Here is a 72,089-nt window from a genome sequence, read left to right on the forward strand (position 1 = left end):
AGATAATCATGATGGTATGATCACTCACCTAGAGCCAGACATCCTGGAATGTGAAGTCAAGTGGGCCTTAGAAAGCATCACTATGAACAAAGCTAGTGGAGGTGATGGAATTCCAGTTGAGCTATTTCAAATCCTGAAAAATAATGCTGTGAAAGTGCTGCACTCAATATGCCAGCAAATTTGGAAAACTCAGCAGTGGCCACAGGACTGGAAAAGGTCAGTTTTCATTCCAATCCCAAATAAAGGCAATGCCAAAGAATGCTCAAACTACCACACAATTGCACTCATCTCACACGCTATTAAAGTAATGCTTCAAATTCTCCAAGCCAGGCTTCAGCAATTCGTGAACCGTGAACTCCCAGATCTTCAAGCTGGTTTTAGAAAAGGCAGAGGAACCAGAGATCAAATTGCCAACATCTGCTGGATCATCAAAAAAGCAAGAGCGTTCCAGAAAAACATCTATTTCTGCTTTATTGACTATGCCAAAGCCTTTGACTGTGTGGATCAGAATAAACTGTGGAAAATTCTGAAAGAGATGGGAATACCAGACCACCTGACTTGCTTCTTGAGAAACCTGTATGCAGGTCAGGAAGCAACAGTTAGAACTGGACATGGAACAACAGACTGGTTCCAAATAAGAAAAGGAGTACATCAAGGCTGTATATTGTCACCCTGCTTATTTAAATTCTATGCAAAGTACATCATGAAAAACTCTGGGCTGGAAGAAGCACAAGCTGGAATCAAGATTGCCAGGAGAAATATCAATAACCTCAGATATGCAGATGACACCACCCTTATGGCAGAAAGTGAAGAGGAACTCAAAAGCCTCTTGATGAAAGTGAAAGAGAAGAGTGAAAAAGTTGGCTTAAAGCTCAACATTCAGAAAATGAAGATCATGGCATCTGGTCCCATCACTTCATGGGAAATAGATGGGGAAACAGTGGAAACAGTGTCAGATTTTATTTTTGGGGGCTCCAAAATCACTGCAGATGGTGACTGCAGCCATGAACTTAAAAGATGCTTGCTCCTTGGAAGGAAAGTTATGACCAACCTCGATAGCATATTGAAAAGCAGAGACATTACTTTGCCAACAAAGGTCCATCTAGTCAAGGCTATGGTTTTTCCAATGGTCATGTATGGATGTTAGAGTTGGACTGTGAAGAAAGCTGAGTGCCGAAGAATTGATACTTTTGACCTGTGGTGTTGGAGAAGACTCTTGAGAGTCCCTTGGACTGCAAGGAGATCCAACCAGTCCATTCTAAAGGAGATCAGCCCTGGGTTGTTCTTTGGAAGGAATGATGCTAAAGCTGAAACTCCAGTACTTTGGCCACCTCATGCGAAGAGTTGACTCATTGGAAAAGACTCTGTTGCTGGGAGGCATTGGGGGAAGGAGGAGAAGGGGACGACAGAGGATGAGATGGCTGGATGGCATCACCGACTTGATGGATGTGAGTTTGATTCAACTCCGGGAGTTGGTGATGGACAGGGAGGCCTGGCGTGCTGCAATTCATAGGGTCGCCAAGAGTCGCACACGACTGAGCGACTGAACTGAACTGAACTGAACTGAACCACTCAAGTCACTGTTTCCATTATTTCCCCACCTATTTGCCATTAAGTGATGGGACCATATGCCATGATCTTAGTTTTCTGAATGTTGAGTTTTAAGCCAACTTTTCCACTCTCCTCTTTCACTTTCATCAAGAGGCTCTTTAGTTCTTTTTTGCTTTCTGGCATAAGGGTGCGTCATCTGCATATCTGAGGTTATTGATATTTCTCCCGGCAATCTTGATTCCAGCTTGTGCTTCATCCAGCCCATCATTACTCATAATGTACTCTGCATATAAGCTAAATAACTGGGTGACAATGTACAGCCTTGACGTACTCCTTTTCCTATTTGGAACCAGCCTGTTGTTCCATGCCCAGTTCTAACTGATGCTTCCAAATCACTGCAGATGGTGACTGCTGCCATGAAATTAAAAGATGGTTGCTCCTTGGAAGAAAAATTATGACCAACCTAGATAGCATATTAAAAAGCAGAGGCATTACTTGGCCAACAAAAGTCCGTCTAGTCAATGCTATGGTTTCTCCAGTAGTCATGTATGGATGTGAGAGTTGGACTATAAGGAAAGCTGAGTGCTGAAGAATTGATGCTTTTGAACTGTGCTGTTGGAGAAGACTCTTGAGAGTCCCTTGGACAGCAAGGAGATCCAACCAGTCCATCCTAAAGGAAATCAGTCCTGAATATTCATTGGAATGACCAATGCTGAAGCTGAATCTCCAATGCATTGACCACCTGATGCAAAGAACTGAAAAGACCCTGATTCTGGGAAAGATTGAAGGTGGGAGGAGAAGGGGACGACAGAGAATGAGATGGTTGAATGGCATCACCGACTCAGTGGACATGAGTTTTAGTAAACTTCAGGAGTTGGTGATGGACAAGAAAGCCTGGCGTGCTGCAGGCTATGGGGTTACAGAGTCAAACACGTTGATTGACTGAACTGAACTGAACCAGTCAAGCCAATCAATCAGATTATGTAAAAATGTCATTCAGAACTTTTGGTTTTTAATTTCCCCAGGTACCAGCGGTAGTTTCCCAGGTGGCTCAGTGGTAAAGAATTCTACTGCCAGTGCAGGAGACTCAGGAGATGCAAGTTTGGTCTCTGGGTTGGGAAGATTCCCTGGAGAATGAATGGCAACCCACTCCAGTATTCTTGCCTGGAAAATTCCATGGACATAGGAGCCTGGCAGGCTACAGTCCATGGGGCTGCAAAGAGCTGGATATGACTGAGTGACTGAACACACACACAGCACCCAGGAGGTATGAGTAAACTTGGAGTTTGATTTTGTTATGGCCATTTCATGCCTTGTATTAAAGATACATAAATAGTAATTTCTGTAAACAATATGCCTGTATATATAGCTGTATATGTATATTCTTTCTGTAAATTTAGATTTTAAGATACAGTTACATATTGAGAGGTGGGAGAAGGGGGAGAGAAAGAGAAAACTAGAGAAATATTATGGACATGAGAGAGAATAAAGATCTAATAAACTCAAATATTCCTTGAGTGAAAGTCGCTCAGTCGTGTCTGACTGTGACCCCATGGACTGTACAGTCCATGGAATTCTCCAGCCAGAATACTGGGGTGGGTAGTGTTTCCCTTCTCCAGGGGATCTTCCCAACTCAGGGATCGAACACAGGTCTCTCACATTGCAGGCAGCTTCTTTACCAGCTGAACCACAAGGGAAGCCCATTCCTTGGGAGAATGTGTAAAAACAAGCTTCTTTGATTGTGGTGACACAATTTCATGTATTGTTATATGCCCTTGATACTCATAAAAAGCAATAAAAAATGTATGTTTTTTCAAAATATAAAAAAGCTATATATGTACTATTAGAAACACTTGCAGATTGTACAGCCCAAGAGAAAAATGAGCAAAGGTACTAAGCCAGCACTTCACAAAAGGATGTCTATAAAGTACAATGAGTATGAATTGAATGTTGCCAATTGTTAATATCGGGCAGCAAAATTTGCTTTTCCTGCACCTATTTCATATTTGACTGATTTTATATGGTCAGATAGCAGGCAAGAAAAGCCTCTTTATCCCTTTTCATATATATAATCATATCTTTGTTATTTGGGGGTTTTGATCACATTTCTCAAGTCCTGTGAGCTCGTTCTAGTCCTAATTCTGATCTTTGTCCAATCTTTTATGATGTCCATGGTGCATAAGCATAACAGCTACACACATTGTGACAATTCCACACTTATGAAGAGTAACTTTCTTCATGTTAGTCATCTAAGGATATTGTATTGTACCCGTATTTTTTCATTGTACTCTGTCTTCCTAATCATAATGCTAGATCCTAACAGGAAGGGACTTTACCTGTTTTTCTCAACTTTATATTTTAACAAAGTATGTGAGTATAAATGTGCACGTGCATGCATGCTCAGTTACTCAGCTATGTTCAACTCTTTGCAGTCCCTTGGACTGTGTCCTGCCAGGCTCCTCTGTTTCTGGAATTTTCCACACAAGAACACTGGAGTGGGTTGTCTTTTCCTTTTTCAGGAATATATGTGCACTTGTACAAAAATCAATTTAGAAAAATTAAGAAGTAAAAATATGACAAGGAGAATGAAGTGAGGTTAAGACAATGATTCTGAAACAAGTATAATAAACAGAATTTTAAATGAAGTGTTGAAAACTAATTAAACAAGAGATATAGAAGCAATATGGATTAATTACATTGACAATGACATAGAGGTAAAATATACTATATTCAGAGACTGTTTGGTCATGTAGCACATGCTCATCTATTTTTGTTGAATAAATCAGGAATAGGTTTCATTATTGGAGAAGGCAATGGCACCCCATTCCAGTACTCTTGCCTGGAAAATCCCATGGATGGAGGAGCCTGGTAGGCTGCAGTCCATGGGGTCGCCAAGAGTCGGACACGACTGAGCGACTTCACGTTCACTTTTCACTTTCCTGCATTGGAGAAGGAAATGGCAACCCGCTCCACTGTTCTTGCATGGAGAATCCCAGGGATGGTGGAGCCTGGTGGGCTGCCGTCTATGGGGTCGCACAGAGTTGGACACGACTAAAGTGACTTAGCAGCAGCAGCAGGTCTCATTATATATGAATGTTTAACATATGGCAAGGTTGCATTTCACTTTATTTGGAAAAATGAAATTTTTTGTAAGAACTGACCGAAATGTCTATCTGAATTATATGAAGCTCTTCCTCCTTCAAACATTTCACAGAAAATTAGGGAGAATATGACCTCAGTGTAAGAGTTATGAACACATTATGGATGAACAGCTTGAAATCTATGTATAAAATCTTTGAGTGGGCTGTGTGCTCAGTCAGTCACTTGTGTGACTCTTTGAGACCCTAGGGACTGTAGGCTGCCAGTCTCCTCTGTCCATAGTATTCTTCAGGAAAGAATACTGGAGTGGGTTGCCATGCCCTCCTCTAGGGGATCTTCCAGACACAGGGATCAAACTCACGTTCTCTTACATTTCTTGCATTGACAGGCAGATTCTTCATCACTAGCACTGCCTGGAAAGCCCCTGACATTTATCGAGCCCTAAATGTGTCACAGCCATTAAGGCTCTGGACATTGCTAGATGTACCCTGGGGGACAAAACCATCCACAGTTAGAATCAGAGTTTGAATTTCACTATCTTATATTTTTGTAGCATTGATATACTAGCAGTGGAGGAAACACAATATTACTGATTGTTATATTTGACCACACAAAATTTATATAGACTCACAATTCCCCTCAAATACACCTATATATAATAGGAGAACTGAAGGGCAAATAGCCAGTTGGTGAGAAAAAAATCTAGTCTTAAAAGTTGAAAAGAAATGCTTTCACTTCATTTTATACTGCTCCATAGCTAATACCTGATTTCTTTACCCCAGTTTATTAATAAGATACTTGGACACATGTTCTACTTTTACTGGAAACACTTTATGCCTCTCATCCCTCTTCTAACTGTACCTTCATTCCTGTAATTTCCTTGGCATCACTGAACATAGCTTACTGAATTCAATGTCATTTCTCTTTTTAGCCTCAAAAACACATTGATATTTTAAGCAAGGAAACAGCCACAGTGATCACTGGGCTGAGTCTGGTTGTGTTGGTTCTCAGGTCATGTCATGTAAACACTTTTGAATTTCACTTTGCCTGAATTTTATGCAGTGTCTTTTGAATTCTTGGACTCACCTGCATGAGAACTCTGAGAGGAAGTTCTTCCTATGGAAGTCTGAATCCCTTCCTGGATGGTTGATGATGGAGATTGAAGCTCTCTCCCCAAATGAGACAGTGTGTGTCATCACTCAGTCGTGTCCGACTCTTTGTGTGACCCCATGGACTGTGGCCTATGAGGCTCCTCCATCCATGGGATTTTCCAGGCAAAAGTACTGGAGTGGGTTGCCATTGCCTTCTCCAGGGGAAATGAGACAGTAGATAGAGTTAAACCCTGATCTTGTAGCCAGACTTAGGAGTTCAAAAGCCACAATTTGTCTCATCCATGCCTAGATTAGACAAGCTCAGGGATGCAGCAGGGGGTGTGGGGATATTTACAGCTCTCTATGCCTGCTGCCAGAGAAGGCAATGGCACCCCACTCCAGTACTCTTGCCTGGAAAATCCCATGGATGGAGGAGCCTGGTAGGCTGCAGTCCATGGGGTTGCCAAGAGTCGTACAAGACTGAGCAACTTCACTTTGACTTTTCACTTTCATGCATTGGAGAAGGAGATGGCAACCCACTCCAGTATTCTTGCCTAGAGAATTCCAGGGATGGGAGAGCTTGGTAGTCTGCCGTCTATGGGGTTGCACAGAGTCGGACACAACTGAAGCGACTTAGCAGCAGCAGCAGCAGCAGCAGCATGCCTGCTCATTAGGAACATTTCCCTAAGTATTAATACACTTATTAATTATTAATGTGCTTATTATTAATAAGCACATTATTTCCCTGTGGCACTTGGTCTGGACATTTGTTTTTCTTCTTCTGATTTTCTGCTCCCAGGAAACCAGGTTATCAGCCAGCTGAATTCAGTTCGTATTAATTCTTTTCCATTAACTTTCCTGCTTGTCAAGGGTTTAAACTCCCAGCACCCATTTCCACCCCAACTTTAAATTTTCTCCAATGTGGGAGACTAATGCAACTGTCTTGAATGGTTCTCCTGAATAGTCAATGCATTGCCTTGCTGTAGGGACACAGCCCATGATATTCTTAGAAAATTTTTATTTCCCTCTTTATAAGGGGTATTATTTCATTTCTTTAATGTGAAACATTGGACAGTGTGCTCCTTGCTTTCCTGATTCTTCTGATAAAACCATTAGGAGTTTCATATTTATATCTGAAGTTATAGCTGTCATGTATCCCCTCATTATAAAATATATGTAAGTTATAAGAGATGTATTTAATATTTTAATCACCATATTTCACTTTAGCACATTATAGGGATTATCTGTTGAAATTTAGAGAAGTTTATTCTGTGAAGTAATATAGTATGTTCTCCATTCCCTGTTTTAGGAATGGGGCTCAGAGGTATTTAATGTTCTGCTGAAATTTTCAAAATCTCGAATATGTTAGCTTACATTTTTTAAAAAGCTAGCTGATAATACAAATTAGTTTGTCTTTATCCTTAAAATGAGAAGATTAACTTGGATTATCCACACTGGAATGAGTAATGGCAATTGTTCTCTAAATGTGGAGGAAAACAGAAGAATAATTGGAGTCAGAGAGACACTTGAAGATGCTATGCTGCTGAATTTGAAGATGAGGATGGACCATGAGACAAGGAATGCAGATGCCCCTAGAAAGTGATATAGGAAGGCAATGAGTTCTTCCCTGGAGTGTCCAGTGCATCTCAGCTTTAGAAGATTCTTGCATTCAGCCTAATGAGAGGAATATAAATTTCTGATCTCTAGAACTTTAATTTTTAAAAAACCTTTAGTGTAGTAATGTGTATCTGAGTTTAAGCTTCTCAATTCAATCATTTAGTTTCCCCTGGATTAAAGTTTTTTTGTGTGTATGTTAATTAAATAACAAAATTACAGGCAATTTGGAATATTTGCCTTATTTGCTGAATCACTGTCTTATTTCTTGGTTCATTGTATATAAATGTTGTACTATCTTGAGGACATAAGTTAGGAAAAGGAGTTCATATCAAAAGTAATGTCTCACATTCTAAGTCTTATTGTCTAAATTCCTACATTCCTTAAATTTCATGTTAATTCAAACTTTAATTATTTTCATTCCTCTACTCTCCAACTTTCTGTAAAGGTTTCTTTCATACATAATAGATGGGACATAGTCCCATAATAGATGGGACTATGTATGAGTCTGTGGGCATGTATGGCTATGTGTGTGAGTATGTTTTTTAAGATAAAATATATGCAAATAATGCATGCATGTACACACAAACACACCTTACTCTTAAATATATTATTTGGGCTACACAAGTATTTTACAGTTTTCATTTCTTCTCACAACAGCTCTCAGAATTATGTTTTTCTGTGTTGCCTTCAGAAAAAACAGAATCTATGGGGATTGCATTTATAACAGTTACATAACAAAGCATTTAATAACCTTCTTGAGTTACATATAAATGAAATCATGCAGTGTGTACTCTAAATTTTTATGACTTTTAAAATTCTTCAACGTGCACTTTAGCAAGCACAGTTTGTTATTCACAATTACACTTTAATAAATTTATTAGAATTTTAAAATTATAATGTACATGCAAGGGTATAAAATGGAGCACAAACATCTGAGTCACACCTAACAAGGGCAGGAAATATCTCTTCTAACTGGGAAAAAGCAGAGTTTCATATGTGGATATTACAGTAGTCAAATAAAATTAAAACAATTCATATTTAGCCAATTCATTTCCCCCTGAAAATTGGAAGATTAGTCTATATATATATAAAAGGAGTGAAATGACATTAGTTGGTTCAAGACAGAAGAGCCATAAGGATGCACACAACATCCTGGATAAAACTTAGAAGCACAATAGAGATCCATGCCTGTGTGGACTCATGAGAAACTCTGGAGACATCAGGGCAACTCTCCACTGAACCATCCCATTTGATAATAAAGCTATTGTATTAAATAATTTTATCTCAGGAAAGTTTGTATGCAGCAACACCTGATACAACAATCTGATCAGACAGAACTGAGATCTTTGAAAGATAATATGCATAAGGTGGATCATAGAAAAAGCAAGGGAATTTCAGAAAAACATCTACTTCTGCTTTGTTGACTATGGAAAAGCCTTTGACTATGCGGATTACAAAAAACTGTGGAAAATTCTTAGAGATAGGAAATCCAGACCATCTTACCTGCCTCCTGAGAAATCTGTATGCAGGTCAAGAAGCAACAGTTAGAGCTGGACATGGAATAACACACTGGTTCCAAATTGGGAAAGGAGTTACGTCAAGGTTGTATATTGTCACCTTGTTTATTTAATTTACACACAGAGTACATCATGTGAAATGCCAGGCTGGATGAAGCACAAGATGGAATCAAGATTGCCAGGAGAAATATCAATAACCTCAAATATGCAGATGACACCACCTTTATGGCAGAATGCAAAGAGGAACTAAAGAGCCTCTTAATAAGAGTGAAAGAGGAGAGTGAAAAAGCTGGCTTAAAACATAAAATTCAAAAAACAAAGATCTGGGGAGGCAGTCCTAAGATGGCAGAGGAATAGGACGGGGAGACCACTTTCTCCCCCACAAATTCATCAAAAGAACATTTGAACGCTGAGTAAATTCCACAAAACAGCTTCTGAATGCTGGCAGAGGACATCAGGCACCCAGAAAAGCAGCCCATTGTCTTTGAAAGGAGGTAGGAAAAAATATAAAAGACAAAAAGAGAGACAAAAGAGGTAGGGACGGAGCTCCATCCCAGGAAGGGAGTCTTAAGAAAGAGAGAAGTTTGCAAACACCAGGAAACACTCTCACTGCCGAGTCTGTGGCAAGCCTTGGAACCACAGAGGGCAACATAACAGGGAGGAAAAATAAATAAATAATTAAAACCCACAGATTACGTGCCCAACGGTAACTCTTCCAGCGGAGAAGCAGCCCAGATGCCTGCATCCACCACTAGCAAGCAGGGGCTGGGCAGGGAGGTGCGGGCTGCATTGCTTAGAGTAAGGACCGGCCTGAATGCCCCAAGGGCAATCTGAGGGAACTAACTTGGGCTAGCAAACCAGACTGTGGGAGAGCTACCACGCGAAAAGCCCTAACCTAAGACACCGCCAGGTCCACTCACAGAACAAAGAACTGAGCAGAGCTAGCCGGCTGCAGACCATCCCCCTCCGGTGACAGGCAGTCAGAGCCGGAAGGGGGCAATCACGGCCCCAGAGAGGCATTATCGTCCAAACTGCAAGCAGGCTTCGTTGCTAACTAAGACTTCTTGGGATTCTGGACGGTCAACATCTGCCTGAGAAGGTGTGCTGGTTGTACACCCAGAAAACCAAGCAGCAGGGACGGGAGAGGTGATAAGTCGCAGCAACCGCAATCGCCAAACACCTGGTCACCTGAGCTGCTCGGACTTGGGAAGGGCACAAAACACAGGCCCAACCGAGTCTGTGCCTCTGAGGAGTACCCGAGTACCTGAACCTGAGCAGCTTAGACCTCTGAAGTGCATACAACCCAGGGCTGGCCTCAGACAGTTTCCAGCAGAGCAACCTAGAGCCTAAGCAGTGTAGACAGGGAAAGCACACATGCCGTGAGCGGGGGCAAACCCAGTGTGGTAGAGACATTGCAAGCACATGCCAGTGTTATTTGTTTGCAGTGTCCCTCCCTCCCCACAGCATGACTGATCAAGTGAGCCTAAAAAGGTGTACACCACTGCCCCCTTGTGTCAGGGCAGAAATTAGACACTGAAGAGACCAGCAAACAGAAGAAGCTAAACCAGAGGGAACCTCCTTGGAAGTGACACGTGCAACAGATTAAAACCCTGTAGTTAGTACCGACTAGATAGGAAGGGTGGAGAAGGCAATGGCACTCCACTCCAGTACTCTTGCCTGGAAAATCCCATGGACAGAGGAGCCGGTAGGCGGCAGTCCATGGGGTCGCTAAGAATAGGATACGACTGAGTGACTTCACTTTCACTTTTCACTTTCACACATTGGAGAAGGAAATGGCAACCCACTCCAGTGTTCTTGTCTGGAGAATCCCAGGGATGGGGGAGCCTGGTGGGCTGCCATCTATGGGGTCGCACAGAGTTGGACATGACTGAAGTGACTTAGCAGCAGCAGCAGCAGCAGATAGGAAGGGGCCTATAGATCTTGAGAAATATAAGCCGGATCAAGGAACTATCCGAAAATGAACTGACCCCACACTGCCCACAACAACACCAGAGAAAGTCCTAGATATATTTTTACTATTTTTACTATCATTCTTTTTTTAAAAAATTCTTTTTTAATTTTTAAGTCCTCTATTACTCCTTTAATTTTCATTTTTATAACCTACTTTTACTTTGCAAAAAAAAGAGAGACCCTATTTTTTTAAAGCAAACTTGATATATATTTTTTTAAAAAAATTTTTGTGAAAAATACTTTGTTTTTTTTCCTTTAATATTGTATTTTTGAAAATCAAACATCTACTCTAGATTTTTAATCTTTGCTTTTTGGTATTTTTTAAATCAGTTTTGTACCTTTAAGAACCCAATCTTCAGTACCTAGTTTTACTTGGGAGCAAGATTACTGGCTTGAGTGCTCTCTCCCCCTTTGCACTCTCCTTTTTCTCCACCATGTTGCCTCTATCTCCTCCCTCCCTCTTCTCTTCTCTACCCAACTCTGTGAATCTCTTTGTGTGTTCCGGATGGTGGAGAACACTTAGGGAACTGATTATTGGCTGGAACTCTCTCTCTCCTTTTGATTCCCCCCTTTATCCTCCTGGCCACCTCTGTCTCCTTCCTCCTTCTTCTCTTCTCTGTGTAACTCTGTGAACATCTCTGAGCGGTCCAGACTGTGGAGTGCACATAAGGAAGTGATTACTGGCTAGCTTGCTCACTCCTCTTTTGATTCCACCTCATCTCATCCTGGTCACCTCTATCTCCCTCCTCCCTCTTCTCTTCTCCATGTAACTCTGTGAACCTCTCTGGGTGTCCCTCACTGCGGAGAAACTTTTCATCTTGAATCTAGGTGTTTTATCAATGGTGCTGTATAGATGGAGAAGTCTTGAGGATACTGTAAAAATAAGACTGAAAACAAGAAGCAGGGGGCTTAAGTCCAAATCCTGAGAACACCAGAGAACCCTGACTCCAGGGAACATTAATCGAAAGGAGCTCATCAAACACCTTCATACCTACACTGAAACAAAGCACCACCCAAGGGCCAACAAGTTCCAGAGCAAGACATACCATGCAAATTCTCCAGAAACACAGGAACACAGCCCTGAGCTTCAATATACAGGCTGCCCAAAGTCACTCTAAACCCGTTGACATCTCATAACTCATTACTGGACACTTCATTGCACTCCAGAGAGAAGAAATCCAGCTCCACCCACCAGAACACCAACACAAGCTTCCCTACCCAGGAAACCTTGACAAGCCACCCCTAAAACCCCACCTGCAGCAGGGAAACTCCACAATAAACAGAACTCCACAAACTGCCAGAATACAGAAAGGCCACCCAAAACACAGCAATATAAACAAGATAAAGAGACAGAGGAATACCTTTATAGAGGACTACTGCACAATTGCACTCATCTCACATGCTGGTAAAGTAATGCTCAAAATTCTCCAAGCCAGGCTTCAGCAATATGTGAACCGTGAACTTCCTGATGTTCAAGCTGGTTTTAGAAAAGGCAGAGGAACCAGAGATCAAATTGCCAACATCCACTGGATCATGGAAAAAGCAAGAGAGTTCCAAAGAAAATATCTACTTTTGCTTTCTTGACTATGCCAAAGCCTTTGACTGTGTGGACGACAACAAACTGTGGGAAATTCTGAAAGAGATGGGAATACCAGACCACCTGACCTTCCTCTTGAGAAATCTGTATGCAGGTCAGGAAGCAACAGTTAGAACTGAACGTGGAATAACAGACTGGTTCCAAATAGGAAAAAGAGTACATCAAGGCTGTATATTGTCACCCTGCTTATTTAACTTATATGCAGAGTACATCATGAGAAACGCTGGACTGGAAGAAACACAAGCTGGAATCAAGATTGCCGGGAGAAATATCAATAATCTCAGATATGCAGATGACACCACCATTATGGCAGAAAGTGAAGAGGAACTCAAAAGCCTCTTGATGAAAGTGAAAGTGGAGAGTGAAAAAGTTGGCTTAAAGCTCAACATTCAGAAAACGAAGCTCATGGCATCCGGTCCCATCACTTCATGGGAACTAGATGGGGAAACAGTAGAAACAGTGTCAGACTTTAATTTTTGGGCTCCCAAATCACTGCAGATGGTGACTGCAGCCATGAAATTAAAAGACGCTTACTCCTTGGAAGGAAAGCTATGTCCAACCTAGATAGCATATTCCAAAGCAGAGATATTACTTTGCCAACAAAGGTTCATCTAGTCAAGGCTATGGTTTTTCCTGTGGTCATGTATGGATGTGAGAGTTGGACTGTGAAGAAGGCTGAGTGCCGAAGAATTGATGCTTTTGAACTGTGGTGTTGGAGAATACTCTTGAGAGTCCCTTGGACTGCGAGGAGATCCAACCAGTCCATTCTGAAGGAGATCAGCCCTGGGATTTCTTTGGAAGGACTGATGCTAAAGCTGAAACTCCAGTACTTTGGCCACCTCATGCAAAGAGTTGACTCATTGGAAAAGACTCTGATGCTTGGAGGCATTGGGGGCAGGAGGAGAAGGGGACGACAGAGGATGAGATGGCTGGATGGCATCACTGACTGGATGGACATGAGTCTGAGTGAATTCCGGGAGTTGGTGATGGACAGGGAGGCCTGGCGTGCTGAGATTCATGGGGTCACCAAGAGTCGGACACGACTGAGTGACTGAATTGAACTGAACTGAAAGGAACAGGATAAATGCCCACCAAACCAAACAAAAGAGGAAGAGATAGGGAATCTACCTGATAAAGAATTCCAAATAATGATAGTGAAACTGATCCAAAATCTTGAAAACAAAATGGAATCACAGATAAGTAGCCTGGAGACAAGGATTGAGAAGATGCAAGAAAGTTTTAACAAGGACCTAGAAGAAATAAAAAAGAGTCAATATATAATGAATAATGCAATCAATGAGATAAAAAACACTCTGGAGGAAACAAATAGTAGAATAATGGAGGCAGAAGATAAGATTAGTGAGATAGAAGATAGAATGGTAGAAATAAATGAGTCAGAGAAGAAAAAAGAGAAATGAATTAAAAGAAATGAGAACAACCTCAGAGACCTCTGGGACAATGTTAAACGCCCCAATATTTGAATCATAGGAGTCCCAGAAGAAGAAGACAAAAAGAAGAAGCTGTGTGTGTGTGTGTGTGTGTCCATGGTAAAATACACATAACAAAAATGCTGCCATTTTAGTAATTTTAAAGTGTGCCATTCGGTGGCATTAAGTACACGCGCGATATTGGGTTGCCAGTACCACTGTCTAGTTCCAGGACTTTTTCATCCCCCAAAGGAAACCCCTTACCTCTATCAGTCGCTCCCCTGGCCCCCCTTCCCGGCTGCTTTGGGTAGATCAACACGATATGAATGGAATCATGGAACAGTTTCTCTTATGTATCTTGCTTCTCTCAAGGCTTTTTTTTTTTTTTTTTCTGTATTTAAACAATAGATGTAACCAGAATTGCTATTTCGAGAGCTTTTGGAAATTTCTCAGACATGGACGCGCCTCTGGCGCTGAGAACACTGCTCCCCCTGAGTGAGAAGCGCGGGTCTCCAGGGCCTGGGAAGCGCTTGGAAGACCGCAAGGCTTCTTGCAGCCTCAGGGGCCGCCCCAAGCATTTCGCGCCGCCCAAAGACCCTCGGAGTTCTGGCCAGGGGCTCTGCCCAAGGAGCCTCTCCTCCACTGGTCTCCTCCACTGTCCTCAGAAGCGTCCTCCCGCCACCCCCACAGGGTCTGGAAGGCCAGACGCACACCCACAGGGGTCCTCACCCCGTAGGGGTCCTCTCCCAGCAGCCCTCCGCATCTAGTCTGTAAAGGGGTAGGGTCTCCCATACCTGGAGACCTGTCCCTTCCACCGCACTGTGATCCGGGACCCCTATCGCACGTGTGCGCGCTCGGAAAACCGGTTGAGCCTTAGCCCCAGAGGCACACGTCACAAATCCCGATTCCCAGGAACTAGCGTCACCAGCCCGACCTCAGGCCGAATAAAACTTGTCAAGAACCCAGCAAGGGTGTCAGGGGTGAGGAGGGGACTCTAAAACGATCTATCCTTCCCGAGTGAGTGCCCGGTTGAGAGCGGCGGGAGGACTAAGACCCTCTCCGCAACCCCAACCAGGTTTCCGGGTCTTTGCTGCCCTCCCACCCCCCACCTCTGCCACGCACATACCTCTTGGGCACGGCTTTTCCCCTCTTCTGCACGGCGTACTGGCCCCCGGTGGACAGCATGGGGCCCGCAGGCGGCCTCGCAAAGCGGCGCGGGGCGGGGATGCCGCCCAGCGCCTGGAAGCTAGTTCGCCCCCCGGAGCCTGTCTGCTCCGGCTGGTTACTCCTGGGGGTCGCCAGCGTGGAGGTCTGGGCGCGCCCCTTCAGACTGAGCGCGCAGGACACGAGCGCTGAACCCGCGTGCGCCTTGGAAGGATCTGCACTCGCCAGTCCCAGGGCGGGAGACCGCGTTGCTGCGGGCGACTGGAAGGCTCTCCAGGGTCCCTCCTTAGTGCGGGAGACCGAGGGGCGTCCGCCTGGCTTGCAAGGGTTGGTCTCTGGCGAGAGATGAGGAAGCAGGCGCAGAAGTGGCGGGCTCCCCCGGGGGCTCTCTGTTCAGGCTTTCTCATACGAAAGCGTGCGCCACAGTCGCAGGTAGCAACTAACTCACTTTGACACCAGGCTAATTTGGAAACCGCGCGTCTATATGGACGAAGACATCCCCGGAAGGAGTAGGGAGAAGTCCTTGTCCCCGCGCGCGGCCCCTCCCCACGCGTGTCCTTGGATGAATAAGAATCCAGACCCCAGACTGACTCCCTTTTTCCGCAGCGTCGCGTCCAGAAACTGCGCTCTACGGGCAGCAGGTCGCCAAGGCGCAAACGCTGTACAGGAGCCCTTGGAACTCGGTGAGGTGTTGGAGATGGAGCGGGGCGGAGGGAAGCGCTGACAAGATCCCCCGGCCCTGCCCACCGACGCGCCCCGCAGCCAGTAGTTCAGCCGCCTGGAGAGCCCAGATCTGACCAAGGAAGCAGACGCGCAACACCGGGAAGCGAAGGCCCCAAGGGTGCGTAAGTCTGTGCCCAGGAGCCTTTGTACTTAATTCTGCTGGATCCGTCTATGTGTGTGAGGCTCTGGGTGTTTTTCGAAGCGAGGTATTGTATAAATACTGGAAATGCCTTGGGATCGTCCACACCCACCGGTGACGAGTGAGATGCGATTACCCCAGCGTGTGGTGTGTGTGTGGGGGGGCGGGGGGGCGCGCGCGCGCGAGAAAGCACACATGCATGCCTTCTGGAACCAGGGGTAGACTGTAGTGAATATGTCTCGTTTTCTGTTTACTCTGTAAACAGAAAAAAAAAAAAATAGATAATTCCCGGTATTTGTACCTTGTTCTCAATCTCAAGGAGAGAGAATTTAAGGTTTCACCAGCAGCTGTGATGGTTGGTGTAAGTGTGATGTAGATGCACTATCAGATTAAGCACATTTCCTTCTATTTATAGTTTCTCAAATCTTTTTCCTTTTTATCATAAATAGATGTGTAATTTTTACAGCGATATTTCTTTTCTTTTTAAAAGATTTTTTTTTGATGTGGGTCAGTTTTAAAGATTTTTTTGCTGTGGACCGTTTTTAAAGTTTTTATTGAATTTTTTACTATACTGTTTCTGTTTTGTTTTGGTTTTTTGCCCGGACGCACGTGGGATCTTAGTTGTGTGACCAGGGATCGAACCCCCACTCTCTGCACTGCAAGGTGAAATCTTAACCACTGGACCTCCAGGGAAGTCCCTACAGTGATATTTTTGCATTGAAATGCTATCATTTGTTTGTTCTATTGATATGGTTAATTGCTTAAGTTGATTTTTGAACACTGAACCAATTTACTTTTCGGGAATAAATCCATTTGATGGCAGTGTAGTATCCTTTATTGCTTTACGTTGTTAAATTTAATTTTTTAATATTTTGTTTAGGAATTACAGACTTGAGCTTCATTTTTGATATTCCCTTTCCATTAACGTCTTTGTAAAATTTTATTTCAAAGTTATGCCAGTCTTATACGCTGAGTTGTGATTGTTCCCATTTTTCATTTTCTCTGGAAGAATTAACGTGTTTTATTTCTACAATCCAGTCTGGATATCTCAGTGAGAAGCTGACCCAGGTGGGAGGGAGGCAGAACCTACCTGTAACAGAATTGAGGAATAGAGAGAGGGTCATCTGAAGGAAGCAAAGTCAGAATGTGTAGGACTTTAACTACCTGGCTCCTTTCCACACAAAAAAGACACAGTGTCCAGTCTGGAGGCCTGGGGAAACTTCCTGACTCTGTGTCCATGCGTGGCTGACTTCCCTCCTACACCAACCAGCACCAACCATCAGAACCGTGTGAACTCTGTCATTTGCCCATTCTGGCTCCTTTGTTATAATTGTGGGACCCAAATAATTGAGAGACCCAAATCTCAATTCTTGCTGCCTCCCCCTCAAAGTGTTCCCTATTTCAGAGCTGGAAGTTGCACTGAGTGTGGCTGATCATTTTTAGAAAATAAAGACAGGAATATTACCCAAGGCATTTTGGAGCCCAGCACAACCCAGATACCCAACTAGACAAGGACATAACAAGAAAAGAAAATTGCAGGCAGTATCTCTCATGAACATGGAACAAAAATCTCAACAAAATATTAGCAAATTCATACATGAAAAGAATGACATATAATCACTTTCCTGTTGTTCGAGCTTTGTAGTTTAGTTAACTGTTCTGAACCCCATGTTGAGTCACTCAGTCCTGGTCAACTCCTTGCAACCCTGTGGACTGTAACCCTCTAAGCTTCTCGATCCATGGGATTTTCCAGGGAAGAACACTGGAATGGGTTGCCATTTCCTTCTCCAGGGGATCTTTCTGACCCAGGGGTCAAACCCACATCCCCTGTGTCTCCTGCATCGGTAGGTGAATTCTTTACCATTGGGCAACCTGGGAAGCCTACTTTCCTCAAAACAACAACAACAACAACAAAAACTTTCCTGAGGACACTGCTCGGAGACCTGTTACAGTCCTTACTTTTCTCAGTAGTAGGGACAGGGTTTGGGCCTGCCCAACTCCACATGCCATCAGGAATGGCCACTGGACTAAAGTAGGCACAACACCTAAGGAGAAATAAGAAAAGCTTCTTAAGTGAAAAAAGAAAAAAAATAGAGGAAAGACTAGAGATATCTTCAAAAAATTAGAGATACTAAGGGAACATTTCATGCAAAGATGGGCACAATTAAGGACAGAAATCATATGGACTTTATAGAAGCAGAAGATAGTAAGAAGAGGTGGCAGGAATACAGAGAGTTCAGTTCAGTTCAGTCACTCAGTCGTGTCCGACTCTTTGCGACCCCATGAACTGCAGCACACCAGGCCTCCCTGTCCATCACCAACTCCCAGATTCACTCAAACTCAAGTCCAACGAGTCAGTGATGCCATCCAGCCATCTCATCCTCTGTCATCCCCTTCTCCTCCTGCCCCCAATCCCTCAGAGCATCAGAGTCTTTTCCAATGAGTCAGCTCTTCACATGAGGTGGCCAAAGTATTGGAGTTTCTGCTTTAGCATCAGTCCTTCCAAAGAACACCCAGGACTGATCTCCTTTAGAATGGACTGGTTGGATCTCCTTGCAGTCCCAGGGACTCTCAAGAGTATTCTCCAACACCACAGTTCAAAAGCATCAATTCTTCGGCACTCAGCTTTCTTCACAGTCCAACTCTCACATCCATACATGACCACTGGAAAAACCATAGCCTTGACTAGACGGACCTTTGTTGGCAAAGTAATGTCTCTGCTTTTGAATAAGCTGTCTAGGCTGGTCATAACTTTCCTTCCAAGGAGTAAGCATCTTTTAATTTCATGGCTGCAATCACTATCTGCAGTGATTTTGGAGCCCAAGAAAATAAAGTCTGACACTGTTTCCACTGTTTCCTCATCTATTTCCCATGAAGTGATGGGACCAGATGCCATGATCTTCATTTTCTGAATGTTGAGTTTTAAGCCAACTTTTTCACTCTCCTCTTTCACTTTCATCAAGAGGCTTTTTAGTTCCTCTTCACTTTCTGCCATAAGGGTTGTGTCATCTGCATATCTGAGGTTATTGATTTTTCTCCCACCAATCTTGATTCCAGCTTGTGCTTCTTCTAGCCCAGCACTTCTCATGATGTACTCTGCATATAAGTTAAATAAGCAGGGTAACAATATACAGCCTTAACGTACTCCTTTTCCTATTTGGAACCAGTCTGTTGTTCCATGTCCAGTTCTAACTGTTGTTTCCTGACCTGCATATAGGTTTCTCAAAAGGCAAGTCAGGTGGTCTGGTATTCCCATCTCTTTCAGAATTTTCCACAGTTTATTATGATCCACACAGTCAAAGGCTTTGGCTTAGTCAGTAAAGCAGAAATAGATGTTTTTCTGGAATGCTCTTCCTTTTTCCATGATCCAGCGGATATTGGCGATTTGGTCTCTGGTTCCTCTGCCTTTTCTAAAACCAGCTTGAACATCTGGAAGTTCACGGTGCACGTATTGCTGAAGCCTGGCTTGGAGAATTTTGAGCATTACTTTACTAGCGTGTGAGATGAGTGCAATTGTGCGGTAGTTTGAGCATTCTTTGGCATTGCCTTTCTTTGGGATTGCAATGACCTTTTCCAGTCCTGTGGCCACTGCTGAGTTTTCCAAATTTGCTGGCATATTGAATGCAGCACTTTCACAGCATCATCTTTCAGGATTTGAAACAGCTCGTATACTGTATATTCTCCATTGTATATTCTTGCCTCCTTTGTCAAAGATAAGGTGTCCATAGGTGTGTGGATTTATCTCTGGGCTTTCTATTTTTTTTCCATTGGTCTATATTTCTGTCTTTATGCCAGTATCATATTGTCTTGATGACTGTGGCTTTGTAGTAGAGCCTGAAGTCAGGCAGGTTGATTCCTCCAGGTCCATACTTCTTCCTCAAGATTGCTTTAAATATTCAAGGCTTTTTGTATTTCCATACAAATTATGAAATTATTTGTTCTAGTTCTGTGAAAAATACCGTTGGTAGCTTGATAGGGATTGCATTGAATCTATAGATTAGTTTGGGTAGTATACTCATTTACACTATATTGATTCTGTCGATCCATAGACACGGTATATTTCTCCATCTATTTGTGTACTCTTTGATTTCTTTCACCAGTGTTTTATAGTTTTATATATACAGGTCTTTTGTTTCTTTAGGTAGTTATATTCCTAAGTATTTTATTCTTTTCATTGCAATGGTGAATGGAATTGTCTCCTTAATATCTCTTTCTATATTCTCATTGTTAATACATAGGAATGCAAGGGATTTCTGTGTGTTGATTTTATATCCTGCAACTTTACTATATTCATTGATTAGCTCTAGCAATTTTCTGGTGGAGTCTTTCAGGTTTTCTATGTAGAGGATCATGTCATCTGCAAACAGTGAGAGTTTTACTTCTTCTTTTCCAATCTGGATTCCTTTTATTTCTTTTTCTGCTCTGATTGTTGTGGCCAAAACTTCCAAAACTATGTTGAATAGTAGTGGTGAGATTGGGCACCCTTGTCTTGTTCCTGACTTTAGGGAAAATGCTTTCAGTGGTTCCCTCTTCTTTGTTTATTTTGGCTTCCTCTGTGTGCTGGTCTCTTCAGTGTCTAATTTCTGCCCTGACACAAGGGTGGTCACTTTTTTAGGCTCACTTCTTCAGTCGTGCTGTGAGTAGGGAGGAACACTGCAAACAAATATCACTGGCATGTGTGGGGAGTGCTCGCAGTGTCTCGGCCACGCTGGGTTTGCCCCTGCTCATGGCGTGTGTGCTTTCCCAGTCTACACTGCTCAGGCTCTAGGTTGCTATACCAGGAACTGTCTGAGGTGGGCCCTGGATTGCATGCACTTCCCAGGTCTAAGCCACTCAGGTTCAGGTTCTCAGGTACTCCACAAAGGTGCAGACTTGGTCGGGCCTGTGTTTTGTGCTCTTTCCAGGTCCGAGCAGCTCAGGTGACCAGGTGCTTGGTGAGTGTAGTTGTCCCCAGTTGGAGGCTGTGGCTTATCGCCTCCCCCATTCAAGCAGCTCAGTTTTCTGGGTGTACAATGGGTGCACCTTCTCAGTTGTGCTGTGTGTCTCTTCTGGGGAGATGATTTCTGGCTGCGACCCTCCCGGTGGGTGTCGACCATCCAGAATCCCAAGAAGTCTTGGTTAGCAATGAAGCCTGCTTGCAGTTTGGTATAGGATGCCTCTCTGGGGCCGTGATTGCCCCTTTCCGGCTCTGGCTGCCCTTGCCTGCCTGTCTCCAATGGGGGATGGGCCGGTCCACAGCCAGCTAGCTCTGCTCAGTCCTTTGTTCTGTGAGCGGGCCTGGTGGTGTCTTAGGTTAGGGCTTTTCGCTGGGATAACTATCCCACAGTCTGGGTTGCTATCTCAAGTTAGTTCCCTCAGATGGTCCTCTGGGCATTTAGGCCTGGTCCTTACCCTAAGCAATGCAGCCCGCACCTCCCTGTCCAGACTCCTCTTGCTAGTGGTGGATGCAAGCATCTGCACTGCTTCTCCGCTGGGAGTTGCCCTTAGGCACGTAATCTGTGGGTTTTAATTATTTATTTATTTTTCCTCCCAGGTATGTTGCCCTCTGAGGTTCCAAGGCTTGCCACAGACCCGTAGTGGGAGTGTTTCCTGGTTTTTGGAAACTTCTCTTTTTTTTGACTCCCTTCCCAGGATGGATCTCTGTCCCTACCTCTTTTGTCTCTCTTTTTTATCTTTTACATTTTTTCCTACCTCCTTTCAAAGACAATGGGCTGTCTTTCTGGGTGCCTGGTGTCCTCTGCCAGCATTCAGAAGTTGTTTTGTGGAATTTGCTCAGCATTCAAATGTTCTTTTGATGAAAATCTGGGGGAGAAATTGGTCTCCCCGTCCTATTCCTCTGCCATCTTCTGAAAGGCCAAGTCTTAACCACTGAGCCCCCAGCTTTGCATCTTGATGGAAATGATGGGTACACTAATCTACACAGGTGACAAAATGATATGACTATACATACATATTACATCAATAAGAAATTTCGTATTATAATTATGAAAAATGCAACTTTGGGAAAGGTTAGTAGGATTTCTCTGGACTATTTTTACAACGTCCTGTGAATACATTTATTTAAAAATAAAAAGCTTATATTTTAAAATGGAAATTTTTCATGGGTTTGAAACTGCATAAATCATATCACTGTTTTATACTGCAAATTCAAATAAAAATTAGTTTGGTCATTGAACAAGATAAAGCAATACATTTGCTTTATATGGAAATTTCAGAAACCTGAAATTCAGCTCTGACAGTCACCGCTCCAGCCTCAAGGATGATACATGGTGATCAGTGTAACACTGAATATTGAGATAATTTTTGTCAGCTGAGAGAATTAACTTACGATTATCTTCCTGGCATAGTTCTAGAACCCTGGGGAATAATTACCAAGCTTAGTCCAACTCAGGAACAATCTATTACCTCAGAAGGTAATTGCACACTTGAAAATGATGAATAATTAACAGGAGACACATGGCATCAGAGAGGGCAATTTAGGCTCCCCTGGACATGCTTGACTGAGTCTCTGTACATGTGGCCATTTCCACTTTGGATAACAAACAAGTTAGTGCCCAGTGGGAGATGAAATCACACAGCCCCTTCCCCATAACTCTGGCTGCCTGTCATTGCTTTTCAGCGCAGCACGTGTGAGTTAACCTGCCTGCACCGGGCCACTGAGACCGGCTTTGGTAAGGATGCTGGTGTGATTGGGGTCTCAGGGCTGCAAGGAGATACTCAGACTTCTCTAGAATCTCTGCTACTCATTCTGTTCTCCTCTTTCCAAATCTAAACTCATGCTCCCATCTCTTCAGTTCAGTTCAGTTGCTCAGTCGTGTCATCCCCCCATTTCAATTTCTTCTTTGTATTGGTTTTGTAAAAAAATATTTTATGGTATGATTACATTGTGGTTTTACTACATCAACTTTTAAAATTTCTTCAGTTTATTTTTGATTTCTATTCTATTAGTTATTCCCTTTTAACTGAATTCTTCTTTTCTCTTAAAATTTCTTCCTCAGCTTCTTTGGTCAATTCCATTTCTCTTCTTTAATTTTTGTTCATTAAAATAAAAACTCTTCTATGTAATTAAGATAACTATGTATACTTGATTATAAATCAAAATATGTCATCTATTGATCGGGTAACCTTTTTTGCCCATTTTCTTTTATTATTTTTTTCTTTGTCCTTTACACTTTGTGTGTCTTAACCCCTATTCTATTTTTATTCCTTGTCTCTTTTCTTGGTGGCATTTTCTCTTAAACTTTCATGCATTCATGTTTTAGAGTTTTTTTTTTTAAGCATATATCCAGTGATTTTTCCTATCAATGAATATTTCAAGTCATTTTCTTCATTCTTCCTTTTATCTACTTCTGCAATGTATATCACTCTTTTTTCTTTCTGCTACTAATTATAGTATTTCTGCTGTTTCCACGATCTTCTCCACCATCATCTATTTTCAGAAGAGTATTTGTTGTTCTTTTGTTTCTCTTTCCATTGTCCTTTGGTTTATACTTAATTCTATTATCTTTTATCCAATAATTTTTGCTTATCCTAATACATCTGCATACCAGGATTTGCAGTTATGTTGTGGCAGATATCTTTCCCCTCCACTGCTGTTGTTGTTCAGTTGCTAAGTCATGCCTGACTCTCTGCGACCCCATGGACTGCTGCATGCCAGTTCCTCCTCCATAGGACTGGTTATTACATTCACTTTATATTAATTGTAACATGGTCAAATTTTAAAAATATTTTTGTTTGTATTTCTTTTTTTAAAACATTTGAGAAAAATGTATCTGGCCTAAACTCTTGAAGATATTCTCTACATTAATTCCAAAATATCTAATACATTTGTTTGTATAAAATAGATGTTAAATGCATTTTCTGATAAAATAATCACTTTATATCAGAAATATCTAAGGTCATTTGTAGAAAAGAACATCGTTTTTGTGAAAGACTCTTTTCCCACTTTACTTCCTCCATCATATATCAGGACTGGAAAATGTGTAGGTTGATTTCTAGGAATTCTACTGTGTTTCACAGGGACCTCCTGGACCAAAATCATTGTATTTAATGATTTAGCTTTGTAATGATTTATTTTGATATCTCCTAGAACAACTATTTACACAGTCTTCTTCATACAAATTTCTTTGACTATTCTTGACATTGTGTATATCATTCTATAGTTGGAAGTATCATTTTTCAGAAATAATTTGGATTCTGTAATATTTGTGTATTATTTCTGAACACTTGTCATCACCAACATATTACAGCTTTGAGTCTTGAATATAAGGGATCTTAACATTTATTTAGGGCTTTAATATTTCTTAACAGAGTCATACTTTTTCTCTTAGTGCTCTCATGTCTTTTGTCTTTGTATTTACAGTTGCTTGATATTTCTATGCTATTTAGAGAATATCTCAACCTTAAACTTTATCTATAGAAATAGAGTTTGTTTCTGACATCAATAAATTTACTGCTTATTATATAGTGATACTTTTATCCACTTGTGAAGCTCTCTTACTTCTGTTTTTTTTTAACCCTAGGTTCTTTGGACTTTATATACATAAAATAATGACATCTAATAGGGAAAATATGTTTCTTCCTTTCCCAAACGTATGCTAGTCGTTTTCTTGCCCTGTTTTGTGGATCATCTCCTCTGGTACAAAGATGATGAAAAACTACCCTGTTTTCTTCCTGCTCAGAAAGAGTAAGTTCACAGGGTTTAACCATTATACAGTATGATTATGGACCAAGGGTTATAATTACTTTTACTAGGTTAAACAGTACAATGCTTATCCTTACGTTTCTACAAGCTGTTTTGCTTTTGAATGCATTTTGGATTTTACCAAGAAATTCTGATGCAAGTACTGGGACGGTCATACTTTAACTTGTAAACATAGTTATTTCATTGAGTAATTTCTGTTTAATATTAAGGTGAATTTGCTTTCTTGAGACAAAGCTAACTAATTTTTGGAAACTATCTTTTATACATTATTGGATTAATTAACTGATTTGTTCAGGATTCCATCTTCATGGATAATATTGATATGTCTTTTCATTTTTATGTATCATCAGACTTGTGTTTTATTTCAATGTTCAGTTCAGTTCAGTTCAGTTCAGTCGCTCAGTCATGTCCGACTCTTTGCGACCCCATGAATCGCAACACCCCAGGCCTGCCTGTCCATCACCAACTCCCGGAGTTCAATGTTATACCACTGCAATAAATGATTTTTAGAATTACTTGTACCGTGATGTTTTGATAGAATTCACTATGACATTCTCTGGTTCTAGCAGTTACTTGTGGCAAGGTTTCTGACAACCTCATTGTAAGGGCTGCTTCTTAAGAATTCAATTTAGGGCATAATCCATCAGAAGTCACTTTTTCGTCTGAAAAAGTGATTGAAAAGCATTTTTTAGAATTTTTTGTAGTAATGACTGGGAGGGTTTTGGGCTGTGTATGCGTGTGCATGTGTGTCTTAAAATATTCTTATTATACATTTATAGTGATATTTTCATCTATATTCAGTTTCTAGGACACCATTTGTTTTCCTTTATCGCATCAATTCTATAATTCTGTTCTCTGTGACTTCTATTATGGTTAAAACATTCTAAAGAATGATAGTCTGTGTCTGCTGCTGCTGCTGCTGCTAAGTCGCTTCAGTCCTGTCCGACTCTGTGTGACCCCATAGACGGCAGCCCACCAGGCTCTGCCGTCCCGGGGATTCTCCAGGCAAGAACACTGGAGTGGGGTGCCATTTCCTTCTCCAATGCATGAAAGTGAAAAGGGAAAGTGAAGTCGCTCAGTCGTGTCCGACTCCTAGTGACGCCATGGACTGTAGTCCACCAGGCTCCTCCGTTCACGGGAGTTTCCAGGCAAGAGTACTGGAGTGGGGTGCCAGGGCCTTCTCCGAGTCTGTGTCTACCTAGAGCTAAATTCTTTCATTTCTTGAATTTCTTTTTAAACTGTGGTAAAGGTGGCTCGGATGGTAGAAAATCCGCCTGCAATGCGGGAGACCTGGGTTCAATCCCTGGGTTGGGAAGATCCCCTGGAGAAGGGAACAGCTACCCACTCTAGTATTCTGGCCTGGAGAATTCCATGGACAGAGGAGCCTGGCAGGCTGCACTCCATGGGGTTGCAAAGAGTAGGACACAACTGAGCTACTTTTCACACCACATACACAAAATACACATAATTTCCCAGGTGGCTTAGTGGTAAAGAATCTTCCTGCCAATGCAGGAGATTCAGGAGAGGTGAATTTGATCCCTGTTTCAGGAAGATCCCTTGGAGTAAGAAATGGTAATCCATTCCAGTATTCTTGCCTGGAGAATTTCATGGGCAGAGGAGCCTGATGGGTGAGAGTCCATGGGATTGCAAAGAGTTGGATTTGACTGAGCATGCACACATGCAAGCAAAATACACACAACATGCAATTCACCTTTTGGACCTTTTTTAAGTCTGCAGTTGGGTGACCATATATACATTCACAATGGTAGATGATCGTCACCAGACTACTAAGTTCCAGAACTTTTCCATTGTTCCAAATGAAAACCTCATGCCCGACAAAGCAGTCATTTCCCATTCCCTCTTCCCCACAGTCTCTGGCAACTGCTAATCTGCTCTCATGGTGAACTTGCCTATTCTGGGTATTTCATGTCAATAAAATATGGGCCTTCTGTATCTGACTTCTTTTATTAGCATGTTTGCCAGATTCATCTATGTTGTAGCATGTATCAGTGTTTCATTCCTTTCAATAGCTAAAAACTGCATTTTGCTTATTCACTCCTCCATTGATGGGCCTTTAGACTATTTCTACCTTTTGGACATTGCAACTATATATACTACAAATATTTGTGTACAAGTTTTTGTTTGAATTCCTGTTTCTATCTATTTGAGGCTATGCATAGGAGTACTATTGCTGAATCATGTAGTACTTCTTTGTTTTATTTATGGAAGAACCAGTAAATTATTTCTTGTGAAGGCTGAAGCTCTTTAAATTCCCTCCAGCAATGCTTGGAGACTTCCAACTTCTCCACACACCTGTCATTATTTTCCTTCTTTTGAATTATTATAAACCTAATGGATTTGAATTGGCATCTCACTGGGGCTTTGATTTGCATTTCTCTAAAGAATAATAATATTGAGCACATTTTCATGTTCTTCTTGGTCATATGCCTATTATTTTGTGAGAAATGTCTGTTCAAGTTCTTTGCCCATATATTAGTTGGGTTATTTGGGTTTTTGTTATTGAGTCGTAACAGTTGTTTTTTTTTTTTCTTTTACATATTGCAGCTACTGCTGCTGCTGCTAAGACGCTTCAATCGTTTCCGACTCTGTGCTACCCCATAGACCACAGCCCACCAGGCTCCCTTGTCCCTGGGATTCTCCAGGCAAGAATACTGGAGTGGGGTGCCATTTCCTTCTCCAATGCATGAAAGTGAAAAGGGAAAGTGAAGTCGCTCAGTCGTGTCCGACTCTTAGCAACCCCATGGACTGCAGCCTACCAGGCTCTTCCATCCATGGGATTTTCCAGGCAAGAGTACTGGAGTGGGGTGCCATTGCCTTCTCCGTTATTGCAGCTACTAGACCCTTATCAGAGATATGATTTGCTCATACTTTCTCCCATTTCATGGGTAGTCCCTTCAGTTGCTTGATCATGTCCTTTGATGTATGAAATTTTTTAATTTATAAAGTCCCATTTTATATTTTGTTGTTTTGTGCTTTAGGTGCCACATTTAAGATACCACTGCCAAATTCAAGGACATGAAGGTTTGTCCTTTTTTTCTTCTAAGAGATTTATAGTTCTGAACTTTAGTTATATGATTTATTTGGGGTTGATTTTTGAATATGATGTGAAATAAAGGGCCAGCATACTCATTTGCATGCAGAAGTCCAACACTGGACACTGTTCTCTTCCGTACTGAATTTTCTTGTTAAAAATCATCTGGCCATTGATGTATGGGTATTTCTGGGTGTTCTTTTCTATTCCATCCACTAATATCTCTGTCTTTATCCCAGTATCACACTGTTTTGATTACAGTCATTTGGTAGAAAATTTGAAAATCAGGAAATGTGAGCCCTCTAACTTTGTTCTTTAAGGTTGCTTTGGCAGTTTGATGTCCTTTGAAATGCCATAGGAATTCTAGGATTAGCTTTTCCATTTCTGCAAAATGGCTACTGGGGATTTGAAAAGGACAACATTGAACCTATAGATCACTTTGAGAGTAATGCCATTTTAACAATATTAAGTTTTCTAATTCACAGACATAGGATGTGTTTCCATTCATTTCTGTCTTCTTTAATACCTTGCTACTATATTTTTTAGATTTAGTGTATAAATCTTTTACCTCTTTCATTAAATGTTTTCCTAGATATTATATTCTTTCTAACACTATTGTAAATTTCATTTTCTTGGCTTTTTTTTTTGGATTGTTCATTGCTAGCATATAGAAATACAGCTGAATTTTGTGTGCTGATCTTGTATCTTACAACTTTGGTAAATTTATGTATTGGTTTAAAGTTTTTTTGTAGATCCTTTAGGATTTTCTATACATAGAATCATATCATCTATGAATAGAGCTAACTTTACTTTTTCTTCCTAATATTGATGACATTTTTTTTCTTGACTAATTACTATGGCTAAAAATTATAGCTCAGCGTTGAACGGAAGTGGTGAAACAGGCATCCTTGTCTTGTGCCTGATTTGAGGAGAATGAAAGCTTCCAGTCTTTCACTATGTAGTATGGTGCTGTGCGTGTATGTTAGTCACTCAGCTGTGTCCGACTCTTTGCAACTCCATGGACTGTAGCCTGCCAGACTCCTCTGTCCATGCAATGTTCCAGGCAAGAATACTGGAGTGGGTTGCCGTTCCCTTCTCCAGGGGATCTTCCTGATCCAGGGATTGAACTACCTTTGGGTTTTTCATATATTGCCTTTTTGTTGTTGAGAAAGTTTTCCTCTTCCTGGATTATTGAGTGTTTTATTTTATTTTTTATCATGAAAGGATGCTGAATTTTTTTTCAAATGCCTTTGAAGCATCATTGAAATGGTGATGTAGATTTTCCCCTCATTCCATTAATGTGATATATTATATTGATTTATTTTCATACTTTGAATTACTCTAGCATTCCTAGGATAAATTCCACCTGATCGTAGTATGTTATTTTTTTAGTATGGTACTGGATTCAGTTTGCTCTGAACCTGTTCAAACTGTGATCATGCTGTACTTTCCACTCTGGAGTGGAAGTAGAATGGACAGACCAGCCAGACTCCATTCCAGATAGGCTACAACAGTAACAGGGGCAGCTTGCTATACGATAGGTATAGCCTGGATGGGTCCCTGGGTTATCTGGGCTGAAGGTTGAGGTGGAAGTAGCATTGATAACAGTGACAGGGAGGCATTCTTACATCACTTTTTGAAGTCTTCTTCATCTTGCTAGATGTCATGTGTGAAAATAACCAACACTCTCTGTTGCCATTCAGCCACAGATGTTCTAAACAGAGACAAAATCCTCTAAGATAATGAACTTCAGACCCAAGCTATTTAAGATACAGTAAGAACTTCTAGTTTCTGTTCAGAGTCCATGCCTAAGCATCCACCAAATACAATCCAAGAGCAGAGGAAATTAAAATAAAGCAAATATAAGCAAGTAAATAATAAAGATTAGAGCAGACATCAATGAATTTAAAACAGGAAAACAAAAGAGAAAAATCAAAATCAAGAAAATTAATATTCTTCTAGACAGCTTGACCAAGAAAGAAAGAGAAGACACAAATAATATTAGAGGAATGACAGAAAGAGAATATAGCTAATGATTCCCAAAACACTTAAATACTCGTAAGGGAATTCCATGAGCTGCCCTGGTGGCTCAGCAGTAAAGAATCTGTTTGCGATAAAGGAGTTGAAGAAGACATGGGTTCGACTCCTGGGTCAGGAAGACCCCCTGGAGGAGGGCATGACAGCACACTCCAGTATTCTTGTTTTCCTGGAGAATCCCATGGACAGAGGAGCCTGGTGTGCCGCAGTCCATAATGTTGCAAAGAGTCAGACACAACTGGAGTGACTTAGCATGCACACACAAGGGAATACTACAATCAGCTCTAAGCCTGCAACTTTGATAATTTGCCTGAAATAGACTAGTTCCTTTAAAGACAAACCACCAGTAGTTACTCCAGAGGAGAAGGGGGTGACAGAGGATGAGTTGGTTGGATGGCATCACTGACTCAATGGACAGGATTTGAAAACTCTGGGGGATAGTGTAGAACATGGAAGCCTGATCTGCTGCAGTCCATAGGGTTGTAGGGAGTTGGACATAACTTAGCAACTGTACTAGAACAACAACAGCAGATCTAGATACCCTGAATAGCCCTAGACCTACTAAAGCAATCCAGATCCAGCTGGTTTCAGTAGCAGATACTACCAAATGGTTATAGAATAATACCAAGTCTATACAAGCTCTTCCACAGAATGTAAGGGAAAGGAACACTTCCCAAATGAGTTTAAGATTTCTTTTATTCTCATGTCAAAACTAGACCAGAAAACAACAGATCACTATCACTCATGAAAACAGACACAAGATTTTGTGTCCAAACTAAATATTAGCAAATAGAATCCAGCAGTACATAAAAAGTGGAAAAAACCATCATAATGAAATTGGAATCACTCCAGAATTGAAAGGTTGGTCTGAATTTCAATCAAGGCAAATCACTTACTAACATACAAAATAAGGAAACTTAAATGACTATCCAGATGCAGAAAATATTTGACAAAATTCAAAGCCCATTCATTTAAAAAGCTGTTTGTCAACTAGGAATGGAAGGAAACTCCCTTAGTTCAATAAAGGTTAGCTAGGAAAGTGTACAGCTAACATTGTATTTAATGGTGAGTGATGGGAGTTTTCCTCCTACCATGATTTTTAAAATACTGACTTAAACTTTGCATTTTGAGATAATTATATATTCCCATGTAGGTATTAGAAATTAGACAGATCCCCTGTACCCTGTACTCAATTTTTTCAATAACACCTCACAAAACTACAGTGCAATATCACAAGCGGATGCTGACATAGATATAGTCGTATAACAGATGTGGGGATTTAGTCGTGTCCAACTCTCCATGGGATTTTCCAGGCAGTATTACTGGAGTGGGTTGCCATTTCCTTCTCCAGGGGATCTTCCCAACCCAGGGCTCAAACCTGGGTCTCCTGCATTGCAGGCAGATTCTTTACCAACAGAGCCATCAGAGCAAGATACAGAGCATCCCGTCTAAACAAGGATCCCTCATGATGTCCTTTATAGCCACACCATCTCTCCTTTCAGCATTTCCTGTACTTAACCCCTAGCAACCACCAATCTGTTCTCTATTTCTGTATTTTGTCATGCAAAAGTGTCATATATAAATATAATCATAGAGTGTGTAGCCTTTCAGATTGGTTTGTTCACCCAACATTTTCCCCTGGATTCATACAGTTACTATACTTATCAATAGTTTGCTTCTTAACTTTCTGAAAAGTGTCCCATTGTATGAGTGTATTGCAGTTTGTTTAAACCGTTCATCTGTTGAAATAAAGATGTCTAGGTTTCCAATTTGTGACTATTATGAATGACACTGCTATTAACACTAGAGTACAGGTTTTGTGTGAAAGTAAGTTTTCATTTCTCAGAAATAAATTCCCAGGAGTGCTGTTGCTGAGTTATATGGAAATTGCATGGCAAGCTTTTTTGTTTTTTGTTTTTTTGAAGAAGAAGCTTCCAAACTCTTTTCCAGTGTGACTGTGATTTTATATTCCAACTAGTTATACATGAGTGGTATGAGAGGTATGTTTTCCCACACACTTGTCACTTTTAAAATTTCAGTTATTCCAATGGGTGGATAGTTGTAATAAGTCTGACTCTATCTTTTGGATGCTGTTGTCAACTTTTAGGCTGCCTGCTCACCCTTCCCCCATGACTCACGCCTGTGCAAATTGACAAGGAATTCCAAGTGCTCCTGCTTTTGCCTTAGGTAAGAGATAAAGGACGCAACCCCCTGCTGGCAGGTGTGCAACTTCATCCAGACCACACTCCATCAGGATAAAAAAAAAAAACACCCAATCTCCTTTATATTCATTTTTCTATCCATTTTCGCATCATCTTGGGAGGCTTGTCCTGCTTTTCCCAGACAGAACCTCATGCTGTGAATAATAAGCCTCCTCTTATCCCTTGGTCTGCCATCAGTCTCCACTTATGATATAAGGAAATAGTCAAATAGAAGCCTAAGGGAGTCGTGAGACACTGCAGGACACAGCACTTACTGTGCGGTGAGATGGGTGATTCTAAATTTTTCTGTTTCAGCAAAGCAGTGGATCCCATTGCATCAGGTAAGAGATTTAGAATGTGATGGAGGTAATCTCTAATGTGGCTGTTGATTTTGAGTTCGATCATAATATCTACTTTAATTTTTCTTGGACTAGTCAAACTTACAACAAACATGACAATAAAATATAACTAGTGTTAGATATGTTTCATTTGGCAGAATTTTTGTGTGACATTTATATATGCTTCAATAACGATTATTTGTAAATGAGCTATATAATACAATAAGCATTTGGGAAGATATTATTGTATAGATGCTACTGGTTTTTCATATGCGTAGAATGATATGAATATTAGATTATGTAGATTAAGAGTTACAATTTTAAATTAAACTGTCTCTTGATGTATACAATCAGCAGAACATTTCTAAGAGAAATTGACTGGAATAAATGGTGAATACATATGATACTTTCTGTCTTCATAAACATTAAATTCTGCTGTTTACAAATCCTGATGGTCCCTTAAGAGGTCTGATGTAGCTGAACACTTACTCATTGCAGGAAGGCTTCTGGAAGCTTGATACATTCACAATCACAATTATTTTGAATCTTTATGTTCATAATCAAATTATTTACCTGTAGGATGTGCTGGCCTTGGTTTGAAGATCTAAGAGAGACTGAAAGACAATGATTTCCAGTGACAAGATTTTTGGGATCTTCTTCTTTTTTCAAATTTGCATTGGGCTCATGGGGAATTCCCTGTTATTTATTTTGTATATGTACGTCTTTTTATTTCTCCCCCATAAGAAGAAGCCCACAGATGTGATTCTTGCCCACCTAACTTTTGCTAACACCCTGGCGCTTGTATTCAGAGGGGTTCCAAATATACTGTCGTCCTTTGGAATTAGTCCTGAGATGGGTGATATTGGATGTAAAGCAGTGGTTTACATCCAGAGAGTTACTTGAAGTATTTCCCTGTACACAACCTCTCTCCAGAGTACGTTTCAGGCTGTGACAATTACTCTGAGTAATAGTAAGTGGGTTTGGCTCAAAATAAAAATTTCGACATTTATTCAACCCTCTTTACTTTTTTCCTGGATCATCAACATGGTCATTTATTCTGAGATCATCTTAAGAAACGTGGCCAACAGGAATATCACTGATGCTAGATCTGGGTATTATGCTGCTTATTGTAAAACTGACGTACCTAATCACCACATAGTAGCAACATTTCTAAGTGCAATATTCACTCGAGATTTGTTCCTTCTCTCTCTCATGACGTGTAGTAGTATCTACATGGTGACTATTCTCTTCAGACATCGCAAAACAGCTCAGCATGTTCGCAGTACCATCCAGTCTCCACAAGGCTCTCCTGAAATTAAAGCTACCAAAGTTATTCTCATGCTGGTGAGCTGCTTTGTTTTATTTTACTGGACCAACACCTTTCTCACTGTTTATTTATTTTCTGTGAGCGGGAACAAGTGGCAACTTGAGAGCTTTGGTAACTATGTTGCATCATGTTACCCGAGCATCTGTCCTTTCTTACTGATTAAAAATGAAAATAGAATTTCCAGAATAAATTACATCAAAACAAAGATCAGAATTTTCTCTTTCTAAATTAAATGATCATATGACCACTCCGTAGTATTCTGCACCACTGGAGTAATGTGCACGAGTACAGAGTAGCTTGTTTTTCAATGCCTTGAGTTAAAGCAGGTTAGCTCCCACTGAACTGAGCTAAGAAGGTTTAGATTATGATGTCATGTATATAAGATTTAAAACTTTATAAAACAGTAACATATGGAATGTAGAATGTTTTGTAACATAGGAAACATTATTAAATCATAAAAGTACAGAAATTGATAATTTCACAAAGAAACACCAGTTACTTTTGAGTGTAAGCTAACCTCAACACTAAGGTATGAAATATATGTTATGGTATAATATAAGCTATGATATAATCTGTGCTTTATACTTTGGTATGTTAGAAACATTTCATATTTAGTTATAAAAATAGATAAAAGTCTTCACATTGGCATATCAATTCAGAAATGTCTTCAAATTTTACAATAATTACTTACCTACATTTAAGATACAGTAGGAATAGAGAGATAAAACAGCATCTCACAACACCTAAGAGCTTTGTTTTGGTCCTGAGGACTGTTGAGCATACAAGTGAACTTAGGCTCTGAATTGTAGATTAAAAGATAAAGGGGGCCAAAATTAAGTTCCCAAGATTTAGGTACCTCCTGAAGGTAAAGACAAATGGGAGAGCTTCTCACAGTTATCTAAACAGTTGCTCTAAAGGGCTACACGTTCAGCAGACAGCACAGCAGAAGTGTTCATGTAAGTAGGTGGTCTGGGTTTTGAGTTAGGGGCTCAGCTTTGGGTTTGGATTTGGGTTTGGCACTAGGGTTAAAATTCAGATTGCAGTTTGGCTTTGGGTTGAAGTTAGGTTTAGAGTTAGGATTAGGGTTACGATTAAGCATCAGGTTTGTGGTAGGGCTCTGGCTTGTATTTGGGTTGAGGTTGGGGTTAAGGTACAGTTGGGGCTGTAATAGTGGTTACAGCTTTACTGCTTGTGCTTTTGGTTTCATCTAAGGATTCTTTGCAAAATTGTTATCATGAATATTTACCCCTGTTTTCTTGTATAGCTTTCATGTTTTTGCTCCTATATTTAGATCTGTGAGATATTTTATATGTATTACTCTTTGTAAGTGATTTAAAGTAAAGTGCTCACTTTTTTCTTTTCTCTTTTGTTTTTCTTTCCTTTCCATTCCTTTCCTTTCCTTTTCCCTTCCTCCTATTTCTCTCCTTCCTTCCTCCCTCCTTCTTTTTCTTGGTTGGTGAGTTGCTATCAATCTGTACCAGCATCCATGTTTAATTACTCTCTGCTATTCTTGTTGAATTGTTTTGGGTGCTTTGTGAAAAACTGTCCAGCATAGATAGATATGTGTGTGTACTTTTGTACTCTCAAGTCCATTCCATCAGTAAGTCTTCTATTTCTGCCGTGCACACTGTCTTGACTACTGTCCCTTTGTAGTACATCTTCATACTGGAAAATACCAATCTTCCTACTTCATTTCTCTTTTTTCATGTTTGGCAATTCTAGTCCTTTGTATTTGCACATGAATTATACAGTCAGGTTGTCAATTTCGACAAAGAATTATTTGGGGATTTTGATAGGATTATATAAATATGGAAGTACGTTTGAGGATTATTGCCATCTCAGCATATTAAGCATTCTGATATATGAACATTGAACATGGTTTCCATATATTTACATACTTAATTTCTTTCAGCACAGTTTTGTAGTTCTAAGAGTATAGTTTTTGCTCCTTTTGGAAATTTATTTCTAAGCACTTAATTCTTTTTTGATGCTATCATGAATGGAATTTTTTTAAAAAAATTATTTTCCGATTTTTCTTTGCAAGTTGTCTTTGTCTGCTTGGGCCATCATAACAAAGTACTGCAGACTGGGCCACTTTAACAACAGAAATTTTTATTTTCTCACAATTCTGGAGGTTGGAAAATCCAAGATTAAGGTTCTGACAGAGTTCAGATCCTGGTGAGATTTCTCTTCCTGGCTTGCAGATGGCCATTCTCTCACTGTGTACTAAACATTTTAAAGTGAGAGAGACAGGGTCTCTAGCATCTCTTTCTGTTTTATAATGACAGCAGTTCTATTCATATTGGGTCAGAGTTCCACTCTTATGATCTCATTAATCTCAGTCACTTCACAAATCATCCTATTTGCTTGATAGTATATTTGGAAATTAAGGAGTTGATATATGATTTTGGGGCAACACAATCCATTTCAGAGCACAGAAAAAACAATAAAGCTTTTTATTCTGCCACCTTGCTGAACTAATTTCTTAGTTCCACTTTTTTTTTTAATGGATTCCCTTGGATTTTCAATATGTAAGATCATGTCACCTGTGAATAAACATTTTCTGTTTCCTTTTCCAATCTGTGGTCCTTTTATTTAACTTTCTTACCTAATCGCTCCGATTAGGGTCTTCAGTGCAGTACTGAGAGAACTGGCAAGAGTGGACATTCTTGTCTTGTCTCTGATCTCAGGGACACAGCATCCATTCATTTGCCATTATGATGTTAGCTGTGGGTTTTGTAGATCCCCCTGATTAGTTTGAGGAAGTTCCTTCTCCCTAGTCTGTTGAGTATTTTATCAGGTACTAGGTGAGAGGGCTGGAAAGACAATGGCTAAGAAGAGCTACAAATCCTGCCCAATGATGCAGTAAGTTCCTTGCTGTATATTGAAGCAGATGATGTGAAAAGAAGACTAATAATGCTGACCTTTACTGATCTCTTATCATGTGCTCAGCACTCTCCTAAGTGCTTTACATGCTTCACTCATTCAATCATCACAGCCATCTGAAGTTGTTCAAGTGCAGTTATTAGCCTTCTTTCCCAGATGAGGAAACCAAGTCTCACAAACATTGACTCCTGTATCTGGTTGGTAGAGCTGGGCTTCAGATGGACTTCAGAATCTGAGCAATACATCACCCCCTGAACCAGCTTGATGAAGGGGAAGGGCTGGGGCGAGAGTGCTGCAGAGGAGGTGGCTGTGGTCAGAGGGGATGTAAACAACGAGTGTTCATGCCCAAGGGACTGTCTTAGGTGAATGGGATGAATCAGTGACCGAATTAGGCTAAGTCTATCTGAGCCAACGTTCAAACAATGGGAGACAGACAGCAAACCACAGCTACAGCAGGTGACATCTATAGTTACACTAGAATATGCATATACTACGTGGTAAGGTGGAAGATAGGAATGCAGAGGATAGGGAGGGGCAGGAGTGTCAGTGCTAGTTCATGTTGAAAAGCTACATTTACACTAGTTAGTTGCTCAGTTGTGTCCGACTCTTTGAGATCCCATGGACTGTAGCCCACCAGACTCCTCTGTCCATGGAATTCTCCAGGCAAGAATACTGGAGTGGGTAGCCATTCCCTTCTCCAGGGGATCTTCCCAACCCAGGGATCAAACCTGGGTCTCCTGCATTGCAGGCAGATTCTTTACCAACTGAGCCACCAGGAATGCTATTTACATTTACACTAAGGGAGTGAATAATCATGATGGTGTGATCACTCACCTAGAGCCAGACATCCTTGAATGTGAAGTCAAGTGGGCCTTAGGAAGCATCACTATGAACAAAGCTAGTGGAGGTGATGGAATTCCAGTTGAGCTATTTCAAATCCTGAAAGATGATGCTGTGAAAGTGCTGCACTCAATATGCCAGCGAATTTGGAAAACTCAGCAGTAGTCACAGGAGTGGAAAACGTCAATTTTCATTCCAATCCCAAAGAAAGGCAATGTCAAAGAGTGCTCAAACTACTGCACAATTGCACTCATCTCACACGCTAGTAAAGTAATGCTTAAAATCCTCCAAGCCAGGTTTCAGCAATACGTGAACTGTGAACTTCCAGGTGTTCAGGCTGATTTTAGAAAAGGTAGAGGAACCAGAGATCAAAGTGCCAACATCTGCTGGATCATCGAAAAAGCAAGATGCCGGGAGCCAGCGTGAGGAACTCCGCCCGTGGCAAAGGTCATGAGGAAGGAGGCTCAGCATACACAAAGGCAAGATCGAGCCTCAGGAGTCCCCCTGGAAATTCTTGAGCATCTACCCCCCAAACCAGAGTCTGCCTACTTTCTGCTTTGTGCTTTCACCTACACCTCTGACTTTATGGGGGGCTGTCCCCCACTACCTCTCTCTGAAAAAAGAGTTAACTACAGCTCCAGTTAATAATTCCTGGGTGTGACAGTGTTTCAACCTACGAACTCCTTTGGAAGTCCTCTAGCCTGCCTGAATAGGTTTTTCCGGCCACATGTGATTGTTCAGAGCCTCCCAACTGTGAGAGGCATGAGATGTTCTAAACTGTCTAAATACAGATTCCTTTCAGCAGTTAAAAGATTGATTAGAAATTGTATTGGTGAAGGGTTTTTCACTTGTTGGGCCAATGTTTGCTGCTAAGTCTCCATATCCCTTACTCACTGTGTCCCTGGCAGTGTATTGATTGATATAATTAGTGTATAGAAATGTAAGTAGTAGCTTCAATGTTTGTAACCTTGGACCCTTGAGTTAATTCTTTTCTTGTTATAGCCCACCACACCTTTGCCCTATAGGAATGCAACTTTATCTAATGCTTTTGGAGGCTGGCGCCTGACTTTAGAATAATCACCTTTAGAGAAAAATAAGTTTCTTAAAATGTTAGCAGGCCTCCTGGCCAGAAGATGATGTAAATCACCTAAACTTTTGCATATGCTAAGTTTGAAAGCCTGGCTTTGATTAGGATCAGGGACTGCTGTCCTTGCATGACTCTACCCCTTCCCCCATTATCCTCTATGCATAACTTAAGGTATAAAACTACTTTGGAAAATAAAGTACGCCCTTTTGTTCACCGAAACTTGGTCTCCCCATGTCGTTCTTTCTCTCACCTTCTGGCTGAATTTTCATCCGGGGCGGAGAGGCTCGTCAAGCCTACTAATTTTGCCTGGGCTTCTAAGATCTGATGGGGGAGGCCTTAGTGTCTGCCTACGGCCTACTTAGGTGACGCAAAATTCCTTATTTTGGAATTTTATTAGCTTTCCTCGTAAAGCTAATAAAATTCCTTATTTTGGAATTTTATTAGCTTTCCTCGTAAAGCAAGTTATTCAGCCTCTTTTCTCCACTGAATTTCCTCACTGAGCTATTCTTATTTAATCACTCTTTATATCTTTAATTAGCATTTAAATAAGCTGTTGTTTCCTGATCGCCGAAGCCGTCTCCCCTTCGAAACCCCTGACTGCACCGGGGCTGGACCCCGGCAGCAAGAGAGTTCCATAAAAACATCTTAATGGCACCCCACTCCAGTACTCTTGGCTGGAAAATCCCATGGGCAGAGGAGCCTGGTAGGCTGCAGTCCATGGGGTCGCTAAGAGTCGGACATGACTGAGTGACTTCACTTTCACTTTTCACTTTCATGCATTGGAGAAGGAAATGGCAACCCACTCCAGTGTTCTTGCCTGGAGAATCCCAGGGATGGGGAAGCCTGGTGGGCTACCGTCTATGGGGCCGCACAGAGTCGGACATGACTGAAGTGACTTAGCAGTAGTGCTTTATTGACTATGCCAGAGCCTTTGACTGTGTGGATCACAAGAAACTGTGGGAAATTCTGAAAGAGATGGGAATACTAGACCACCTGACCTGCCTCTTGAGAAACCTATATGCAGGTCAGGAAGCAACAGTTAGAACTGGACATGGAACAACATACTGGTTCCAAATAAGAAAAGGAGTACCTCAAGGCTGTATATTGTCACCCTGCTTATTTAACTTCTATGCAGAGTACATCATGAGAAACGCTGGGCTGGAAGAAGCACAAGCTAGAATCAAGACTGCTGGGAGAAATAACAATAACCTCAGATATGCAGATGACACCACCCTTATGGCAGAAAGTGAAGAGGAACTAAAGAGCTTCTTGTTGAAAGTGAAAGAGGAGAGTGAAAAAGTTGGCTTAAAACTCAACATTCAGAAATCGAAGATCATGGCATCTGGTCCCATCACTTCATGGGAAGTAGATGGGGAAACAGTGGAAACAGTGTCAGACTTTATTTTTTTGGCTCCAAAATCACTGCAGATGATGACTGCAGCCATGAAATTAAAAGACACTTACTCCTTGGAAGGAAAGTTATGACCAACCTAGATTGCATATTCAAAAGCAGAGACATTACTTTGCCAACAAAGGTCCGTCTAGTCAAGGCTATGGTTTTTCCAGTGGTCATGTATGGATGTGAGAGTTGGACTATGAAGAAAGCTGAGTGCCTAAGAATTGATGCTTTTGAACTGTGGTGTTGGAGAAGACTCTTGAGAGTCCCTTGGACTGCAAGGAGATCCAACCTGTCCATCCTAAAGGAGACCAGTCCTGGGTGTTCATTGGGAGAAATGATGCTGAGGCTGAAACTCCAATATTTTAGCCACCTCATGCAAAGAGTTGACTCATTGGAAGAGACTCTGATGCAGGGAGGGATTGGGGGCAGGAGGAGAAGGGGACGACAGAGGATGAGATGGTTGGATGGCATCACCAACTCGATGGACGTGAGTTTGAGTGAACTCCGGGAGTTGGTGATGGACAGGAAGGCCTGGTGTGCTGCAATTCATGGGATTGCAAAGAGTCGAATACGACTGAGCGACTGAAATGAACTGAACTGAAGGGAGTGAAGAATAAGCTGTGAAGAGTTATGGAAGGAGTAATCCAGATGGAGGGATTAAGAAATGCAAGACCCTTAAGTGGAAGTTGCCAGGTGTTTTTGAGACCAACAAAGAAGCCAGTGTGAATTATGTTTATGTCTTTATAGTTTGGGCTTTTCTATGTTTGTTTTAATGGATAAATGTGTGTTTGGGTTAAGATTATAGGTTAGGTTTTATGGTATAGTTTAGGGGTTAGGTTTTTGGAATTAATGACTAGGTGTTGGGAGCCTCGTTAGGCATTACTGACAAAATGGAGGCACGGCCACAACCCCCTCTCTGTCCCGCAGACACGGACCCAGGATGAAGGAGTTAGGCTGTGTGATTCTGACTTGGTTTTTCCTTTCCTCGGCTGAGTTGACTGAAAAGAAAATTAAGGGGCTTATTGTTCTTGAGAGGAGCATGAGAAGGCACAAAGTCTTCTGCAGCTGTGCTCAGAGAATAATTCATAAAGTTAATCATTGACATTTGTTCAAGGACTTTTACAAAAGAGTGTTCCAGGGTGAGCACACAGGCCGCAGCTTGAGACCATGGGAGGGACTGCTATCTGAAGCATAATTGTGAGGAAAGTGTTTATGGCAAAAGAGTTTGCTGAATTTAGGTCGTAGGAATAATTAAAATAGTTAGAAGCTAAAGATTTAAGGAATGTTGTAATGTTAGCATGTTCTACCATAGCTTATAGAAAGTAGGGACTTTAGAGATATTATTAGCTAGAAACCCTTTCTAAGAAATAGTGAGCTTAGGATACTAGGGGCAAACAGGACTTAGAAAGATAAGAAATAAACTGAGGAATGTGGTATGCAGCCCAGACATTAGCATGAGTTACAGTGTATTCACAAGGACACATGAGAAAAAGTAGATAAGAGAATCGCTGAGGCAGAAACTCCTTTTGAGGGGCAACAATGATTTATGGAGACAACAAATCTGGGCTAGTGGGAACTGAAAATATCAAACCTCTGACCTAATGCTTTTGTAAAAGTATAAAAGAGAATCATAAGCTTGAAATAAACAGGCAGTCCAAGAAAACTGAGAGGCTGCCTCAGTTTCTCACCTACACCACTCATCTCTTCAGGTTGAATCCCTGGCTGCTGGAGCTGGACTCTGGCAACTAGGTTTTAGGGATCATGTGTTAGGTTTTAGGAAAAAGATGTTAGGAATTAGGTGTTCAGTTAACGGGTTATGGCAGGGATCAAGGTATGGGTGCAGGTTAGGATTCAGGTATGGGATAGTGTTGTTTCAATCACTAAGTCATATTCAATTTATTGCAACTCTGTGGACAGAAGTTGTTGACATTTCTTCTGGAAATCTTGATTCCACCTTGTGATTCATCCAATCCAGCATTTCACATGATGTGCGCTGCATGTAAGTTAAGTAAGCTGGGTGACAATATAAAACCCTGACAAATCTTTCTCAACTTGGAACCAGTCTATTGTTCCATGTCCTGTTCTAGATGTTGCTTCCTGACCTGCATATAAGTTTCTCAGGAGACAGGAAAGGGGGTCTGGTATTCCCATCTCTTTAAGGATTTTCCACAGTTTGTTGTGATCCACACAGTCAAAGGCTTTCTCATAGTCACTGAAACAGAAGTAGGTGTTTTTCTGGAATACTCTTGCTTTTTTTTTATGATGCAGCAGATGTTGGCAATTTGATCTCTGGTTCCTCTGCCTTTCCTACACTCAGCTTGTACATCTGGAATTTCTCGGTTCATGTACTGCTGAAGCCTAGCTTGAAGGATTTTGAGCATAACCTTACTAGCATGTGAAATGAGCACAATCGTATGGTAGTTAGAACATTCTCATGGCTTTCCTGGTGGCTCAGACAGTAAAGAACCCACCTGCGATGCAGCTGACATGAGTTTGATCCCTGGATTGGGAAGATCTCCTGGAGAAGGGCATGGCTACCCACTCCAGGATTCTTGCCTGTAGAATTTTATGGACAGAAAAGCCTGACAAACTACAGTCCATGGGGTTGCAAAGAGTAGGACACAGCTGAAAGACTAACACCTTCAGTAACACTTTGAACATTCTCTGGCATTGCCCTTCTTTGGGATTGGATAGAAAACTGAACTTTTTCTTTCCTGTGGCCACTACTGAGTTTTCCAAACTTGTTGACATATTAAATGCACCATTTTAACACATCTTTTAGGATTTTAGGATTCACCATAGTGACAGCATTTTACCTTGCTCAGCTCTTTGAAAACTCCATCCCCCAATACAGCCACATCCTGGGGTCCTGGGGGCTAGAGGTTTAGCATGTAAATTTGAGGGGACACGAATGAACCTATACTGTCCTGCTTAGGAATGAGCTAACACGTGCCTCGGTCCCTCCTTCCCTCAAGTCTCATGGGGGTGATTTAACGGCCAAGGGAGAGGCTACTCTTGCAGGGTTTCTGTCCCAGCTGGCGAACCCTTCTCTGCTCTCTTTGATCAGGCAGCAGCAGTCCCAGACCCATTCTGGGGTTTTTCGCTGTGTCCTGCTCAGGTGCTCAGTGTTCTGGAACCCAAGAGCCAATAGCTTCATGAGGGCCAGGTGAATGGCTTTTTGACAAGAAACCTCAACCAAAGGGAGAAAACTTATGGGGCATTACAGGTGGGAGAAAGTCACGGTCTGGTTTATGCTTCAGAAATACCATATTGAGATGGGGTGTGAGATGCACCATGGGGGCAGGGAGTTTTGAAGGTCCTGATGGAGGGATCGGGCTTGGGCCAGGGCTGTGGCCATAGAGGGGAGTTAGTGTGGGCACTGGCCATAGACTCTGGGGGAGAGCTGACAGTCATTGGAGCGCAAGGGAAGTGGGAGGCCCTGGGTGTCTGGGCTCAGCCACCAGGGAAGGCAGGGCTGCCTCTGGGTGTCAGTGTTGCAGTGAAAAGGAAAAAAAAAAAAAAAAGAGGAATGAGTTTTTTTCTTTCCTTTTTCTGAGAACAAAGAAGATAAAGAGAACAGTGAGCAGGCCTGAACATTCCTAGTATTTTTGCTTTGTTGTTCAGTCACTCAGTCGTGTCTGACTGACTGTGACCGCATGGACTGCAACATTCCAGGTTTCCCTGTCCTTCACTGTCTACCAGAGTTTCCTCAAACTCATGTCCATTGAGTCAGTGATGTCATTCTGCCTTCGGCCAGATGTGTGTATTTCCTGACCAAACAGTTTAAATGTTGCAATGTTCAGTTTGCCATTTTTATGGCTTTATTGGGTCCTCCAGTTTCTCAGTTTTTCTAGACATTGCAACACCATCCTTCAATCATTTCTTAAGACCTCAGACCATTATTTAGGGGTTAGATGTATGTTTAGGAGCTAACAGTCTACCTGGAGTTTTTCTCCTTGATAAACTGAACAGCAGGTAATGATTGTCTTGTCCTAGGTCTGAGTGTTTTATGACCCTCCAGACCAGGGATGCATTCTTCTGAATGTCTGTAAAGTGGAACAAATGCAGCTTTAGCCTAGTGGAGCCAAAAACTTTTGTGGGAGAATTAAAATTGAAATTAGGAAAAGAACCAAGGCTCTGACTTCTACACTGACTGCCCAGCAATTTCTACCACACTGGGACAGGTTATGGGTAAGCTGGACCCTCACAGTCCTTTATCTGCCTAGGGGGAGAATGTCTTAAAAGCTGCACGTGGCAGATCATGGATGGATGAGTGTTTGTAGCAGATGTGGATGGAAAGATGACTCTATTCCTATGTCAGCAGGGCCTTCCCAGTGTAAAGATCCGTGTGGTTCCCCAGGCCAGTCAACTCCTCACATCATCCTACCTGGAAGCTGAGATCCAGGACCACAAGAGCAGAGGCCTTCCCTCTTATTCATCTGTAACTTCCTGCTCCCACAGTGAGGAACCTGGTGCCCACCACTTGCCATTTATCCATGTATTGCTCCTTTCCAGATGACATGTGCAGAGGTTTCAGCGTTGCCAGCTCCTGCACCTTGGGAAGAACTCCACAAAATAAAGCCCATAGTTTATGTGTGATCCATTTTGCATTTCGTCTACAGAGTCTGTTGCAGGGAGAAAGCCAATTCTGACTCCCTGTTAGAAACTCTTTCTTTCACTTGTTCTTTGTTGTTTTTGTTTTTATAATCATATTTAATAGTATGGACACTGCCCTTCTGCTTGACTATAAACAAAAGCACCTTTGTTCAGCTTATAGAGAGATAATATGTCCCTTCTCACTCAGCAGTGGCCACAGGACTGGAAAAGGTGAGTTTTCTTTTCAATCCCAAAGAAAAGACAAGGCCAAAGAATGTTCAAACTATTAGACAATTGCACTGATTTCACAAGCTAGCACAGTAAGGAAGGCTGTGAATTCTCCAAGCTAGGTTTCATCAGTACGTGAAATGAGAACTTCCAGATGTTCAAGCTGGATTTAGAAAAGGCAGAGGAACCAGCGATCTAATTGCCAACTTCCACTGAATCATAGAAAAAGCAAAAGACCTCCAGAAAACATCTACTTCTGCTTCTTTGACCACACTAAAGTTGCTAAATGTGCGGATCACAACAAACTGTGGAAAATTCTGAAAGAGATGGGAATACCAGACCACTTGACTTGCCTCTTGAGAAATCTGTATGCAGGTCAGGAAGCAACAGTTAGAACTGGACATGGAACAACAGACTGGTTCCAAATAGGAAAAGGAGTACGCCAAGGTTGTACATTGTCACCCTGCTTATTTAACTTCTATGCAGAGTACATCATGAGAAATGTTGGACTGGAAGAAACAAAAGCTGGAATCAAGATTGCCGGAAGTAATATCAATAACCTCAGATGTGCAGATGACACCACCCTTATGGCAGAAAGTGAAGAGGAACTCAAAAGCCTCTTGATGAAAGTGAAAGTGGAGAGTGAAAAAGTTGGCTTAAAGCTCAACATTCAGAAAACGAAGATCATGGCATCCGGTCTCATCACTTCATGGAAAATAGATGAGGAAACAGCGGAAACAGTGTCAGACTTTATTTTTGGGGGCTCCAAAATCACTGAAGATGGTGACTGCAGCCATTAAATTAAAAGACACTTACTCTTTATAAGGAAAGTTATGACCAACCTAGATAGCATATTCAAAAGCAGAGACATTACTTTGCCAACAAAGGCCCATCTAGTCAAGGCTATGGTTTTTCCAGTGGTCATGTATGGATGTAAGAGTTGGACTATAAAGAAAGCTGAGTGCCGAAGAATTGATGGTTTTGAACTGTGGTGTTGGAGAAGACTCTTGAGAGTCCCTTGGACTGCAAGGAGATCCAACCAGTCCATTCTAAAGGAGACCAGTCCTGGGTGTTCATTGGAAAGCCTAATGATGAAGCTGAAGCTCCAATACTTTGGCCAACTGATGTGAATAACTGACTCATTGGAAAAGACCCTGATGTTGAGGGAAAATAGAAGGCAGAAGAAGGAGACGACAGACGATGAGATGGTTAGATGGCATCACCAACTCGATGGATATCAATTTGAGCAAGCTCTGGGAAATGGTGATGGACAGGGAAGCCTGGTGTGCTACAGTCCATGGGATGTAAAAGAATACCAGATCACCTTACCTGCCTTCTGAGATACCTGTATGCAGGTCAAAAAACAAGTTAGAACCGGACATGAAACAACAGACTGGCTCCAAATTGAGAAAGGAGTACATCAAGGCTGTATATCATCACCCTGCTTATGTAACTTAATATGCAGAGAACATCATGCAAATTGCCAGGCTGGATAAAGCACAAAGTGAAATCAAGACTGCCAGGAGAAATGTCAATAACCTCAGATATACAGATGACACCAATCTTATGGCAGAAAGTGAAGAGGAACTAAAGAGCCTCATGATGAAGGTGAAAGAGGAGAGTGAAAAAGATGGCATAAAGCTCAACATTCAAAAGACTAAGATCATGGCATCTGGTCCCATCACTTCATGGCAAATAGATGGGGAAACAATGGAGGCAGTGACAGACTTCACTTTATTTGGCTCCAAAATCACTGTGGTCGGTGAGTGGAACCATGAAATTTAAAAAAATGCTTGCTCCTTGGAAGAAAGGCTATGACCAACCTAGACAACATATTAAAAAGCAGAGATATTACTTTTCAGGTAAATGTCCATCTAGTCAAAGATATGGTTTTTCCAGAAGTCATGTATGGATGTGAGAATTGAACCATAAAGAAAGCTGAGCACTGAAGAATTGATGCTTTTAAACTGTGGTGTTGGAGAAGACTCTTGAGAGTCCCTTGGACTGCAAGGAGATCCAATCAGTCCATCCTAAAGGAGACCAGTCCTAGATGTTCATTGGAAGGCCTGATGATGAAGCTGAAGCTCCAATACTTTGGCCAACTGATGTGAATAACTGACTCATTGGAAAAGACCCTGATGTTGGGGGGAAATAGAAGGCAGAAGAAGGAGGCAACAGACGACGAGATGGTTAGATGGTATCACCAACTCGATGGATATCAGTTTGAGCAAGCTCTGGGAAATGGTGATGGACAGGGAAGCCTGGTGTGCTACAGTTCATGGGATTGCAAAGAGTTGGACACGACTAAGCGACTGAACAATAAATACGTCAGACATGATTTATTTTTGTCTTTCCATTGATTCATGGCTCATTGCTTTCTATTGCTGAGCAGTATCCCATTGCATGTGTGTGGAAGGAAAAACAATTTTTCTTCTACTCTTGTAGGTTATTAGTCGAGACTTCTCCTGTAAAAAACAAAGAAAAAAAATAGATTTCCAGGAGAAAAAACAGTTTAATAACATGTATACCTCCTGTATATAGAAGAGCTACCCAGGAAAACGGAATCACTCCCTGAAATGTCCAAAGCCAGCACCTCAAATACCATTTTAGGATACAAACAAAAGAAAGACCTTGGGGAATGGGGGAAGTCAGTTTTGGCAGGTCATCATGCAAAGCACAGAAAAGAAGTGTATGATTGTTTGCTGATTGAAATCAGAACTCCTCCACCATCAAATCTCTATGTGAGATTTAATCATCCTTGTATTTCTGGTGCAAAGAGGGACAGCCTTTAAATATGGACATTTCTCTATTGTAAAAGTCTGTCACAAAAGGGCAATCTCTGCTCATTTTTCTGAGCAGATATTCTGAGGTTCTTTTTCTTAGTTTGTGAAGTAATCCTCAGACTGAAACAATCCTTTTATCAAAGAGGCATATTTTGGGGGTAGCATATTCTACTTATCTTGACACAGATGTAACCCAATTTGCCTATACGTTCATCTTTTGAAGGATATACTGATTTCTTCACGTGTTTAGCTATTATGGATAGTATTGCTATGCATAATTGCATCTCTGCTTGAATTTGGAGATAGATTTTCAAAGCAGTTGTCTAAATACAGAAAGAGAGCACGATTGTTGGACCCCGAGGTGAGAGGTTTTAGCTTTGGAAAAAACTGCCCAACTGTCTTACAAAATGGCTGTACCTACTTCCTACCAGCAGTGAGGGAAAGTTTCTGTTGTTTTTCACCCTCTAGCAGTTGATATTGTTATACATATGGAGTTAAGCAGTCCAAATTGGTGTGGTGTGATATCTCATGATTTTAATCTATAATTCCCTAGTAGTATGATATTTTGTGTAATTTTTGTGTGATATTTGTAAGGTGAGTGGAGAGAAAAAGAAGCAAGCTGAGTCCTCTGGTAAGAAAAGGGAAGTTTATTAGAGGGAAAAGAGAGGGTGACTGGCTCTTAAGGAGAACCAGCCTCCTCCCTTTCTGACGGGGTCCTTCTCATACCCCACCAATGAAAAATTCTCTGTAGGGATGGTCACGTAGCCAGAGGTCTGGAATTGGGGGTCTGACACCTTTGAGAAGATAGGCACCAGTGAGAAAATAGCATGCCATTTGGGCAGTTTGGTCAGTCTCACGGATCACTGTGAATTTATTCTTTGTTTGCGAGGTCAACATAATGAGCCATCTTATCAAGGAGACCCCATGTGGGCCCTATCATTCCAGCCTTTTTGATTTAGGATAAGGGCTGAAGGTCAATCTTCTGTAACCACTTCCTGTGGGACAGGGGCATCATGGGGGTGAGATAAGAAAAGGCTGAAATGTGGGTCAAGGGGGTTTGTGTGGGGTCGAAGTGTTTGATAATCTGAGTGAGTTAGAAGCAGCTCATGGGTAGTTCAGTTGGTGAAGGCCTGTAAGTGGTCCTGAAGAAATTTTGAAAAAAGATGCATTAAACATGGGCTGAAAGTTGGAAATGGGGAGTGCCGATCTTCAGGGTGAGGAGATGGATAAGCAAATCCAACAATTACGGGCCAGGGGTGGGTTTGAGGTATTGAGTAAACAATGGGTCAGATTTAGAGTTCTGAATAGGTAGGCTAGTTTTGGGGCAGGGTATTAATGTGAAGTTTGGACTGTAAAAGAAGAGAGAGTAAGAGTAAAATCATGGTGTGATGTCTCATGTCTAAGGGGATAAAATGCTAAAAATAAGAATCCAGGTGTAGAAATAAATTTGGGTTGGTGTGAATTCTATGAAATCTCCCTAGAGCCAAAGATCAGTTATAAAGTCAAGGAGAATGGGGAGATCAGTAACAATGGCGTTTCCAGAAAAAGTAAGGGCTTGTGTTATTATGTGAAGGAAAGTAGATAATGAATTCGTCTAAGCTGATCACAGTAGGAGTTGGGCCACACCCCAGAAAAACAAGAACTATGGAGAAGTAGGTAAAACAGAGGGAAAGTTTTTGAATGATAGTCCACTCAGGGGGAGACACAGAGTAAACTCCTATTGTGAAGAGGGTAAGTAGGGGAAATCCCAGTTGTGTTTGGCTGTTCTGATTCTTGTAGAATTTGGTTCAGTCGAAGCCTGGTGGGTCCCAGAACAGTGCTGGTGTAGTGAGGAGTGTCTGAGTGGGGAATGTTTCTTGGCAGAGATGGAGCATCTCCTGGGGCATGCTTTAATCTAGAAATATGAAACCAAGAGGAGTGACCTGCCAGTTTAGCAGCTGTTGGTGTGGTTAGAATGACCTCAAGTGGACCAGTCCATGGAGGCTGGAGATCCTTATGGTGTAAGGTTTCAAGCAGGGCTCAATCCCCGGGTATGAGGGTTTAGTCAGCTGAATTTGTTTGATGAGGCTTTGGGAGATAAAGGTCTGCATGTTCTCTCATGAAGTGTCTTAAGGTTAAGGGTGGAAAGATAATCTCCCAGCAAGGGGCTGGCAGTAGGGAACTGACCTAAGAAAAAAGGGCGTCCATATGTTGTTGCCAGGTATTCCAGGAAACAAACTCATCAGAAGGACAGTGTGAATAGTGGAGTGCAGTGTATCACACCTGTGGGTCTGAGGCAGAGTTTCTTCTTTAGTCAGGGACCGCAACTGACTTTTGTGACAACCTTATATACCTTAAGTGTATGTGCCCTAACCCACATCCCCAGATTTCTCAAGTTAGCTAAGGAAAACATTAGAAGGAGATACAATTAGGTTATAGTCAAGATTCACAATCTAAAGCCCAACTAGTCACACAGTGCTGCCTACACCAATGGGCATTACTAGATTACAGAAGGTGATTGATTATGCAGTCAACCATTCTTCTTGGCTCCAGGGAGTCTAGGTGTGAGATCAGCCCGGTCCATTTGTCCAGTAGAGAGACTCATTTGGTCATTCTAATATGTCGTTTCCATGACTAACAGATCCATGGTCCAAAGTTCGCTGAGAGTTCAAAATGGAATTTCCTTTCTTTCAAAATGGAGTCAGTTTAGTCATAGTAGCCTGCTCTTTTCCTCCTTCCTTACCCCTACTTGATGCTCTCAACTTCCAATGTGAGCATCACCCATCGGGATGTATTGTACCTTAGGCCTTTTGTCATATACTTGGGTGAATGAGGTTAATCTTAATGAGACAAAGTTGACAATACATTGGAGAATACAAGGCCCACATAACAAAATTAACTGAGCAACTATCACAATGGTTAATATAGTTTTCCACCAATCACCCTTTATCCAGGACAAAACAAAAATCCAGAAGGAAGATCATTATCAGACATAGCTTCTACTTGGCTTTTCATATCACCTAAAGCAGTGGATACATTGCCAGATAAGTCAGGAATATATACACAACAGTCAACCTTAATTACAGCACAGGTCCCTCCTTGAGCAGCTGTAAGTAAGTCTAAAGCCATCTGATGTTGAATTACTGCCTTTCTCATTTGTATTTGCTCAGTATTTAATGCTTGAATTGCCCTCAGGCTATCGTTTAGGGCTCTCTGGGTGAAATTAGTGAGGGCCTCGACCCTAATCATTTTATCTGTGGTGTCCAACAAAGGAACAACTATAGCAGTCAAATCATCATACCAATGGAAAACTGACTGTGACTATCTGGCCTGTAGTGAGGGCAAATTTACGGGCTCTTGTATTGTTGGCCTCATGTTTCCATCTTCCTACCCATCCTGGAGGTAGCCATGGCCACAAACTGGTCCCACATAGCCAGCCGGTGCCTTTAACGGCAATCCACCTGACTCCAGGGTTGAATTTCCAGTCTGTTCAAGGCCATTGGGGGGTTTGATTGGGGTCATAAGTAACTTTATAAGTTTTGTAGCACTGTTCTCTTCATAGAAAGCCCATCAGTTTCAAGTCCTTTTTGTCTATCGTCTGGTTGTTATATAGTGTATATAGTGTGTATATCCTGCTCCCAGCAAATGTCAGCTATCATAACAGGCTGCCCTTTTTCTGGAGTAACCCACATGTAATCATCCCATATTTGGTAGATTTGGTCAAAATATCTATTAGCTTTTGATTGTTTGGAATTACTGGCTGTCACATAATATTGATAAGCATTTTCTAAGCTAAGAGTATAATTAAAAAGAATCTTCTGACTTTCTGCCAGACTATCAGCCTTTCTATCACACCAGTGGTTGGTGGGTGTTGTAATTACAGTTTCTGCACTTGGTTTTTGTGGGTTTCTATGAAGCAGGAAGTCACATAAACTGGGCATGTCACACCTCCGTAGGGATGACAGCCACCATGAGAGACCATCCATGATGGACCTGGGCATAGCGCCACACACCCAGCAATTAGATTTCTTATGGAAGTCGGCATAGGAATGTGCCCATGAAATGAAAATGTTATCCTGTGCTGAAACTATGGCTAGACCCAGGATAATACCAACGAGCCCGGGTAGTAGTAGTTGATTATAGAGCTTCATTTCTTCTTCTTCTGTTTTAAGATGACCTTGGTTTCATGAGGATCAGCAGGGTCCTTCTGTGTAGTCCACTCGGCATCCTCTGGGTCTGCATTGGTACGCCTTCTTCACTCTCATGTGGTGGATCCGGGGAGTGACACCTTCAACTTTAACTGCCATCGGGTGGCTAAAACAACAGTATAAGGACCTTTCCAATGTCGGGCCAAGGAATTGTGTTTCCAGTCTTTGACCCACACCTGATCACCGAGCACAAATTCGTGAATCTGTTCCCCAAGGGGGAACGGTACTCTTTCTTGTACAAAGTTAGTTACTTGGTTTATTACCTTACCTAAATGTTCCATATGCTGCGAAATCCCATCCCCTTTCCTGTGGCAAGTCTGCTAACACCTGCCTCACTATGGGAGGGGGTCTCCCACAGACAATTTCATAAGGAGAATAACCGTGGGATTGCGGGGTTACCCTTAATATGAGTAAGGCTGCCGGAAGCAAGTATATCCCTGAACAGTCAGTCTCTATGATCCATTTTGAAAGTGTCTCTTCAAGAGTTTGGTTGGTTCTTTCCACCATTCCAGAACTCTGGGGCCTATATGCTGTATGTAATTTCCACTTGATATTTAGAGCTTTACATACTGTTGAATGAAGTCGGCTACAAAGGCAGGGCCGTTGTCTGATGCTATACTGGTTGGGAACCCAAATCTGGGAATTATTTCTCAATTCAGACAGTGAGCTACTTCAGTTGCTTTTTCAGTTTGGGTGGGGAAGCCCTCCGCCGAACTGGAGAAGGTACATACTATGACTAGTAAGTAACGATAATGCCGGTAGGGTTTCATCTCAGTAAAGTTCACCTCTAAATGCTCAAAGGGCAGAGTGCCCTTTAACTGTATTCCTAGAGACCTTTGTTTATGTTTGGGGGCAGCATTGATCTGTGAGCAAGCAGAACAATTCTGGGATTCCATTCTACATAGGGAAGAAAGACGTGGAATTAAGAAATTTTCCAAATCAATTTTTCCATTTTGTCATGCCTCAAATGGGTTGTCTGTTGAATGTGAGACACTAGCGAGGGGCCAGAGTCTCGGAAACCAGCAACCTGCCATCTGGCAGTCCCACCAACACTTTTCATTTTTGGTGGCCCTTTCTGTTTTAGCCAATTGATCTTGGGCTGGGGTATACTGCGGAAGAGTTGAAGTTAACTCAGGCACTTTCCAGAGTACAAAAGTTCTAATAAGCCACCCCCACCAGCCCCAAGTTCCTTAGCTGCCACCTTTGCGATTTTATCTGCCAGTCAGTTTCCTTGCACCTGTGGGGTATCCTCATTTTGGTGACCCCGGCAGCGCATCACTGTCTCTTTTTCACGTTCCCATACAACATCTAGTAGGCTCAAGATCTTCTCCTTGTTTTGAATGTCCTTTCTGTTAGCTGTCAAGAGACTTCTCTCCTTGTAGGGCCCCATGCACGTGCAACACAGTGAGAGCATACCTAGCTAGAGTCAGTGTAAATGTTTGTCTTCTTACCTTTTGACAGCTGGAGAGCCTGAATTAGAGCACATAATTCAGCTTGCTAAGCAGACCAGTGGGATGGCAGGGAACCAGCTTCAGTGATGGTTTCCTCTGTGACTACCGCATGTCCCGACAGCCATTGTCCTTGTTTCACCAGGCTGATGCCATTGGTGTATAGGACCCAGTCTGGGTCTGGGATTGGCTGGTCCCTCAGGTCAGGCCTGCTAGCATAAACTTCTTCCAAGATCTCTTTACAAGTATGTGAATGTCCACCTTCTCCCACAGGAAGGAGTGTAGCTGGGTTTAAGGCCTGGCAAGGCTCAATAGTGACATGGGGGTTCTCACATAAAGTCTCCTGGGATTGCGTAATCCGAGACGTTGACAGCCACTTGTTGGGGTCTCCTCGGAGGAGAGCGTTGACCTCATGAGGGGACTTTTAAGGTTAAGTCTCAGCCTGAAGTCAGCTTGGTTGCCTCCTGAGCCAGTAAGGCAACTGTAGCAATTGCCCGTAAACATCTAGGCCATCCGGTGGCAAGACTGTCCAGTCGTTTGGAGAGATAGGCCACCGGTCTGTCCCATTTCCCATTCTGGGTTAATACACCCATAGCCACTTTACCCTTTTCAGTTACAGAAAGAGTAAATGGCTTAGTAAGGTCTGGCAGGCCCAAGGTGGTGCCGATATAAGTGCTAACGTTAGTTGTTCACAGGACTGCTGCTGTCTTTCAGTCCAATTTAATGAATCCCCTTCTGACCCTGTTGGAGTTCATATAAAGGCTGGGCCATCTGAGAATATCCTGGGATGCAAATCCTACAAAACTCAGTTCAGTTCAGTCACTCAGTCGTGTCCGATTCTTTGTGACCCCATGAATCGCAGCATGCCAGGACTCCCTGTCCATCACCATCTCCCGGAGTTCACCCAGACTCACGTCCATCAAGTCAATGATGCCATCCAGCCATCTCATCCTCTGTCGTCCCCTTCTCCTCCTGCCCCCAATCCCTCCCAGCATCAGAGTCTTTTCCAATGAGTCAACTCTTCGCATGAGGTGGTCAAAGTACTGGAGTTTCAGCTTTAACCTCATTCCTTCGAAAGAAATCCCAGGGCTGATCTCCTTCAGAATGGACTGGTGGGATCTCCTTGCAGTCCAATGGACTCTCAAGAGTCTTCTCCAACACCACAGTTTAAAGCATCAATTCTTCGGCGCTCAGCCTTCTTCACAGTTCAACTCTCACATCCATACATGACCACAGGAAAAACCATAGCCTTGACTAGACTGACCTTTGTTGGCAAAGTAATGTCTCTACTTTTGAATATGCGATCTAGGTTGGTCATAACTTTCCTTCCAAGGAGTAAGCGTCTTATAATTTCATGACAGCAGTCACCATCTTCAGTGATTTTGGAGCCCGAAAAAATAAAGTCTGACACTGTTTTCACAGTTTCCCCATCTATTTCCCATGAAGTGATGGGACCAGATGCCATGATCTTTGTTTTCTGAATGTTGAGTTTTAAGCCAACTTTTTCAATCTCCTCTTTCACGTTCATCAAGAGGCTCTTTAGTTCCTCTTCATTTTCTGCCATAAGGGTGGTGTCATCTGCATATCTGAAGTTATTAATATTTCTCCTGGCAATTTTGATTCCAGCTTGTTTTCTTCCAGCCCAGCATTTCTCATGAAGTACTCTGCATATAAGTTAAATAAACAGGGTGACAATATACAGCCTTGAAGTACTCCTTTTCCTATTTGGAACCAGTCTGTTGTTCCATGTCCAGTTCTAACTGTTGCTTCCTGACCTGCATACAAATTTCTCAACAGGCAGGTCAGGCGGTCTGGTATTCCCATCTCTTTCAGAATTTTCCACAGTTTATTGTGATCCACACAGTCAAAGGCTTTGGCATAGTCAATAAAGCAGAAATAGATGCTTTTCTGGAACTCTCTTGCTTTTTCCATGATCCAGCGGATGTTGGCAACTTGGTCTCTTGTTCCTCTGCCTTTTCTAAAACCAGCTTGAACATCATGAAGTTCACGGTTCACATATTGCTGAAGTATGGCTTGGAGAATTTTGAGCATTACTTTACTAGCATGTGAGATGAGTGCAGTTGTGTGGTAGTTTGAGCATTCTTTGGCATTGCCTTTCTTTGGGATTAGACAAAAAACTTTCCAGTCCTGTGGCCACTGCTGAGTTTTCCAAATTTGCTGGCATATTGAGTGCAGCACTTTCACAGCATCATCTTTCAGGATTTGAAATGGCTCAACAGGAATTCCATCACCTCCACTAGCTTTGTTCGTAGTGATGCTTTCTAAGGCCCACTTGACTTCACATTCCAGGATGTCTGGCTCTAAGTCAGTGATCACACCATCGTGATTATCTGGGTCGTGAAGATCTTTTTTGTATAGTTCTGTGTATTCTTCCCACCTCTTCTTACTAGCTTCTGCTTCTGTTAGTTCCATACCATACTGTCCTTTATCAAGCCCATCTTTGCATGAAATGTCCCCTTGGTATCTCTAATTTTATTGAAGAGATCTCTAGTCTTTTCCATTCTGTTGTTTTCCTCTATTTCTTTGCACTGATCCCTGAGGAAGGCTTTCTTATCTCTTCTTGCTATTCTTTGGAACTCTGCATTCAGATGCTTATATCTTTCCATTTCTCTTTTGCTTTTCATTCTCTTCTTTTCACAGCTATTTGTAAGACCTCCCCAGACAGCCATTTTGCTTTTTTGCATTTCTTTTCCATGGGGATGGTCTTGATCCCTGTCTCCTGTACAATGTCATGAACTTCATTCCATAGTTCATCAGGCACTCTATCTATCAGATCTAGGCCCTTAAATCTATTTCTCACTTTCACTGTATAATCATAAAGGATTTGATTTAGGTCATACTTGAATGGTCTAGTTGTTTTCCCTACTTTCTTCAATTTAAGTTTGAATTTGGCAATAAAGAGTTCATGATCTGAGCCACAGTCAGCTCCTGGTCTTGTTTTTGTTGACTGTATAGAGCTTCTCCATCTTTGGCTGCAAAGAATATAATCAATTTGATTTCGGTGTTGACCATCTGGTGATGTCCATGTGTAGAGTCTTCTCTTCTGTTGTTGGAAGAGGGTGTTTGCTAATGACCAGTGCATTTTCTTGGCAAAACTCTATTAGTCTTTGCCCTGCTTCATTATGTATCCCAAGGCCAAATTTGCCTGTTACTCCAGGTGTTTCTTGACTTCCTACTTTTGCATTCCAGTCCCTATAATGAAAAGGACATCTTTTTTGGGTGTTAGTTCTAAAAGGTCTTGTGGGTCTTCATAGAACCGTTCAACTTCAGCTTCTTCAGCATTACTGGTTGGGGCATAGACTTGGATTATTGTGATATTGAGTGGTTTGTCTCATCGTTTTTGAGATGGCATCCAAGTACTGCCTTTCGGACTCTTTTGTTGACCATGATGGCTACTCCATTTCTTCTGAGGGAGTCCTGCCCGCAGTAGTAGATATAATGGCCATCTGAGTTAAATTCACCCATTCCAGTCCATTTTAGTTCGCTGATTCCTAGAATGTCGACATTCACTCTTGCCATCTCTTGTTTGACCACTTCCAATTTGCCTTGATTCATGGACCTGACATTCCAGGTTCAAGCTGGTTTTAGAAAAGGCAGAGGAACCAGAGATCTAATTGCCAACATCCACTGGATCATGGAAAAAGCAAGAGAGTTCCAGAAAAACATCTATTTCTGCTTTATTGACTATGCCAAAGCCTTTGACTGTGTGGATCACAATAAACTGTGGAAAATTCTGAAGAGATGGGAATACCAGACTACCTGACCTGCCTGTTGAGAAATTTGTATGCAGGTCAGGAAGCAACAGTTAGAACTGGACATGGAACAACAGACTGGTTCCAAATAGGAAAAGGAGTACTTCAAGGCTGTATATTGTCACCCTGTTTATTTAACTTATATGCAGAGTACTTCATGAGAAACGCTGGACTGGAAGAAACACGAGCTGGAATCAAAATTGCCGGGAGAAATGTTAATAACCTCAGATATGCAGATGACACCACCCTTATGACAGAAAATGAAGAGGAACTCAAAAGCCTCTTGATGAAAGTGAAAGTGGAGAGTGAAAAAGTTGGCTTAAAGCTCAACATTCAGAAAACGAAGATCATGGCATCTGGTCCCATCACTTCATGGGAAATAGATGGGGAAACAGCGGAAACAGTGTCAGACTTTATTTTTCTGGGCTCCAAAATCACTGAAGATGGTGACTGCAGCCATGAAATTAAAAGACGCTTACTCCTTGGAAGGAAAGTTATTACCAACATAGACAGCATATTCAAAAGCAGAGACATTACTTTGCCAACAAAGGTTCGTCTAGTCAAGGCTATGGTTTTTCCAGGGTCATGTATGGATGTGAGAGTTGGACTGTGAAGAAGGCTGAGCGCCGAAAAATTGATGCTTTAAACTGTGGTGTTGGAGAAGACTCTTGAGAATCCCTCCGTCTGCAAGGAGATCCCACCAGTCCATTCTGAAGGAGATCAGCCCTGGGATTTCTTTGGAAGGAATGATGCTAAAGCTGAAACTCCAGTACTTTGGCCACCTAATGCAAAGAGTTGACTCATTGGAAAAGACTCTGATGCTGGGAGGGATTGGGGGCAGGAGGAGAAGGGGACGACAGAGGATGCGATGGCTGGATGGCATCACTGACTCTATGGACGTGAGTCTGGGTGAACTCAGGGAGTTGGTGATGGACAGGGAGGCTTGGTGTGCTGCAATTCATGGGGTCGCAGAGTTAGACACGACTGAGCGACTGATCTGATCTTATCTGATGCAATATTGCTCTTTACAGCATCGGACCTTGCTTCTATCACCAGTCACATCCACAGTGGGAAGTCTTTTTGCTTTGGCTCCATCCCTTCATTCTTTCTGGAGTTATTTCTTCACTGATCTCCAGTAGCATATTGGGCACCTACTGACCTGGGGAGTTCCTCTTTCAGTGTCCTATCATTTTGTCTTTTCATACTGTTCATGGGGTCTCAAGGCAAGAATACTGAAGTGGTTTGCCATTCCCTTCTCCAGTGGACCACATTCTGTCAGATCTCTCCACCATGACCCTCCCGTCTTGGGTTGCCCCACGGGCATGGCTTAGTTTCATTGAGTTCGACAAGGCTGTGGTCCTAGTGTGATTAGATTGACTAGTTTTCTGTGATTAGGGTTTCAGTGTGTCTGCCCTCTGATGCCCTCTTGCAACAGCTACTGTCTTACTTGGGCTTCTCTTACCTTGGGCATTGAGTATCTCTTCACGGCTCCTCCAGCAAAGTGCAGCCGCTGCTCCTTACCTTGGACGAGGGTTATCTCCTCACTGCCGCCCTTCCTGACCTTCAACATCGGATAGCTCCTCTAGGCCCTCCTGCAACTCAGTGGCTTCCAAAAACTCTCAGACTTGTCATCGAGTTTTTGGTTGTAAGATTCTAAAAGTGACTTCTTTCCCGGACTGGTCTATCAGGCTTATGTCCTCTCTCAGGACAAACCCTATATATCTTACCTCCTCCTTGCAGACCTGCACCTTTCTCTTTGAAACCCGGTAGCCCGCTTTCATCCGCAGTCTAGCAAAGCCTTGGTCCCTTTCCAGCCGTCTTCTTTGTTCTCAGCAGCCAAGAGCAAGTCATCCACATATTGTAACAGCCAGCACCTAAACCTCTCCAGCTGGAACAAGTCCAGGTTGGAAGCCAAGGCTTCTCAGAAGATGGTTGGGGAGTTTTTCAATCCTTGTGGGAGGCGAGTCCAAGTGAGTTGTTATTTTGTGCCCCCTGCTGGATCTTCCCACTCAAAGGCAAAAATGGGTTGGGATACCTGGGCAAGGAGGATGCAAAAGAATGTGTCCTTGAGATCAAAGCAAGTCTAGATGTTAGCTCTCAGTGGGAGGAGGCTGAGCAAGATATAGGGGTTAGGAACAGTGGGGTGTAGAGTTATGGTTGCTTGTTTGACCAGTTGAGGTCCTGTACAGGTCTATAGTCTTGTCCCCCTTCTTTCTTAACTGGCAGAACTGATGTGTTCCAGGCCGCCTGGCATTCAATTAGGATGTTCGCCTGTCATAGCCTGTTTATATGTGGCAAAATGCCAACTCGGGCCTCCAGCGGTAGCCGGTACTGACATTTCCTGACTGGTGTGGCACCAGGTTTGAATTTTGTTACCACCAGAGCATGATGTTTGGCAAGCCAGGTGGGGAGGGGGGTTGTCTTTTGCCCAAACCCCAGGGAATTGCTGGATTAGTCTCTCTCTTGGGCTCCAAAGTCACTGCAGATGGTGATTGTAGCCATGAAATTAAAAGACGCTTACTCCTTGGAAGGAAAGTTATGACCAACCTAGATCGCATATTCAAAAGTAGAGACATTACTTTGCCAACAAAGGTCCGTCTAGTCAAGGCTATGGTTTTTCCTGTGGTCATGTATGGATGCGAGAGTTGGACTGTGAAGAAAGCTGAGCACCGAAGAATTGATGCTTTTGAACTGTGGTGTTGGAGAAGACTCTTGAGAGTCCCTTGGACTGCAATGAGATCCAACCAGTCCATTCTAAAGGAGATCAGTCCTGGGTGTTCATTGGAAGGACTGATGCTAAAGCTGAAACTCCAATACTTTGGCCACCTCATGCGAAGAGCTGACTCATTGGAAAAGACCCTGATTCTGGGAGGGATTTGGGGCAGGAAGAGAGGGGGACGACAGTGGATGAGATGGTTGGATGGCATCACCGGCTCTATGGACATGAGTTTGAGTGAATTTCGGGAGTTGGTGATGGACAGGGTGGCCTGGCGTGCTGTGATTCATGGGGTCGCAAAGAGTCGGACATGACTGAGTGACTGAACTGAAATGAACTGAACTTGATTGCTTAATCCCTCTGGCTTCCCTCCCAGAGGATCATGTTACCTCCATTCATCTTGAGGGGTCACCGAGAGGGATAGTAAATAGGCGCTTGAACCCACTCGAAGAGTGGGTCTTTCATGGAGGTGGGGAAGGTCACTTGTGCCCCCAGTTTAGACAGCAAGTCTCCTCCCAACAAAGGTACTGGGCATTCAGGGATGTATCGAAATTCATGAGTCACTTGGTGTCCCTGCATCTGACACTTTTGGGGTATGCAGAACAGCCTAATCAGCTCTTCCCCAGTTACTCCTGCTATAGCAGTGGCCTTTGTTGAGAAGGGTGCCACCGTTCAGTCTCCACTGACATTTCTGCTCCAGTGTTCACCATAAAGTCAATAGTTGGGTCCCCCACTTTTAATTTTACCATGAGCTCTCAGAGACCTTGTGTCTCTGAGCCCCAGCACCCCTATTCAGTCTCTAGTCTGGCAGCCCTATAACAGCCGATGCTAAATCCTTTCCCCTGCTATTTTGGGGACATTTATTTTTCCAGTGGCCAAAGCCCCAGCATTGGGCACATTGATTTTGTTGTAGGGTGGCCCTGGGCCTTCTTGTGGAGGGCCTGCCATGAGGCTGGTTCTGGTTCAGAGAGGGCTGGAGTGGTCCAGAGAGGGATCCTCCGAGGGCTGCGGCCAGTACTGTGACCTTCTGGTCTGCCCTTTTAATATCTTCTCTCTGCCTTTTTTCAACTTCCCTTTTTGTCTCCATGTCTCTATTCCTGAATACCCTATCAGCGATCTCAATTATTTGTAAGCCAGTCATGGCCAATACCCCGTCTACATTTTGAAGCTTGAATCTGATATCGGAGCAGGCTTGAGATACAAAGGGTGCATTTATCACCATCTGAGATGCAGCGGCCCCTGGATCTACTGGCCTCACACAGTCATTCGTAGAACTCAGAGGGTGAGTCGATCTCCCTTTGAATCACTCGGAGGTTTTTGTCATATTTATAAGTTTTTGGGCCCCCCTATTGGGGCCTTGTAAAATAGCCGCCCCAAATCTCTCCAAGTGGCCCCTTCCTCCCTCTGTCCCAGTTGGGCCTCTCATCAGGGGTGGCTAGTTCTGCCCACCACTGTGGGTTTATGGAACCCTCAGATGCCATTTCTCCTAACCATTTTCTAGCCGCAGTTAGGATCCTGTGTCTTTCTTCAGTGTTGAAAAGGGAGACTCGTAGTTGGGTTATGTCATCCCACATAGGGCGGTGGGTTTGAAAAATACTCTCCATTAGTCTAATCATGGCTTGTGGTTCCCCTGAGTATGGTGGAGTATGTCTTTGCAAATTTAATATATCCATAGAGGAGAACAGCTGGTAACAATAGGCTTCAGGAGGGTGGTGGTAGTGGCCGTCTACCCTCTGAACCGGAGGCTGCTGTAACTCTCTGAGAGGCATTTGTAGCAGGGCCCTTTCCTCTGGCTCCTCTAGCGGAGCACAGCTACTGATTCTGGTGTCTCCTTGCCCTTTCCCATCAGTACGTACCAGGAGAGGCGGGTATGGCTTGGGCAGTTCGGCTGGAGCTGGATCCTGAAAGGGTTGGCCAGAGGCTTCTGCCGCCGGGATCCGAGCCGAGCCTGCCGAGGTGGTGGCTCCACGACCTCTGGGGAAGCTGGCGGGGAAGTGGCTGCCGAAGCCTCAGCAGGCTCAGGATCGGACATCAAAGCAGCCTCCGGTCCCAGTGGAGCATTAGGTAGCGGGCGCATCATCTAGTATCGGGGAGGAGGCAGTTCATCCCCTTCCGGCTTCTGCAGGATCTCTATTTTATCATCAGTCAATTTTTGTGCCATTAATATTTTTCCTTTTCCCTTCTAAATATAGAATCTCACCTGCGGGGGAGGGTCTTGAGCCAATCCTAGCCATGAGTCAATATATGGGAATTGATCCAGGTGTCTGCTCTCTTCTGACTATTGCATAGACTGCTTTTACTATATTTAAGTCCATGGTGCCCTCTGGTGGCCATCCAACTCCCATAGAGGGCAATTCCACCTCACAGAGTGAGCAGAGTTAGTTAGGCATCATCCTCACCCCATGCTGCTGCAGCTGCTGCTAAGTCGCTTCAGTCGTGTCCGACTCTGTGCGACCCCATGGACTGCAGCCTACCAGGCTCCTCCATCCATGGGATTTTCCAGGCAAGAGTTACTGGAGTGGGATGCCATTGCCACCTCACCCCATAATCTCCTCCAAATCTTTTCTTAAAATTCTTAATTATGCTGCTGCTGCTGCTAAGTCGCTTTAGTAGTGTCTGACTCTGTGCAACCCCATAGACGGAAGCCCACCAGGCTCCCCCATCCCTGGGATTCTCCAGGGAAGGACACTGGAGTGGGTTGCCATTTCCTTCTCCAATGCATGAAAGTGAAAACTGAAAGTGAAGTCGCTCAGTCGTGTCGGACTCCTAGTGACCCCACAGACTGCAGCCTACCAGGCTCCTCTGTCCATGGGATTTTCCAGGCAAGAGTACTGGAGTGGGTTGCCATTGCCTTCTCCTCTTAATCATGCATTCCAGTAGAGTTGCCTTGGACTCACTTCCTCCCATCGTGCTTACCTACTCAGATCTTCTCTTTCTCCTTTTCGTTCTGTCTACGAAGTTCCCGGTATCCATCCTAAGTACTTCTGATATTTCCACTCAGTGAAACACTTGAACTGCCATTCCACCTCTTTCCAAACTGGGGAGAGAAGAGCCTTACCTGCTAGATCCCAAAGGGAAAGGGGGGATTGGTGTGATTTCACCTGCTGGTCGGTATGGTTGAACCAAAATACCACGTTGTCCAAGGTTGTTTCTCCTCTGACTTTAAGAGTCTGTTCTGCCTTGGTGGGCTTGATCAGGTGCAGATGAAAACACAGATGAATTATATGCCCCACGTCCCAGGCTGTCTCCAGAAAGGCCAATCCATATTCACTCACGTATCTCCTTCCTTCTATCCTGACAAGCTTGAGGGGATTAAGAATTTCACAGCAGAAGGTGCACCTCCTCAGGGAGGGTAGAATATGAGCATACAACGACCAAGTTTCTTTCCCCAAAAGCCCTCTCACAATTGCCTGGTAATAGTTTACCCCAAGACGGCGCAGATACCACCTCCTTTGTGACATTCACAACCAAGCGTTCCCCAAAAAGCCCTCTCGTAATCACCTGGTAATAATCTACACCAGGACAGTGCAGATACTGCCTCCTTTTTGACATTCATGGTCAGCATGCTCCTATTTCCTCCCAGGGGGTTGATCAGGCCCCCTCTTGCACCCTGGGTGGGAATCTTCCTTACCTGAGCACTCAGTTCCCCTGTTGCTGTTCACTACCCGCTAATGTGAAAGGTCCAGGCATTGAGAAGCAGAATCTCTCCAGAAGGGTGAGGTGCCTTCCCCCGTCTAGGAGATCCCAGTTGCAAGGCCATGGAGTAGACCCAAATGGGACTTGTCTCCTCAAAGTGAGGAGTTTCCCGGCCAATGCACCAAATGGTATAGCCAAGTGTTCTGGGAGACAAACTCACTCAGAAGAACAGCGTGAATAGTGGAGTGCAGTTTATCATACTGGCAGGTCTGAGGCAGAGTTTCCTCCTTTAGCCAGGGACCCCAACTGACTTTTGTGACAACCTTATATACCTTAAGTGTATGTGCCCTAACCCACATCCCCAGATTTCTCAAGTTAGCTAAGGAAAACATTAGAAGGAGATACAATCAGGTTATAGTCAAGATTCACAATCTAAAGGCCAACTAGTCATGCAGTACAGCCCACACCAATGGGAATTGCTAGATTATAGAAGGTGATTGATTATGCAGTAAACCATTCTTCTTGGCTCCAGGGAGCCTAGGTGTGAGATTAGCCTGGTCCATTTGTCCAGTAGGGAGGCTCATTTGGTCATTCTGATATGTCATTTCCATGGCTACCAGATATATCGACCAAAGTTCGCTGAGAGTTCAAAATGGAATTTCCTTTCTTTCAAAATGGAGTCAGTTTAGTCATAGCAGCCTGCTCTTTTCCTCTTCAAGTACAGGAGCTCAAAGGGATGGAGGAAAGATGGGGTCCGTGGAGTAGCCCTAATGCAAGCCAAAGCCATGGGAAGGAGTTCAGTTCACAGCCTTTGTAGTTCTAGAAAGAGTTTGGTTAGCTGAGTTTTGAGAATCCTCTACTTTTCCCGAGGATTTGGGTCTGTAAGGAATATGTAATTTCCAGGTTATGCCAAGGGACTGGGCTATTTGTTGAGTGATTTGGGAGATGAAAGCTGGCCCATTATCGAACTGGAGAGAGAGAGAGTGGGAGGCCAAAGCGACAGATGATTTCTCGTATGAGAAACTATTTCTGATCTCATAGGAAAAGCCTCAATCCATCCTGAAAAGATGTCTGCTAGAGTGAGCATAGGTTTTATTTTTCATGTTGGAGGCATGTGAGTGAAGTCAATTGGCCAGTCCTCTCCTGGGATATGTCCTCCTCTGATGTACTGGGGTGAGGGAATAGGCTTTAGGGCTCCCTGCAGTGAGACTGAGGGCCAGATAGTGCAAGAGTGAGTGATTTGTTGTAGGAGTGAAAGAAGGTTAGGCTAGGTGATAAGAGGTCTTAAGAGATGATAAAGAGGTTTAGTGCCTACCTGTAGGGCCTGATGAATGTCTGTAAGAATCTGTGTGGCCTGAGATTGGGGAAGGACATAGAGGCCCTGTTTTTGTAACCAGTCACCTTGTGGTTGTGCTCCCTCTTGTACTAATTGTGTTTTTTCTTCAGGGAGGTAAAGGGCTTTATGTTGGGGATTACCATAAGTTATTGAGCTGATGATCAGAGTGAGGCTTGTTTTATGTCTGTCTGTGGCATGGTTGCCCCATGAAATGGGATCTGAGGCCACCTGGTGACCTCAGCAATGTACGATGCCTACTTCAGTTGGAATGTTAGCTGCTTTTAAAAGTTGGAGTATAAGTGGGGTGTTAGTTATGGGACAGCCTTTAGTAGATAGGAGCCCTCGTTCCTTCCAAATGGCAGCATGTGAGTGCATGATGTGGAAAGTATATTTAGAATCAGTGTATATGTTTGCTCTCTTGTTAGCTGCAAGGGTAAGGCCTCTAGTTAGCACAATAAGTTCTGCCTTTTGGGAAGAGGTTCCTGAGGGGAGAGGTTGGGATTCAATAATTTCGTTGTCAGAGACAATTGCATATCCAGCTATATTTTTCCTTCTGATGTCGTAGAGAAGCTGCCATCAATATACCAAGGAAAGTCAGGGTTATTTAAAGGGGTTGAGGAAATGTGGGAGAAATGGGATGTCAGGTCTTCTAATGAATGCCTTTTTGCAAGTATGGATGGGGGGCTAAAAAGAATTAGGGACAAGGGTGGCGGGGTTGAGAGTAGGACAGTGTTCAAAGGAGAAATTAGGAGCTTCGAGAAGGGTGACATGAATTAGCTGAATGGGTGAAGGAGACAGAACGGTCATGGATTTGTGAGAAAGTAAGTCCTTAGAGCCATGTGGTGAACAAATGACAGTGGATGCTCCAAAAATCAGCTTTTCACTTTCCTGAGTGATGAGTGCAGGTGCTGCCAGAGAACACAGGCAGGCCGTCCGTCCTTGAACTGTGGGATCTAATTGCTTTGATAGATAAATGACAGGGATGAAGCAGGGCCCAAAACTCCTCAGGCAATCTTATGTCTCTCAGTAGAGTATAAGGGGCAAGAAAGGTCAGAAAGTGTGAAAGCTGGGGCCGAGAGAATGGCTTGCTTAAGGGTCTTAAAGGCTGAACGGATATTTGATTTTAGCTCTAGGGGTTCTGAAAGATCTCCTTGGGTGGCTTGATACAGGGGTTGTGCCAAGAAAGTGAAATTAGGAAGCCAGAGGCATAGATATCCAGCTAACCCCAAGAAGGACAGGATCTCTGCTTTTGATGTAGGGAGTGGTAGGGTAGATATAAGGGACTTTCTATTGGTAGTAATATATCTTTTTGTTGGTGTTAAAAGGACTCCAAGATAGGTGACTCTAGGAAGAAAGAGCTGAACCTTGATGGGAGATACTTGATAGCCTCCATTGGCTAGAAAATTGAGGAGTTGTATAGTGTGTTGTCATCTGCATATCTGAGGTTATTGATATTTCTCCTGGCAATCTTGATTCCAGCTTGTGCTTCTTCCAGCCCAGCGTTTCTCATGATGTACTCTGCATAGAAGTTAAATAAGCAGGGTGAAAATATACAGCCTTGACGTACTCCTTTTCCTATTTGGAACCAGTCTGTTGTTCCATGTCCAATTCCAACTGTTGCTTCCTGACCTGAATATAGGTTTCTCAAGAGGCAGCACAAGCTGGAATCAAGATTGCTGGGAGAAATATCAATAACCTCAGATATGCAGATGACACCACCCTTATGGCAGAAAGCGAAGAGGAGCTAAAAAGCCTCTTGATGAGAGTGAAAGAGGAAAGTGAAAAAATTGGCTTAAAACTCAACATTCAGAAAACGAAGATGATGGCATCTGGTCCCATCACTTCATGGAAAATAGATGGAGAAACAGTGGAAACAGTGTCAGACTTTATTTTTTGGGGCTCCCAAATCACTGCAGATGGTGACTGCAGCCATGGAATCAAAAGACGCTTACTCCTTGGAAGAAAAGTTATGACCAACCCAGATAGCATATTGAAAAGCAGAGACATTACTTTGCCAACAAAGGTCTGTCTAGTCAAGGCTATGGTTTTTCCTGTGGTCATGTATGGACGTGAGAGTTGGACTGTGAAGAAAGCTGAGAGCTGAAGAATTGATGCTTTTGAACTGTGGTGTTGGAGAAGACTCTTGAGAGGCCCTTGGATTGCAAGGAGATCCAACCAGTCCATTCTAAAGGAGATCAGCCCTGGGATTTCTTTGGAAGGAATGATGCTAAAGCTGAAACTCCAGTACTTTGGCCACCTCATGCGAAGAGTTGACTCATTGGGAAAGACTCTGATGCTGGGAGGGATTGGGGACAGGAGGAGAAGGGGACGACAGAGGATGAGATGGCTGGATGGCATCACTGCCTCGATGGACATGAATCTGAGTGAACTCCAGGAGTTGGTGATAGACAGGGAGGCCTGGCGTGCTGCAATTCATGGGGTCTCAAAGTCAAACACGACTGAGCGACTGAACTGAACTAACTGATATAGTGTGTTGTTGAGAGCACATGCATGAAGGATTACCAGGGAGGAGATCATCCACATATTGGAGGACAGTATTTGGAGTAAGATCAAGAGAGGTTAGGTCTGATGCTAGAGCCTGGCCAAAGAAATGAGGGCTATCACGAAAGCCTTGTTGGAGGACTATTCATGTCAGCTGTTGGGAGCAATGATTGTCTGCATCAGTCCAGGTAAAGGCAAAGAGGTCTTGAGAGTTTGGGTATAAAGGGATAGTAAAGAAGGCATCTTTGACGTCCAGAACAGCGAAGTGGGTAGTGGAAGAGGGAATGAGAGAGAGAGAAGAGAATAGGGATTTGGAACTATTGGGTGTATGGGGCTAACAGCTGCATTGATAAGTCTCAGGTCCTGGACCAGGTGATAGGAGCCATTTGGCTTTTTGACAGGTAGGATGGGGTGTTATAGGGAGAGTAAGTTGGGTGCAAAAGGCCCTGACATAGGAGTTTAGTGACAATAGGCTTTAACCCTTGTTGATGTTTTTGGGAGATGGGGTATTGTGGTTGACTGGGAAATTTAGAGGGGTCTTTGAGACCGATATGAATTGGAGCATGGTGAGAGGCAACAGAAGGGTTATTTATATCCCAAACTATGGAGTTTATTGATGAGGAGGGCAATACAATGGGGGTGAGGAGGTGGGGCTGAGGAGCAGTAGACAGGCTAGATCAGAGGGTGGGCTTGGGATAGTAACAGATGCTTTGAATTTTGAAAGAAGGTCTCTCTCAAGAATAGGAATGGGGCATTTGGGGAGTATGAGAAAAGAATGGGAAAATGGGGTATCTTGAAGTGTGCAAGGTAGAGGCTCGGTTATTCATGGTGTAGATATTAAACCGTCAACCCCCATAACAAAGACCTGAGAGACCTTGGTTTTTCTGGAGTAGGCAGGCATAGCAGAGTAAGTGACCCCTGTGCCAACAAGAAAGGAAATTGGCTTACCTGCCACTGTAAGAGTTACTCCGGTCTCCATAGAGGTGATGAGAGTCAGGGTCTGGGGCCCTGGGCACCTTTAGTCCTCAGCGGTGAGGCTGAGGAGGCTGGGTAGAGCTGGGTCAGAGGACACCTGCTCGGGACCAGGAGGGGATGTCCGGATCCCTGGAGGGGATGTCTGGATCCCTGGAGGGGGATTGGAGCAGTGGACCTTCCAATGTCCCTCTATGCCACAGCTGGGACACGGACCTGGAGGGGGCCTTAGTTTAGGCATGAGCAGCCCAGTGATCTTCTTTGCCGCATTTGAAGCAGGACCCAGGGGGCTTCGTTCTTTGTTGGTGGAGGCTTGGAGCTATGTAGGGCAGTGGCTCAAAGGTGGTATTTGGCCTGATCTCCCTGGGCCTTCTCTAGCTTTGCCTGTCCTTCCTGGTTATTGAAAATCTTAAAAACTAATTTAAAGGTCTCATCGAGGGGCTTGAGGGCCTTCTGCCTTTTTTAGTTTCTATTGGATATCTGGGGATGACTGGGAGATAAAATGGGTGTCATCTGAAGGGACAATGGTAACCTTTGCTGAAGTGGGGTCTAATGTTGCATAATTTTGTAGGGCTTCTGTTAAATTGTGCTGGATTTTCATCTAGTCTTTATTTTCTGGAGCTTTTCCATGTTGACGGCTTTATGCCCTGCCTTTTGAAGGCCCACAATGAGGCAAGCAACCATATGATTTCAGGTTGCTTGTGCAGGTCTCCTTGCCTGATAATCCCAGTTGGGATCATCTTGGGGGATGGCCATGTCCCCTACGGGCTTAGTGTCCTCTGTCCTGTGTACCTCATCAGCATGCACCTGAGAGGCTTTCCATATTGTTCCTTCTCTTCTGGGAGAAGAGTGGAGGAAAGTGTGATGTGAATATCATGCCAGGTTAAGTCATAAGACTGAGTAAGATACTTGAATTCTTTTAGATAATTATCAGGATTTGAAGAGAAAGAGTCAAGCTGCTTTTCAATCTGAGATAAATCGGTGAGGGATACTGGGACATGAACCTGAACCTCTCCACCTGATGCAGAGAGCTGACTCATTTGAAAAGACCCTGATGCTGGGAAAGATTGAGGGCCGGAGGAGAAGGGGATGACAGAGGATGAGATGGTTGGATGGCATCACCGACACAATGGACATGGTTTTGGGTGGACTCCAGGAGTTGGTGATGGACAGGGAGGCCTGGCGTGCTGCGATTCATGGGGGAGCCTTCTGCTCCAGCTGCTTCCCCTAAAGGGAGGAGTGGAGCAGGGAAAGGAGTGGGCTCCTGCTGTCAAGTTTCCTGTTTTAAAGTTGTTCAGGATCGGGTATGGGGAGGGGATCTAGAGAAGTATGGGTAAAACCATGGGACCCTCAAGGTAGAGGGTGGGGCTAAGGTTTCAGAGCTTGCCTCTGGAACAGGCAGGGGAGGGAGATTGGGAGTTGAGGCGGTGGCCTGTGGTTGAGAAGGAGGGAGGGAGGAGGGGGCATAAGGTGGAGGTTGTGGAACTGGATCTGGAGTGGCTACAATGGGATTGGCAGCCATAGGGTTAAATAGGCTGTAGTTGGAAGGGTTGAAGGAAGAAGAAAAGTCTGAACAGGGATCAGGAGACATTGTATCAGGAGGATGTGGCCCAGAGCTGGCTAAGAATATTTCAAAAGTAGAGCAGGATTCACAAGGAGAAGGTCAAGAGCGAAGAAAGCCTGAACATAAGGGATTTCTAACCACTTGCTGTTGTGATGGCAGAATTTATCGAGGTCCTGTGGAGTAGAAAGCATATTAAAAAGCAGAGACATTACTTTGCCAACAAAGGTCCATCTAGTCAAGGCTATGGTTTTTCCTGTAGTCCTGTATGGATGTGAGAGTTGGACTATAAAGAAAGCTGAGCACTGAAAAATTGATGCTTTTGAACTGTGGTGTTGGAGAAGACTCTTGAGAGCCCCTTGGACTGCAAGGAGATCCAACCAGTCCATCCTAAAGGAGATCAGTCCTGGGTGTTCATTGGAGGGGCTGATGTTGAAGCTGAAACTCCAATAGTTTGGCCACCTGATGTGGAGAGCTGACTCATTTGAAAAGACCCCGATGCTGGGAAAGATTGAGGGCAGGAGGAGAAGGGGACGACAGAGGATGAGATGGTTGGATGGCATCACCGACACAATGGACATGGGTTTGGGCGCACTCCGGGAGTTGGTGATGGACAGGGAGGCCTGGTGTGCTGCGATTCATGGAGCTGCAAAGAGTAGGACACGACTGAGTGACTGAAATGAACTGATTGTGGAGTATTATAATCGAGAGTTCCATTTTCAGGCCATTGGGATCTATTATCAAGTCTGTGTTGTGGCCAGAGAATGTTAGAATAGTAAATAAGTCTTTTTGGTCTTTTCTCTCCTTGGAAGCCCAAGGCTTTTTGGTTTCAGAGAAGACATCCTAGGGGAGTAGATTTTGAGGGCTGGGATTGAGAATTTCCCATTGCGGCCAAATAGGGAGGTGAGAAAAGGGCAAGAGAAAGCAAGGAGAAAGGTCTGAGAGAAAAGGCGTTCCTGTTCTCCTGACTTTCTCAGTGAGTAATGTCTGCTTTGAAATAGGCATCCACTATTTCAAAGTCAGATGGGGCACAAGGCTGAACAAAGGCCCGAGGCCTTGGAGATCGTCCTGACTAGCTCTAGGACTTGGGAAGCAGGCAAGAGAGAGAGGATCTGAGAGAATGGGACTTCACTCACCCTTGTGAACGATGGATGAACTGTGGGCAGGTGTGTGGATGTCAGTCCAGCAAGGCAAGTGGAGAGTCCCGTCCTGGGGCTCGTCTCAGCTTCTTGGCAAGGTCCAAGGGAGGGGATGGGAGGAGATGGGCTCGTGAGAGGAGGCCACCCAGTTGTGTGGCTCTTCCCTCCCAGGTTCTGGCACCAGAATGTAAGGCGAGTGCAGAGAAAAAGAGAGCAAGCTGGGCACCCAGGCAAGAAAAGGGAAATTTATTAGAGGGAAATGAGAGGGTGACTGGCCCTTAAGGAGAACCGATGTCTTCCTTTTCTGATGGGCTCTTTCTTATACTCCACCAATGAAAAATTCTCTGAAGGGATGGTTAATTTTTAGCCTGTAGTTGAGTCCTGTGCTCACGTGACTGGAGGTCTGGAATCTGGTGGTCTCGTAGCTTTGAGAAGGTAGGCATCAGCAGGAAAACAGAATGTCATTTGGGCAATTTGGTCATACACAAGCTGACCTTAACATAAACGTGGAATGACAAGGGACTCCAAAGAGCCAAAACTATCACATGAGTCTTCAGTTCAAAGGTCCTCTGGTATGCGGTGCTAAGTCACTTCAGTCATGTCTGACTGTTTGCAACCCTATGGATCATAGCCCACCAGGCTCCTCTGTCCATGGGAATTTTCCAGGCAAGAATAGTGGAGTGGGTTGCTGTGTCCTCCTCCAGGGGATCATCCCAACCCAGGGATGGAATTCCTGCATTGACAGGTAGGTTCTTTACCCCTAGTGCCACCTGGGGCAAAGGTGTCTAGATGGAGATCAGGGAAACCCAGTTAAGAGAAGGGACTCAGGATCAGGAAGGGAAGTGAGGGAAGGAGGCTCATATCACATTCAGGGGAGCCCAGCAGGTAGTTCCGCAGGTGGAAGAGGAAGATAAAGCAGGCTGGAACTGTGTAGAAGATGAAAGAGGGAACTAAAGCAGGGGACCCCAAGCTTTAGGATCTGAGGTGGATGCCTCAGATGATCTGAGGTGAACCTGATGTAATAATAATAGAAATAAGTGTTAGTCACTCAGTCGTGTCCAACTCTTCGCAACCCTATGGACTGTAGCCCACCAGGCTCCTCAGTCCATTGAATTCTTCAGGCAAGAATAATAGAATGGGTTGTCATTTCCTTCTCCAGGAGATCCTTCTGACCCAGGGATTGAACTTGGGTCTCCCTCATTGCAGGCAAGACTCTTTACCGACTGAGCCACTAGGGAAGACCATAGAAATAGAAATAGAGTGAACGATAAATGTACTGCACTTGAATCATCCCAAAATGTCCCCCTACATCTGTCCGTCAGAAAATTGTCTTCCACAAAAACTCCCGAGGTCAAGGAAGGAACTTCAAGTGCACTTAGCTGTCCCAGGTTGCTGGCTTAGGGAGATACTGAGGCGGGGGTGTCCCAAGAGATAGAGCTTCCCTT

General features: G+C 43.1%; 1 long non-coding RNA gene across 4 annotated transcripts; it reads left to right on the forward strand.

The window, feature by feature from the left end:
* The first annotated feature begins 22,402 nt into the window (after positions 1-22,402).
* Positions 22,403-37,084, forward strand: LOC113896335. 4 transcript variants are annotated; one of them, XR_003512023.1, is made up of 6 exons: positions 22,403-22,567; positions 24,419-24,582; positions 27,600-27,642; positions 31,797-31,876; positions 32,206-32,231; positions 32,808-37,084. It is a non-coding gene; the product is annotated as an uncharacterized LOC113896335 (long non-coding RNA). The 4 variants fall into 4 exon arrangements; XR_003512025.1 differs by having other exon boundaries at positions 33,452-37,084; XR_003512024.1 differs by lacking the exon at positions 24,419-24,582.
* The last annotated feature ends 35,005 nt before the right edge of the window (positions 37,085-72,089 follow it).

The sequence above is a fragment of the Bos indicus x Bos taurus genome, chromosome 1, assembly GCF_003369695.1.
Source record: "Bos indicus x Bos taurus breed Angus x Brahman F1 hybrid chromosome 1, Bos_hybrid_MaternalHap_v2.0, whole genome shotgun sequence".
Taxonomy (NCBI): Eukaryota; Metazoa; Chordata; class Mammalia; order Artiodactyla; family Bovidae; genus Bos; species Bos indicus x Bos taurus.